Raw genomic sequence first — 72,089 nt, forward strand, 5'->3', positions numbered from 1 at the left:
TTTCATTATTAAAAGAAAAGACATCATTTTAATTTTTAAACCACAATACATTGTGAACCACGGTCCAAAGTATAATTTGCCCATCAAAGGCTTAAGGGACATTGGCAGTCCAAGCAATGAATTGAATTGACCTAGTCAAAGTAGTCATTGAAACATGATTATGATAACTGTTACAAATTAAATAGCATTAAATGAAGGCAATAACATCTTCATTGTCACATTCAAAGACAATTTTATACTCAAATATCCAATAATAATAATAATAATAATAATAATAATAATAATAATAATAATAATCTATACTATATATAAAAACAAAATCCTAAAGTTTTAATTTCCCGCCCAATTCTTAAAATTTCTATTCTAATATTGTAAAATAATACAATACAATTCCTAATAAAATAGTCTAATACAATTCCTAATAAAATATATTGGTTTCTACTTTCCTATTCGTATTATAATTCTATATTAAAATTGGTATTCAAATATTATAAAATAATACAATACAATTCTTAATAAAATTCCTATTTGTAATACGAAACCCTAATTATCCGAACAATATGACAATATATTCATTCCGAACGCTTTCCTATTCGTACTATAATTCTACATTAAAATTTCTATTTATAATACAATAGGACAATATATTCATTCCGAACGCACAAAAGATTTAGATTTCAAATAAAATATATTGTTTTCTACTTTAAAATTCCTACAATCGTATTCGTATTATAATTCTACATTAAAATCCCTATTTGTAATACAATAGGAGAATACAAATAAATCTGACACTATAAATACTAGAAATCTTATAATCTGCCCACACAATTCAACACCTCCATATAATACTTTCGATTCTGCGAAGGAATTTTCGTTCGATTCTTCAAATAGTAAATACTAATGGAATCTATTTTTGTCTCTGCTTCCAGCCTATCCCCAAAGACAAGAAAAAGTTGTATAAGACTCCGGTTGATGCGCTGTTATTTGTTAAGGGAATATCCACGTTCCACAATCAACCAACAAACAGTGGAATGCTTATTCCATGATTCCCAGGTGAATATAATTACTATAGTTCAGCGGTTTATAGTACATGTTTATTTCTGGTGGAGTTGATAATCTTATAATCTTATTAATTTTTTGCATGCTCTACGCTTTTTTAATAAAACGCAATAATTCTTTATTTTGTTATTATTATTAGTTTATGAGTTAGTATGAATATAATATTGAATTGATTGATGTGGATTCTACGGAAGCACATTATTGCATTTTTTTGTCTGGTTTGTGGCACTCCCAATTCGGATTGATGTGGGGGCAAACTAATGGCGTGAGATCCTTCGATTCGTTCAAATTAGTAGGAATACAAACACCCCCAGATTTCTTTCTCCCGCCCATGTTTGAAAAAATTTTAGTGAATATTAAAAATTAAATAAAATATAAAATATATATTAAAAACATAACATCAATAATGTTTACTTTATAATCATATTGTTTACTATGTTTGGTGGCTTAGTTTTTAAATTCACATTACATGTATGTACGAATGACATGATCTTCCTCAGGGAACTTGCATTCATTTACAAATTCCTAAAGAGTTTGTTTTAAAATTCAACAAGCTCTTAAAGGAAGGGGAAGTGTATGATATTCACAATTTCGTTGTGCAAACATGTCGCATGAAGTTTAAGTCGTGTGAGCATAAGTACATGATGAAAGTGAACAATGACACTTTGATCAGCGTCACAGATCTAGATGAATATGATTTTCCCAAATACATGTTCAAATTTAAAGATTTTGGATCGTTGAAAGCTCCTGGAGGAGTGGATTGCAATCGGCTAATTGGTAAGTTATTCTTTAAATTTTGTTCTATACTAGATGTGTTCTCATTTGTTTTTGTTATACTAAATTTCTAATAGTATGAATGACAATTTAAAATCTTTTGTTTGGTTTTCGCAGATTTGATTGGCCGTATAGTTTCCATTACTCAGCCAAAAACTATCCAAGTTAATTCAAAACTCCAAAGGTTGATTGATTTTGTCATTGAAGATTCTCGGTATGTATTTGTTTAGATGACCTTTTTAATTTGTTTAAGTATAAATTTAGTCGTCATCATGTTCATTGTTGTTCACTCAGGGGGAGTCGGCTCACAATTACTCTGTGGGAGGAGCATGTGGATTCTGTCTTACCTTACTATAATGCTGATTTGACAGATCCACTGATTGTTATACTACAACTATGTAGAGCCAGGTTGAATGATGGTAAGTAATTACTCAGTGGCAGACATAAATTTATTTGATTCGATTTTAACTATATTTAAAATTTAAAATTTAAAATTGTTTATCATACTAGACGATGAGGTTAGAATATCCAGTTCCTAAACTGCAACAAAGATTCTGTTCAACCATGAGTGCCCTGAATTGCTCAATTTCAAGGAGAGGTATTGTGTCGGTTTAAAATTTACCACTTCGTATAATATTGTATTTCAAACAATTTGATGATTTCGGATAATCCGTTTAAATCAGTATGCCTAGGTTCTTTACTCCAATACGAAGTATAAGCTCAAGTTCAAAAATGACTGGATCTGGATCGTTGAAGGCTTTATCGAGTGAAAATGTCACAATTACTTCTTTGAAGGATATTTATGACGACAAGAAGGTAAAAATTATTGATTTAGAGTTTGTATTGAAACCATTTGAAAAGACACTCATTATATTTCTCAAGTATTGTGTAATTGATTTTTAGGTCGGTGAATTTTGGGTACTTGGAGAAATTCTAGGCATAGAAAGTGAATGGTACTTCAAGGCCTGTAAGAGTAAGGGGTGTGGGAGGAAGCTTCAGACTACACCGACAGAATGTATTGTAAGGCATGAGATAAACACTGACCAGACGGAATAATTAAGTACAAAGTGGTGATTGATGTCCTGGATGATGACCAGGATGGCTATCTTCTACTTTGGGACAATATTTGTTCGACACTATTAGGAATTACTGCTGGCAAGTTGTTAGAAAAACATTCTGAAGTACGTGAATCCATATATCTTAGCAATCAACTATTCGATTTGAATATATTAATATTATCCCGTGTATAATTTTTTTTGTTTTTATCTATTTTGGTTGACCTAGGATGGTTTCTTGCCTAATGAAATTGAAAGCTTGATTTGGAAGACAATGATGTTTAGGATTGTCACACGGAAGGACCAATTTAAATATAGTGGTAATGCTTCATTTACCGTGCTTAGAGTGGAAAAAGACGAAGATATCGTGCAAACTTATCAAGCCAAACTACTGAAGAAAGGTGATGAAGGAATAGCGGTTAAGAAGCTTGGTGATGAAACTGAATTCAATGACAATTTAGAACAAGTAAGTCCTCATTAAACATGTTTCTACCTCTTTCAATAATATTTTTTCCACCTCATATTTTAATAATTAGTTTCATCCAGCGTATACCACCACTGGAAGCTACATATTCGTCACTCCCAGGAGTCATCTTGGTTGATGATAGCACTCCCGAGCAGCAGTGTTTAAAGAGAACAAATGTAGATTGTTCATCATTTTCAAAGGGTATGAAGAAGCCTAAGATTGAGCCCAAAAATTAATTTCCTATTTCCACACTATTAGACCATGTTTGTCTTTTTTAGTTTGTTTAAGTAGAGTAAATGCTTAACAGATGATTTATTCTGTTAGGCATTAAACTTCAGCATAACTGTTAGCTTATATACGATAAGAAATAAATCATTTCGTCACTCATGTTTTTTCGCCTATTCTGTGTTTTTAATATGGAAGTTAAGTGTATTGAATTCAAAGAAACCAATTTTCATCTTCTCATGCTTTCTAAATTATATATGTTTATTAACAATTACTTATTACCTCATCAAAAGCTTCAAATATATCAATACTCGGTTGGTGAATGGTGGAAACGATTGTTCTTCTTGTTAACCACGTTCTTGTGAAGAAAAATCAGTCAAGCTGGCCACGTGCATCATTTATCAAATGTAAGAAGTTCTTCGAATCAACATATTCAAAATTGGCAAGCAGAGATTCAGAAACTACCACATAGATGTCTCATCAAACAACATTAAACTTATAATTATAATAATAGGCAATCTGTAAACTTGTACTAATTCTCACTTCAGAGGAAAGACTTAGAAAATGATCCACATCTAGGAATGAGAAGATACAATTCAATTTTTTTCTATATCTTAGTAAGATTCTTTCCAGGGTTAATAAAACACAAATGTCGAATACATACCACGCAATGGAATTGATAGGTCCAAAGTTAGGGAATCTCTGTTGTTTGCCTTCTCATCAGGCAATTCTGAGATATTCAGATCTATAATTTGACACTGTCCCTGTGGAAGTGTGAGAGGTAGATGATGCGGTCACCTCAGCATTGTCCACAGCTGAACAAGAAAGGCCCTGAGTGGGTTTTGATGAATTAACTAAGATATCTTTGGGCACATCTGTGTCGACATTTTTATGTAAACTGGAGAGACTTGATCCAGAATCCAAAAGTAAGGGTCAACGTATCATCCACTATATGAGGCTGTTCATTAACTTTACGAGGTCTGTGTTAAACATTTAAAATAGAAATAGTTAATATCCACAGACAGTATATATTTTCCAGATTGACGTGTCATATAAACTTACTCCTTTATCTGAGGCACTGATCCAGCAGAAACACATGAATGATGATCATCATTACCAGTTGTCTGCAACAAAATCTAAGCAGAAAAAAAAAAATTACAATCACTTAGAGAGAAATGCATCAACTTCATACTGTCAACTACTTGGTTGGGCTTGAATGTTACCTAGGATATAATTATTGGAAAAGAAATAAAAATGTTATTTCTATACTAACATGAGAGAGAAGTAAGGCTCTCTAAAAATAAAATAAAATAAAATAAAGAAAAAGGAGGAGGAAGAGGAGAAGAAGAAGAAGCTCTATTGTCAATCATTCAACTCAAGTAAGAACCAATCGTACAATTTAACTGCTGTAGTTGGAATCTTGATAGCCACTAACTGACCTCTCACATTGAATTCTCAATTCTTACTAAATCTAAATAGCTTGCTTATGCAGGCATCAAAGTTTTTAAAACAGTTTCTCAAAATACTTCAACATAAGGCAAAATGTTTTCAGTTTTTAAATTATATGAAATTAGATCACATTGGCCAGGCCAGTTTAGCAAATCTAAATTTTCTTCTCCATACTCAACAAATAAACACATATCATGCAAAATGCCCACTGATATTATCCACCTCTTGATGCTTTTGATTTGTTGAAGCATCTTTTCACCCTTTTTTTTTGGGAATGATTACTATCATTTTCTGGCATTGAAAACTTTTCAATATCATTCATGGATTTGATTAGTTGATGATGCCTTTTTAGCCCGATCTGCTGCTCTCTTCTTACAAAACTCCTCTAGCTGTAATGACAAAAACAATGCATTAACATAATGATATGAATGATATGAACAATATCACGCAATAGAGTATGGTTCACAACTTAAGAAAAGAATTACAAGAGGATGCAGATAATAATAGAGAGTGGGGAATCCAGTGAAGTCTAACCAAGAAAGGATAACAGAAATTTAAGTGCAAACACAATTGTCCAAAAAGAAATGTGAAAACTTAAAGCAAGTGCATCATTTATCAAATGTAAGAAGTTCTTCGAATCAACATATTCAAAATTGGCAAGCAGAGATTCAGAAACTACCACATAGATGTCTCATCAAACAACATTAAACTTATAATTATAATAATAGGCAATCTGTAAACTTGTACTAATTCTCACTTCAGAGGAAAGACTTAGAAAATGATCCACATCTAGGAATGAGATGGCTGAGCCAAGCTCCACAGCAATTGTGAGCCACTTCTGTTGCTCTGTTGAAAGACCACTGATACCAGGCATGCCAACCAACATGTCCTTTATTCTGTCAAGTTCAATTGTCTCGATGACTTCCTTCACAAATTCCTACAGAGCCAACGACAATCGTGTTGGAGTTATATATATAAAATGGTTCAGAAGAGAATAGAACAATCCATATGTAGCATAGAAATGGGCAGCGATACAGATTTGGTTTTGGAATCAATCTCTGGAGGAAGTCGCAGCCAAGCAGAAAAGATAACCTATTCTTCTACTGTAATATGAGGAGAATGTATATCGTTCTGCTCACAGTAACCAGAAACTAGAGCAAATGTCTCTTGAAGTTTAGGAGCAAATACCTGTACACAATAAGAAAACAAAAAAAATAACCATTAAAGCATTATTTAGCCATCAAACTACATGCACAAATAGAATTATTCTCTGTGGCTTATTTTTTGTTCCAGAGGGAAAAGAAAACAAACAAAACAACCATGGAATTTATTTAGTCATCAAACTTTAAGTTTTTTGGGCCCTAGATGCAGTCAGCTAGTCTGAAACCAACCACCATAAAAAGGCATGATAACATTTTTTTCCAAATTAAATAAAAACATTATTCGTCACTATTCCAATTAATCAATATTATTCATATTTTATTCGTACTACAATTATTATACATTAAAAATTTTATTCCTAATAGGATAGGACAATATTACAAATCCTATTACTTAACTATAAATTAACTATGATCTTTCTATTTTCTTGTGAGCATCAGTTTTTCACAATTCACACAAACAACATAATGAGGAAACTCACAGAATCAACAATTGTAAGGGGCAGGAAGAAGCAAAAGACCACGGATCAAGGTTAGAGCCAAAATTAAATCTCATTATATACTGTTTCACTCATTATTTTCTTTATTATCTGTTTAGTGTTTACTTTAGAACTCCGGACTTGGTTTTCTCATACTGAGAAATCCAGTTTTGAATTTCTCAGTTTGAGAAATTAGACTTGTGTTTCTCAAATTGAGAAACGGGATTCAATTATCTGATAACCCGTGCATGCATTCTCAAATTGGGGACAAACGATTGCAAAATTAAAGGGTTTAAACGAATTCGGAATGGAATACGTAAAAAAAAAAAAAGAGATGAAAAACGAATGGATTAATGTCACCAAATAGTTAAAAGAGGCTGAAAAACTTACTGTGAGAAAGAGAGAATTTGCACCATGGTTGGTTCTTTGTCCGTTCATCAGGTCTGGTGGACGGTAGCGGTGGCCACTGGCCAGTGTGCGATTGCGGTGGCCGGTGTGCGGTGACGGTGGCCGGTGTGCGAGAGGGAGGAACTCGGCGAGGTTGTTGCCTAAAATCCCAGTGACGCCGATTAGAGCCACGCGTTCTAATCGGCGTGAGATAGTCTTAGGTGTAATTTTAATTAAATAATGAAAAATGAGTGTTTTTTTGGTCTTATGTGATCGTTTTTGTTTGTTTGTTTTTTTTTTTTTTTTCTTTTTCTTTTTTTTTTTTTAGAAAATGAGGTGGTAATACAAACAACTGTTGGTTCTTCAACATTTAATCCAGTTCATCCGAGATTTAATGGTGAGCAAATTTATTTTTATAATAGTCTACGTGTTTATTTTCTTCTGTATAAAACGCAGTCATAAATTTTTCTCCCTGAATATAAATAATTGCAGTAGCTGGTAATGAAGCATTGTTTAGTGGATTTACGGTTTGCTCTCCATCAACACCTATTAATATACTCAACCAAGGTACTACTATTCAAAAATATAATATAACATAATAGGTTAAATTATATGCAAATTTTGATTTATTTGTTCGATTAAATTGTTGCAGTTAATGTTCATCAAAGTCCACTCAAAGAGAATAATGTGGAAACTGGAGCAACATCATTAAATACAATCACAAATGGTATATGTTATATTCAAATTATTCTATTTCTCATCTCGACTAAAGCAATATTTTAATCTTATTTTATATATTCAATAATTTTAAATACTTTTACATATTAATATTATTTTGTCTTTATTTGATGCCATTATTTGTTTTGCAAAAAATTGCAGTTGCTAGCAACCTAAGTTTATATGATTTGAACAATACAATTGGACCCTTCACACCTTCCACTGTCGTCACAAATTGTAAGAATTTTCTTTATTTGTTCATTATTTATTTCTTCATTTGTTGTATATGATAAGTTTGTTGTTATATATGTTTGAATAAAAACAAATTCTATACCATTAATGTGATGTTATATATGTTTGAATAAAACAAATTGCAGTTAATATGTGTACCATGTTTTCACCGTCCAATGAACGTTCATTGAATATGCTAAATATGCCAACTTCAGCGTCTCTATCACGCCATCCATTAGCTGATGTTACGAACGGTACTTTATACTTCACTGTTCATGCATTTTGCCTTTTGTTACTCCCAATGTGTGTTTACAATTTTTTCAATTACTTAAAATTACTTTTAACAATTCATTGTATTTTATTAAAGTGCAAAGAGAAGCGCATAGTGGGCGTAATCGTGTTTCGCGGTCAATTATAAGAAATTCCAGTAGGTCATCGTCATGAACAAATGAGAGGAATTTAAACATGGATTTCGAACAGGTTGAGACTCAAAATAATGGATATGGTCAGTTTTCTTTGCTCTAAATACAAACGTTTTTTCTGTTCATTTTTTCAAAATATAAATAATGTTTGTTAATTATAAGCTATTTACGTTACCAGATCATTATTTTGACCTTGGAGATGCGGCTCATTCGTGTAATTATTGTGGGGCTTTATTTTGGTGGAAAGAGCGCTCAAATCAAAATGTATCACGCACATTGCCAAAATACACAAAGTGTTGCTATGAGGGCAAAATCCAATTACCTCGCATGAAGGATCCTCCTCGTGTGCTCGAGAGCCTTTACTTTGATGATATTGAACGGAGTAGACACTTCCTCAATAATATTCGAAGGTATAACAACATGTTCTGCTTCACGTCTCTGGGCGGTAGAGTCGATAGGTCCCTCAACACCGGTAATGTTCCTCCAGTGTTTAAGATTAATGGTCAAAATTATCACTTGATTGGAAGCTTGGTTCCAACAGAAGGGTCGATCCCAAAATTTGCGCAACTATATATTTACGACACAGATAATGAGATTAACAATCGCATCAATTCTGTCAGGTAAATAACAAATACATACTCTCTTATGTTTGCATTCCACCTAGATATTCAACTATTATTTATCTATTCCCATTATTTTTCCTATATAGAGAGGATAGTAACTCAAGGGATATCAATGAAGAGATTGTTGTCGAATTAAAGAATATGCTAGACCAAAATAATGTCTTGGTCAACTGTTTCAGAATGGCAAGAACTAAGATCCAATCTAACCCAGTTGTTGAGGTTAAGATGAATTTAATAGGCAAGCGGAGCAAAGATGGAAGGACCTACAATTTACCTACTCCTCATGAGGTAGCTACACTTATTGTCGGGGATCTAGACCCATTAATGGGTGATTTAGACATATTGATTGAGACCAGGACTGGGCAATTGAAGAGAATAAATCAATTGAACCCTGCATATCTGCCGTTACAGTACCCTTTGTTGTTCCCCTACGGCGAAGATGGTTACCGCGAAGATATTATATTCTCTGATGCATGGCGCGAACATCATCCTGGTGGCAGGATAAGAATTAGCCCCAAAGAGTATTTCTCATTTTATATACATGAGAAAGTGAATGAGAAGCATACATTGTTGTATTCTAGGAGGTTATTCCAACAATTCTTGGTTGATGCATATACAATGATCGAATCTGCACGCTTGGTATACATTAGAACTCATCAGAAGGCATTGCGATGTGAAGCTTATCAGGGGTTGAGTGATGCGTTAACAAGAGGAGAATTAGACCCCACAGCTCGGGGTAAAAGAATTATACTCCCATCAACATTCATAGGTGGAGCTAGGTATATGATTCAGAATTATCAAGATGCAATGGCAATATGCAAATACATCGGTTATCCACACATATTCGTTACATTCACCAGCAACCCAAAGTGGCCTGAGATTGAGCGGTATGTTTCACACCGTGGCCTTAAAGCAGAGGATAGACCTGACATCATTTGTCGCGTGTTTAAGATGAAGCTTGATGCGATGATTGAAGACATCAAAACAAACAAGGTGTTTGGCGAGATATGTGGAGGTATTTGAAAATTATACATATTTGAATTTGCCACCATCAACTCTAACTTCCCTTTATAAACTTGAATTGTTCATTTTTGGATTCTTTTTGCAGTTATCTACACGATTGAATTTCAAAAAAGAGGACTCCCTCACGTGCATATCTTGCTATTTGCTAAAAGAATGAATAGGGCAAATTCTGCGAACGAGATTGATGCCCTGATCTCAGCTGAAATACCAAACCCAGATGCTGATGCTGAATACCATGACGCAGTCAGCGAATTCATGTTGCATGGACCCTGCGGAAAAGTCCGGAAGAATTCGCCGTGCATGGTAAATGGTAAATGTTCAAAGTATTTCCCAAAAAAACATGTTGCTCATACAAATTTGGATAAAGATGGCTACCCGATCTATAGAAGGCGTGACATTGGGCGTACAATCAGAAAGAATGGAATCGAACTTGATAACCGTTACGTCGTCGCACATAATAAACATCTGCTCCTAAAATATCGCGCACATATTAACATTGAATGGTGCAACCAGTCCAGGTCTATTAAATATTTATTCAAATATGTGAACAAAGTAAATGATAGGGTCACGGCAGGATTCATGAGTAGTTCAGCAAATACTGTCAATGGTGATGTGGTCGATGAGATTAAGATGTACTACGATTGTCGGTATATATCAGCATGTGAAGCCACGTGGTGACTATTTGGATACTTGATACATTATCGAACCCCACCTGTGGAGAGGTTAAATTTTCACGTAGAGCACCAGCAGAATGTTGTATATGCTGAAGATCAGCCCTTGAATGAGATTGTGGAGAACCAAACGGTTAAGCAGAGTCAGTTCAAAGCTTGGTTTGAGGCGAACAAAAAATATGAAGAGGCCCGGTCACTCACTTATGCGGAGTTCCCCAGTAAATTTGTTTGGAAACAAGATCTGCGTGAATGGCATCCAAGGAAAAAAGGCTACTCCATAGGACGATTGTTCTATGTTCCACCAGGGTGTGGAGAATTATATTATCTTAGATGTCTTTTAAATTTGGTACGTGGACCTTTTAGCCATAAGGATATTCGCACTGTTGCAGGGGTCATTCATAATTCGTTTAGGGATGCATGTTATGAATATGGATTATTAGATGATGACAAGGAGTACATTGACGGCATTACTGATTCGAGTTACTGGGCATCCGCGTATGCTTTGCGAAGGTTATTTGCTACGCTTCTCACTTCAAATTCACTCAGTAAGCCAGAAGTAGTTTGGAATGCTGTTTGGGAATTTCTTGCCGAGGATGCACAGGTTCAGCGACGTCGTGTCATGCAGAATCCAGGTATATCGAGCTCCAATCTATTTATCCGACTTTGTTATTTGTTTTTCATTATTTATAAATAACTAAGTTGTTCTTTTTTATAGCCAAAAAAAAAAAGTTGTTCTTTTTTGTTCTCTTTTTTTTTTTCTTTTGTTAAATTTTGTAATATATTAGTCAATATATACTAATATGAATATCTAATGAATTGATACCACAAATTTAAGTCAATATGTATTTAAAAGGGGAAAATGATAATTCAACGAAATTCTTTTTCCAATTCATTAGATATTATTTAATTTCCATATAAAATTTTGTTACAGATTAAGTTTTATTAATTTTTTACCAATTAATTAATATTCATATTAGTATAGATTAGTGTACGGTAAGTAATAATATATTAGAATCACATTTGTATTACAAAATTTATTTACAGTATATATTGACTACAATTTTATATGAAAATTAACTAATATATTAGAATATATTAGAACTTTGTTGGAATTTTCCATATCATTAATTAACTAATTCTTTTTTCAATTCATTAAAATTCCAATGAAATTCTTTTTCCATATCATTAATCAAATAATTCTTTTTCCAATTCTCTAATTATTTAATTTTCATATAAAATTTTGTTAACAATTAAGCTTTATTACATTTTTTTTACCAATTAATTAATATTCATATTCATATTAGTATAGATTAGTGTGCGGTAACTAATATATATTGTTGGCCTCCAATCTATTTATTCAACTTTGTATTTGCTCATCATTATTTATAAATAAACGCATTTGTTGATTTTTATTTTGTTTCTTTTTTTGGACTATGAAGAGTTGGTGTTATCGGATTCGGATAAGAAACAGTTCGCTCTGGTGGAGTTGGAGAATTTGTTATCTTCGTGGGGGAAGAGCCTTAGGGACTTTCCAGAAATGCCAATTCCATACGAAAGTAACATGGGTTTGATAGAAAATATGTTGATAGCCGAAGAGTTGGCGTATGACAAGGAATTGTTGAAAACAGAGCATGAAACGTTGGTAACTAAATTGACGGGCGAGCAAAAGAATGTTTATGACTCTGTGATGAATGATATTGATTCTAATGGAGGTGGAATGTTCTTTGTGTATGGTTACGGAGGAACATGCAAGACATTTTTGTGGAGAACGTTATCCTCAAAGATAAGAAGCCGTGGAGATATTGTTCTCAATGTTGCTTCAAGTGGAATAGCATCTTTGCTTTTGCCGGGAGGTAGGACAGCGCATTATATTCCAGATTTGCTATACCACTTTCATTGAATGAAGATTCCACATGCAATGTATCGCAAGGCAGTGACCTTGCTGAGCTTATAATAAGGAGCAAATTGATAATATGGGATGAAGCACCGATGACGCACAAACACTGTTTTGAGGTTTTAGACAAAACCATGAGGGATCTATTGAGGTTTGCCATACCGGGTAGTGCTGAAAAGACATTTGGTGGAAAGACAGTAGTTTTGGGCAGTAATTTTAGACAAATTCTTCCAGTTATTCCGAAAGCAACAAGACCAGTAGTTGTCGGAGCAACAATTAATTCTTCATACTTCTGGACAAATTGCATGGTATTGAGGCTCACGAAGAACTTGAGGCTACGGAGCTTAGCTTCAGATGAAGATAGACAGACGGTTGATTGGTTTTCAAAATGGATTGCAGACATCGGGGATGGGATTACAGGAGTTGAAAACAACGGTTTATCAGAGATCGATATTCCAGCACGGTTTCTATTGAAGTGTGGACCCGATCCCACAGCAACTATAGTGGAAAGCACCTTTCCAAGCGCAAGATATGACATACTTGATGAGTCGCACCTAGAAGGCCGAGCGATCCTCTCACCGACTTTAGATGTCGTTGATCAAATTAATCAGTACATGTGCGAGATGAACACTGCAGAAGGTCGAACATATTTAAGTTGTGACTCTTTGTGTAAGGCAGAATCAGACGGTGAAAATCTATCAGAAGTACACACTCCTGAATTCTTAAATAGTTTGAGATTGTCAGGTGTTCCTAATCATTCATTGACATTAAAGGTCGGTGCACCTGTTATGTTATTGCGGAACATAGACCACTCTCTTGGTCTTAGTAACGGGACATGGCTCATCATCACAAGATTGACAGATCACATTGTTGAAGCAAGAATAGTGAATGGGACACATCAAGGAACCAAAGTTCTTATCGCTCGAATGTCCCTCACTCCTTCTTATACAAGATTGCATTTCAAGTTCCAGCGTAAACAATTCCCGCTGATACTTGCATATGCCATGACTATCAACAAAAGCCAAAGCCAAACACTAACTCATGTTGGGTTATTGCTTAAAAAACCGGTCTTTAATCACGGACAATTGTACGTGGCTTTCTCCCGAGTCACCCATCCTGATGGCCTGAAGGTGTTAGCTTTAGACAATGATGGACATGATTGTGTTGCGACTACCAATGTTGTTTACAGAGAGATTTTCAATAATGTGTAAATACAATCGATGATATTATGTATTAATTTTTCCCCCAAAAATGAAAACATCGGAAAACATAATTGCGTACATCTAGACATTAGCTATTAATTCGGCAGTTATTTGTTCGAATTTAATCAATGATAACATCAGAAAACATAATTGTTCCAATTCAATCCTTCAATTGTATTATATATAGATTCGATGTTATAATTTATACAATTGTATATCGATTTAAATATATTTAAAATATTATAACAAATTTATTCCGTGCAACGCACGTGTGAAAATACTAGTAATAATAATAATAATATTCATAATAGGATAACTAAAGTCCCCTAACCTAATATTCTCTCTGCAAGGATTTTCCCTCATCATCCATTGATCGGCCGCCGCCGCCTCCGCTCGTTTTGGGGAGGCGGCACCTGCCTCCTTTCGTTTCTTCCCCTATTCCGACCGTTTCTCAATCGTTTGTCCTTCGGCCTCTCCCTGCCTCTCTTCCACCGCCACCATCTCCTCCGGCCCCTCACCGATGTTTCTTCCTCCTTCACCACCGTCCCTCGCCATCTCCAACTCTAGATCCAACCTTCTTTACCTTTTTTCAGCGGTTCAATAAATTATATATATATATATATATATATATATATATATATATATATATATATATATATATATATATATATATATATATATATATATATATATATATATATTGGTTAGTGGTTTGGTATTTAAGATTTGATTTGCCTGTTTTAGATTTGATTTTCATCTGTTGTTTTGTTAAAGTTATTTTCTCTCATTTCGTTTGCGAGTTATTTCCTCTCGTGTCTTTAGCGAGTTTACCTCTCGTTTATTTTGCGAGTTCTTTTTTCATAAAGTGAACCAATTTATCTGATAATGGAGTATGTTTGCTTCATCCCGAGCACCGAAGAAGATCTGAACATTGATATGCAGTTCAGATGAATGGAGATATTGTAAGAGCCGCAATAGAGTTAAACTTGGGTAGCAAGATCATTAACAATATCAAAGAAGTTTCAGGTTCTCCAAACAAATTCAGCTTCAATCTTGAAAAACTGTCAGAGATTCAAGTTTCGTGTAGCATTGAAAATTTGTTTCAATGTCTGATTGTAAAAATGTTTTATCATTCCATCGATCTTATTGTAAACTTTTCAAGAACCGACTCCTTCCGTCCCTTCGTCTCGCCACAACATAAGCTGGCAGCACTTGTACGGAGGTGCATGCATAAAGGTTTGGAACGTATGATTAATGAATTAGCTCTTTTATTTTAAAAATAATAATAATAATAATAATAATAATAATAATAATAATAATAATATTCATAGTCTGAACTCTTTATATGTACATCTACAAACACTCTAAATTATACTTTATAGTAGATTTGACACCATCAAAAAATAATGTATGTGATTTTTATCTTACAGTTTTGAGATACATACAGAGAGTTAGAAAATCATTACTCCATACAATATGACATAGAAACAGACTGCCTAATAATTATACGAGTTGTCTATATCGCAAATTGTTTAATGAAAAATAAACTTACATGGGAGAAAATGCCCACTAAGTTTTTGATATCTCTAATATTAAGATGAAAATAAGAAGGTGCACTGACTAAGTACAAGTCTTGACCTACTAGTAGAGAGTTTGATTCAACAAGATCTTCTCTAATCGCCACAACTTCAGCTTCCCTCGGTAAGAAAATTCCTTTCCACTGAACTCCTTTGGCTACAATGAAGGCTTTATTTTCATCTCTAAGAACATATCCAACTTCCATTGTTGACGAAAACAGAACAACAGCACCCACCAAAAGTAAAGAAGAAGACTCATCTTGTGATAAAGACAAAAAGGAGACATATCATAGAAACAACAAAAAAAGGTGGAATAACAAAAACAATAACAAGGACCGAGTTGGCTTTGGGAACCTCAAAGCCACTAATAGGGTTTCCACACACTTAAACCACTTTCCACCGCCACTCAAGCTTTACAAAGGGATAAGTGGGAGATAGCCTACACCATTGGCAAACTCCAAAGCAAAACCAAAACCACTAATATTTAAAAAGAATTTTTAAATATTAAGCACAAATTTTAAGTTTGGTTGTATTGAAGATTGAAGGTAAATAACTAGCTAGCTTGGTTGGCGTGACTAGTCGTGCATTCTTATTCTTTAAGAGATGTCGAGAGTTTGAACCTCTAGTTTGGATTCCGTCTCGTATGAAAAAATCAATCTGTCCAGTACTTTAATTTGTTCTTTAATTGGACCGCCTCGGTGTGAACGGGGATTAGTGTGAGTACGGTATTAGCTTAAAGGTGTCTCTTAGAGTCTGCTCAAAATACCTCGTGGTGTGACAAAAAAAAAACACAAAGATTGAATGTAAATGCTTGTAATATAAAGAGAGAGAGACAAAATTAAATTTATAGGTAATGGATTGAAATAACCACTTTCAACATAATTAAAGAGAAAAAATTGTGTAGAGCAATAATTTATGAATTGAGTCTACAATTTAAGCATAACTAATGGACTAAAACTTTCATTTTCCCTCATCATCATCTTATATTTTGAAATTGAGTTAGAATTTCAATGATAAAGAAAAAATAGGGTCGATTTGCAAATGTTATGATATGACATTAGAGCCTACTTTTAAAATGATAAAGAATTGCAGAGTTGTACGTAAATAGCTTGAGATTAGAGCAACGTCATGTGGTTTTTTTTTTTTTTTTTTTTTTTTTTTTTTTTTTTTTTTTTTTCTTTTGGGATGAGGTGGAGAAAGGTGGTGAGTTGGAGGGGAGAGAAAGGATGGGAGGAAAGAGAAAAAACAAACTTTTAAAAAAGTTGATAGTTTTGTGGTCTCATAGTGATACAAATTAAAATAATGAGTTAATACCCAAAATCATCCTCGACTATAGTGGTTTTTCTCAATTTTATCCTAAACAACTTTGGTGACCTAATATCGTCCCAGACTTTTGTGTTTCGCTCAATTTAGTCCCAGACTTTTGTGTTTTTGCTCAATTTAGTCCCTCATTTGTTATTCTGTCCATTTGGTGTTAAATAAATAGACAATTCAGTAATTTTAATATTGGCATCTCTTTACTCATAGACATGTGAACTGCGAAATCTCTTTTTTTTTTTTTACGAATTACTCCCAGAATTACTCCTAAAATTGCGAATATAAAATTTGATTTGCAGGTTCGAGAGTAATTCTGGGTGTAATTAGTACAAGAAAGGGGAATTTCGCACTTCACAAGTTGAAAGTAAAGAGAGATCAATATTGACATTACTGAATTGTCCCTTTATTTAACACCAATTTGACGGAATAACAAATGGAGGACTAAATTGAGCAAAACACAAAAGTTTGAGACGATATTAGGTCACCAAAGTCGTTTAGAACGAAATTGAGAAAAACCACTATAGTCGAGGACGATTTTGGATATTAACTCTTAAAATAATCTTTCCTAGTGCGCAAGGGGTGCTAGGCACTTTATTGCATAATTTTTTTTGTTTCTGACAACAGGTTTTCTTTCTCTTTTTTTTTTCTTTTTTTTTTTTTCATCTTTTTCAATCCTTCTCTCCCCTCTCTCTCATGTAACCTGACAAAAACTTTCAAAAAATTACAATTAATGAGAATGTTCTAAGAGTTTATCTGGAAAACAATGGAGCACCGGAACATCCATCCAGTCTTCTCTACCAAAGGAGCAAATTTTGGAAATATAAAAAAAATGGACTGGGAATTTTGGAAAATGATGAATGAAATTTCATAAAAACTTGTTTAAAACCTTCTCAATGAAAATAAATAATAAATAAAATTTTTAAAAATAAGAATGAAAATGGGGAAAAAGAATCCATATATAGTAAACAAAATTCTCTAATTGGGGGTAATGTTATCTTTTTTGTTCATGGGAGCCATCTCTAGTTTAATCTTTTAAAAGTTCATTAAATTTAAGGCAACGCAGCATTAAAATCACACAGGCCGAAGCAACAAAGAATGACAATTTATATCCTACATCACGGCGCGCGTTGCACTATGCGCCCAGATGCAAAACGACGTCGTTTTAATTTTATTTTATTTTTTTTTTAATTTTCCGCCTCTGTGAATGGCAGTAGTTTTTTCTTTAAAAAAAAAAAAACCCACTGTTCAAGAATGTACATAATGTTATACTAAAATACACATAATTGTATACATAAATGTACATAATTATATAACAAAATATACATACTCTTTTTAAAAGATAATAAACATAATCTAACATAATACATAATAAACATAAACTTTTAACATAATACACATCAACTATTAACATAATACACACAAATTTTCTGATTCGGATGTACATAATTGTATAAAAAATGTACATAACTGTATGAACCAATACACATAACTGTATGAACAAATACACATAACTGTGTGAACAAATACATATAATCCCAGTAACTTCCTACCGCGCCTCCCAAAACGACCTCAAAACGACGTCGTTTTGGGAGGCGCGCGATGCACAGTGCTATGTGCGCCGTGGTGTAAGGTATAACGATTGGCAAAGAATAGGTAGCACATAGAAATATGCAGCTGTCAAGGGAAAGTCGCAAATGGGAATATATATATATATGCCGTTGTTTCTTCCCTCTTCAAATCAGTTGAAAGCTACAATGCCCTATATACCACCTTAGTCTCTAATCTAATGAACCGATTCAACTGAACATAAACGAACAAAGGTTGTTCGTGTTCATTTGTTAAGATTTTTGAAGTGTTCATGTTCGTGTTCGTTTGTTAAGATTTTTTAAAATCATATTCGTGTTCGTTTGTTAAACATTAATTAGTGTTTGTTAACGTTCACGAACACTGCACGTTCACAAACATGTCCCTTCACGTTCGTGAATACTTAATAACCAAACATATGAATATGTTTATTATCACAATTCGTTCATGAACAATAAATAATATATGTTCACGAAAAATAACCAAACAAGTAACATAACTACAAAGAGAATACAAACAAATATTAAACGAAAACAAACGAGCTTATTCACGAACATTATTAAATGAACACAAACGAGCTTGTTCGCGATCTCTTAGCAAACGAGCTTACAACTGTTCAGACTCTGTTCGTTTATAAACCGAGTTCTAAATTTTGTTTGTTAATGTTCGTTTACCTTAATAAACGAACCTAAACGAATGCTTACTAAACACGAACACGAGTAGTTTATCGAAAGCTCTGTTCGCTAACACCCCTACTAATATCTACTTTCCCGCGTATTATTAGTACTAGTATTTTCTATGCGTGATGCACCAAAATAGGTACCCAATATTAATACTTTATATTTAAATCTTAGATTTATTTAGATTATAGATATTTTTGAAATTACATTTAGGATTCATTTGGAAACCTAAAAATATAACTTATAGAAGTCATTTTCTGAATTTTTCAGTGTTTGGGTACTCAAAGAAAATGAAGTCAAATGAAAATATTTATCCTCGTCAAAAAAAAAATAAAAAAAAATAAAAAAAATAAAAAACTCAATTTGGAAGAAAATGTTTTCTTAGATTTTTAGTCCGAAAACATTTGCTCGATTCTTTATTTTCCATCTCTCTCCCCACTATTCTTTTTTAAGTTAGTTTCCAGATTATTATTATTACCACCACCAAACTACCAAAATCACAACCACCACCAGCACCACCACACCACAACACAACACAACACAACCACAACATCACCACCACCACAATCACCCCATCACCACCAATACCACTACCACACCACCACCACCACCACTAGTACACCACTACCACACCATCACCACAACAACTACCACCAATACCACCGCCACCGCTACCACACCACCATCGCCACCACACCACCACTACTAACACCTAGAGATGACAATTTCAATCCGCCCCGTGGATATCCATCTGAATCCACCCCCGCATGGGTCGAGTTTTTTGGGGTGATAATGGGTGGTGGATCTTAAAAAAGTAAACCCGTTGTGGGTCAAGTTGGATTCGGGTTCTATGTACAAAATTCGCTTAGAACCCTACCCGACCCACTATGTGTGTGTGCATATATATATATATATATATATAGAATGGTTCAGGTGCGTGTATAGCTTTTCGTGCGGTTGTGCGGTTAGATTTGAGCTGTTGATCAAATTCATATCAACGGTTCAAATCAATGAAAATTAAAAAAAAAACGCGTGTTTGGAAGAAAGAAGCATAAGCTAAAAACGGCGCACCTTAAGTGATAGAAACATGCACTTTAAGTGTTAGAATAACGCACCTTAAGTGTTAAAATGACGCACCTTAAGTATTAATATCGTGGACCTTCAGTTTATAAACTGACGCACCTTAAGCATTCGAATCACGCACCTTAAGCACACAACTCACGCACCTTAAGCGCAAAACTCACGCACCTTAAGAACAAAACTCACCCACCTTAAGTTTCAACTACTCACATTAAGTACACAACCCATGCACCTTAAGCACAAACCTCACGCACCTTAAGTTTCAACAACTACTCACATTAAGGACACAATTAACCCACACACCTTAAGCACAAACCCCACGCACCTTAAGCACAAAACTCACGCACATTAAACACAAAACCCACACACCTTAAATTTGAGCTAGATGCAAAAATTACCAAATTTTCACCGCGATTTTGTTTTTTGTTTTTTGTTTTTTTGTTTTTTGTTTTTTTTTTTTTGTTTTTTTTTAAAATTTTGGTAATATTGGACATTGATTTAAGCAAGATCAATGGCTTAGATTTAACCGCACAATCGCACCTGGGGCTGCCAACCGCACTAGAACCTAATTCTATAGGTTTATTTTAGAGTTAATACCCATTTTGGTCCCTCAACTATTAGGTAATGCGCAGTTTAGTCCCAACCCATTAAAAGTACCTAATTTAGTCCTCTAACTTGTAAAATCATACCCAATTTGGTCCTCCATTACAATTGTCATCCATCCACAGGTATAGAGAGGGGCAAAAATGTCCCTTTTAATAGTCGAATGACCAAAATGGGTATTAACTATTATTATTTAATAATCGAGCTGAGGAACCAAAATGAGTATTAACTACTACTACTATTATTATTATTATTATTATTATTATTATTATTATTATACAATTAAAATAATACATATAATAATAAATCCATAAGAAAATATACAAAAGCAATACCATAACCACATTACAAATTTATAGGAAATTTTCATATATATATATATATATATATATATATATATATATATATATATATATATATATATATTTTGGTCCCTCGATTATTAGATAATAATAGTTAATACCCATTTTAGTCTCTCGACTATTGAAAATGATGTTTTTGCCCCACTCTATAACGGTGGATGGATGAGAATTGTAACAGAGGATCAAATTGAATATGATTTTACAAGTTAGAGAACTAAATTGGGTACTTTTAATAAATTAGAACTAAATTGCGCATTACCTAATAATCGAGGGACCAGGGTATTAACTCTTTTTAAAAATAATATATTTTTGAAAATGTCAACTACTTTACGCATACATACATTACATAATGTCAATTCATGCGTGCCACTAGAAGTATTCCAATTTTTCTTTGAGTTATTTATTAATGAGTTAATTACCGAAATGGTCTCTTGACTATAATGAAATTACCAATTTGGTTCTTGACTATTTTTTTTTGACCAATTAAGTTCCTCAATTTTAAAATTTTTAACTAATTTGGTCCTCCGTTTGTTTGACCGTTAGTCAACCGTTAACTTGGGACCAAATTGGTAATTTGCTATAGTCAAGGGACCATTTTGATAATTAACTTTAAGGATGGACAATTCGGTTCAGTTTTCTCGAACCGGACCGTACCAAACTAGTTAGATTCGGTAATATACCGAACAATCGAATGGTAATAGATTCTTGTATACGGAACGGTTCGGTAAAAACTTGAACCGAACTGAATTTGTTCGGTAAAAACCGAACCGAACCGAATACCGTTTGAACTTTGGATTGCTATTTTGTTATATATTAGTCTTTGGATATGGACTATGTAAACACCATATAACACATAATATAGAACTTTTGATAACAACCCATAAAGAAATCAAATAAAAGATTTACGAGAGATACCCGTGAGAATATGAACTGAACGACAGAACAAGGCAGTAAGGGACTTGGATTTACTTTTTATTTATTTATTTATTATTATTATTATTATTATTATTAAAATAATCAAACGGTATTTGGTTCATCAATTCAATTTTTTACCGAACAATTCGGATCGGTTTTTTATCAAACCGTTCGGTATACAAGAATCCAATACTGTTCGGTTGTTCGGTATATTACCGTACCAAATTAGTTCGTCCAGTTCGAGAAAACTAAACCGATTTGCCCACCCCTAAAGTTAATTACCAAAATGGTCCCTTGACTATAGCGAAATTACCAATTTGGTCCTAAGTTAACGGTTGACTAACGGTCAAACAAACGGAGGATCAAATTGGTTAAGTTTTTAAAGTTGAGGGACTTAATTGGTTAAAAAAAATAGTCAAGGACCAAATTGATAATTTCGCTCTAGTCAAGGGACTATTTCGGTAATTAACTCTTTATTAATTATTAATACCTTGTAGTGATATAAAATGTTTATTTGATCTTTACATTATTATATATAGATATAGATAAAAATGACCAACTATCATGTTGTGTGATACTATTCAAAAAAATATATAAACAAAAATGTGTTTTTATGGAGTACTTATTAAAAAGTAATGTTAGATACCTCTTATTATTTTTCCTTCTAATTCATCCCTTTGTGGTGGAAGAGAAAATTTAAGAGGAGAAAAAAACATTAAATGACATGACATTCATATTACTCAGTTATGTAGACATATTTAACAATACTTATTAAAGTATTAAAATTTATGCTTAATTATTGTATTTTCAATATAGAAAAATAGTTGATTTAGTGCCTCTAGTTTTGATTGCTAAACGGTCAGTAACATGACATTTTATTTCCCTTTCCCCCTCCCCTCATTAACTCGATCGAAACAGAAACATTGAGTTTTTTGCACTTTTAGTCCCACGACTATAGTGACACCGGCATAATTGATCTACGACTTTTGAACCTTGCAATTTTAGTCCACGACTATTGATTTTTTTGCAAAAATGATCCTTCCGGCCACTTTTCCGTCAAAATTTCACCGGAAAAAAAATATTCTTCATTTTTAGCCGGGTTAAAATTGACATTTTACTTATCTCAACAAATTAAAAGAAAAAAATTGATATTTGACTACATACAATATTACTGGGCTACATACTACTGTCCCAGACGGCGGAGTTCCTGGAGCAGGCAGGGCTGTCAGTAAGTAGCGGAGCAGCCGTGGCGTTCCCCGGGCTAGTTGAGTTATCCGGCAACAACTTTGGACTGGTACATGTACTCCGCCGCCGCATTTAACCCAGCTAAAAATAGAGAATTTTTTTTTCCGGTGAAATTTTGACGGAAAAGTGGCCGGAAGGACCATTTTTGCAAAAAGATCAATAGTCGTGGACTAAAATTGCAAGGTTCAAAAGTCGTGGATCAATTCTGCCAGTGCCACTATAGTCGTGGGACTAAAAGTGTAAAAAACTCCAGAAACATTAGTTACAACGACTAATTTAATTTTCAAAACTTATAATTTCTCAAAGTTAAATTAAACTTGTAAATTCATCTCAATTTTTATCGTTCCTTTAAATATTTTCTCTCCACATTAAAGGAACATGATATGTTCAATTTTTTTTTTTTTTGGGACACATGAAAAATAAGTGTTTTATCTCAATTGCCCATGGATTGGAGAGAAATAATGAATGAAAAGAGAAAATTGAGGTAAATATATAAGTTTAATCTATAAGAAATTTGGTTTTCGAGTTCTATGAGGGCGATATTGACTTTTTATCATTCAGTAGGTTATTATTATTATTATTATTGAAAGGAACGTTCTTATTTAATCAAAGAGAGATTAAAAAATAAAATAAGTCAAACATCTCGTACTCAGATGATGACCTCTCGTATGTGAGAGGTCATGATATCGAGCCTTAGTGAAAACGTTGTTGACTTGTGCTTAATTAGATTTGAGAAAATATATTTGAACATATGCTATAATGTAATAGAGATACTTACAATGTAATAGAGACAGCATCATTCAAAAAATAAAACAAAAACAAAACAAAAAAGTTGTCACCAAAACCTGCGTCTATTGCCTACCGTGGCGCACGCAGAATCATCCCAAGTATGGAACGTTCGCGTGTCCCTACACATTTTATCTTTATATTTAATTATTTATGCTTTTATAGGTGCCGAGGAGTTAGTCTATCTTGCTAACATACCCCAAATCTTGTTCGATCATCTCTCTTCTCCGACATCTTCATTTTGAAATAGCTGGAGATGGCGTCCTCCACTCTAATCTGCGAATCGCAGCCATGGAAGGACCTGAAAGTATGTAATTTTCGCTAAATTTATTTTATATTTAAAATTATTTTTCCTGAACAATTGCTGCTGTTAGCTGCTGCGTGCGATGTGAAATGTTGACGTTGAATAATGCAGGGACATATTGATGAGATCAACAGTACTCATTTGCGCAACCTGATGAGCGATGCGGATCGCTGCAAGTCCATGATGGTGTATGAATGAATTCTTGTCTCGTATCTTTCAATTTTTCACTCCAGTTTCCGTTTGATTTCCTGGACGATGGTTTCGATTGTGAGGTGGTTTATGTGTTTAGGGAGTTCGATGGGATTTTGTTGGACTATTCAAGGCAGCGGGCTACTCTTGAGACCATTAAAAAGCTCTTGAGTCTGGCTGAGGTTGGTCTGGAAGTTTCGGTTTTGGAAAATTTTGAATGCTATTGTCTGCTTTCTGATTATCATTTATCATTCTTCCTTTTGATGATTTCAGGCTGCACATCTCAAGGAGAAGATTAACCGGATGTTCAGCGGGGAGCATGTGAGTGACAGTTTATGTTTATAAATTAATGTCTTGGCTTAAATTATGAGTGCTTGAAGATCAAATTTTAATTGATACATATATAATATTCGTGTTATTGGGTAGCACTTATAGGCGGGAAGGTAGTTATTAGACAATTTTCTTCATGCTACTGATCAAGAGAATGATGACTTCAGTAAGAACTAAATTTGGTTCAATTTGATGAAACTTGAACTTGCTGGCAAACATCTGTTCACTATTGTAATTTTAGTAATCTTAAATAGTTTATCATCTCATTGTCAGGTTATTGAAATTTATAGTTTGTCAATCATAATGTTTGTATGCATTGACATTTTTGTCATTTAATCTTTGAAGATAAACAGCACAGAGAATCGATCTGTTCTTCATGTAGCACTGCGTGCTTCCAGGGATGCAGTCATAAACAGTGATGGGAAGAATGTGGTCCCAGATGTCTGGCAAGTTCTTGATAAGATCCAAAACTTCTCTGAGAGAATTCGAAGTGGTGCTTGGGTAAATCTCAGTTTTCAATCAAGATCTCATTCTGAGTGATAATTCAAAATGGTTTTGAAAAATTGAAAACAAACATATTTGTAGGTTGGAGCCACAGGGAAAGAATTGAAAGATGTTGTAGCTATTGGTATAGGAGGCAGCTTCTTAGGTCCTTTGTTTGTGCACACTGCCCTTCAAACGGGTATGAACTGGGATATCTCATTTCCATTGGTTTGTTCTTCTGGTTATATTTTAATTCACTTTGTTATCTTCTTTAAGGCTTAAAACTCCCCTCTCCCCACCTTCCCAAAAAATATAAAGTAAAAAACAAAAAAGAGGTAAAAAATGGTAACAAGTTATCAGTGCTTAATGTTCACAGAACCAGAGGCTATGGAATGTGCAAAAGGGCGCCAACTGCGTTTGTAAGTATTACCGAAACATTTGAGCCATTTGAAGACTTATTATCCTATTTTCTGTTTGAACTCCATTTCAGTTTATGATGATCCCAAAAATAAGTTCTTTAACAACTACAATATCCTTATTCTTGATATCTTTATGTGCTTCAGTCTTGCAAATGTCGACCCAATTGACATTGCCAGGAATATTACAGGCTTAAATCCTGAAACCACCCTAGGTTTGTCAATTATCTTTTCACCTTATAAAGCTTGATATATAACAGTTTTAATAATTGCCCTACTTTCTTGCATGTCTGTAAAGTTGTGGTGGTCTCAAAGACGTTTACGACTGCTGAAACTATGCTGAACGCTAGGACTATGAGGGAATGGATCTCATCTGCTTTGGGGTGAGTGTAACAATGAAACTTACTTATTTGTTTCTATATTTATTTCACTCTTTGTACATTTGTAGCTTGAAAATGAGTAATTTGCTGCAGTAAGTATGCATGCACTACTGCTAGCAGCAAGCCTATTATTAGCATCTTTCTGAAGGGACAGTGAAATAAGTTCTATGTAGAAGTTGAGGCAAGATAAACAGATTTCTTCAACCATAGTTAAATGGTGAATATTATGCTCTATCCTTGACAATGGATTGTCATGGAAATTTTACAGTATGATATGTTGAGCAAAATATCAATTATCATATTCTATGAGGACTTTTTTATATTATAGTACATTTTAGAAAGAGAGATATTCGTTCGAGTATTTGATTGCTCTTTTCTTTTTTTTAGGCCTCAGGCTGTTGCAAAGCATATGGTTGCTGTTAGCACTAATCTTACAGTATGTTAATTTCTTCTTTATTCTTTCATTTTGATAATCTCTCTGAACTAGGCCACGGTTATTACAGATTATATACTTCTATACATGTGGCTTGCTTTCTGAAATCGTTTTATTAAGTATTAAGTATGCATGTCTTTTTTCCTGTCTCTTTTTTATTGGGGTATATTTATAGTTAAGAGTATGGTTTGATTCTGACAGTAGAGTTTCATTTTCTTTCACCAGAAGAAAAAAAAGAGAATACTAGAATAGCATTTCAACTTGAAACTTTTAAGTTCTTTATCTTTACTGTTGGCTCATTGCATTATATGTTGTATCATGGTACACATTTTACTGAATCCCTGTTCTTTCTTTGACTATTACACTATTTCTTTGATTTCTTTGATTTCTTTCAGCCTAAATCATTGTCTAAGACTGTTGAGAAAAATTTGAAAGATGTAACAACTATTATAACACAAAAGCATGACTTTTTTATCCCACTTTATTCACCCTTTAATGCAGCTCGTAGAAAAATTTGGCATTGATCCTAATAATGCTTTTGCATTCTGGGACTGGGTGGGAGGCCGCTATAGTGGTAAGTATCTTTGCTTTTAAAGAATATATTGATAAATTTGAAATTCGAACAGTTTTTTGTTTGAAGTTTAATGCATTTGTACTTCTACATTTTATTTTGTAGTTTGCAGTGCTGTTGGAGTTTTGCCTCTTGCTCTGCAATATGGGTTCCCTATTGTTGAGAAGTAATTTGCAGTTTTCATTCATGCATCACATTTTCTTATATTTTTTAAGGTTTCATCGTAATACATTTGTGCAAATGGTATGGGGAGTGATTTTGTCCACGATGCTTATTGCAATCCTTTGAAGTGATTCAGAGATTAGGAGGAATTTCATGATGATGAATTCTAATGAAAGTCAAACTTAGTGCATTAGGCTCCCACATCATATGGGTCTCACTTAGGAAAGGAAATGTTACTTGTAGTACAAGAGGTTGCTCTGGTACTCATAACTGAATAAAATCCTCATGACGAAGCTTAATCATTTTTTGTTTTCAATGTGTTACTGGAACACAACATGTTTCCAAATCTCAACATTCCATCTGTTTTCCAGGAGCATTGTTTACTCTGAACCTTAGTACCTTGTAAATCAGATTTTTGTTCAACAAGCCTAGTTAGGAAATTGTTTTTAAGTTATAAACTCCTTACACAGTGGAAACATGCTACTGTTTCATGGAGAACCTGTTAGAATTCTCTTCGAAATGCTTCCTAAATAATAGGGTCTTTCTCTTATCATAATCCTCCTCTCCAATATGTTGCACTTGTATAAGCTTAATGTAGAATGTTTTACTTTATAGATGCCTCTCAGAAGTTCAATTTATTTTTATTCTTTATTTTAGTTGGATTGCTATTACTTGCCTGACATGCTTCTGCTTTTCTTTCTTGTGAAGATTTCTAAAGGGAGCTTCAAGTATTGATCAGCATTTTTGTTCAACACCTTTTGAGAAGAATATACCCGTATGTGCCTATGCACTTGATGCATTTCTTCAATGGAATTTGCATTTGCAAATCCTGTCTAGCATACCTTGAGTACTTTATTTTATTTAATTAGTAATTCTTTTGACATTGCATCATTCTTGTAGGTGCTTTTAGGCTTGTTGAGCGTTTGGAATGTCACATTCCTTGGATACCCTGCCAGAGTAAGTGCATTATCTGCTATATATGCCTTATATTGTTTATGTTACTTTAGTGAGACTATTCATCGCACAAGCCATGACAATCAAGAGTTAATTTAAAAAAAAACATATTTATATGACAATTTCAGGCTATTTTACCTTATTCTCAAGCATTGGAAAAGCTTGCACCACATATTCAACAGGCATGTTCGAATTCAGGCTTTATTTTGATTGCTTTTATTTTGTTTTTAACATTTTATGTTTGTCCTTAACTGCTTCAAATTTTGACTGAATTCAGGTTAGCATGGAGAGTAATGGAAAAGGGGTATCTATTGATGGTGTACCTCTGCCTTATGAGACTGGTGAAATTGATTTTGGGGAACCTGGGACAAATGGCCAACACAGCTTTTACCAATTAATTCACCAGGTGTGTTTATGTGTTCTTCTGCATAATTTATTTCGTTACCTAATTATAAGAAGTTAATGACAAAACTAAACTATGGCAAAGCTATCGTGTGGGGATTCAGTCTGTTGAACATAATATATATAAAATAAGAAATGGGTAGCCTCACTATTTGCATAAGTTTTAGTTGAGATGGAACATATTCTTCAATTCGGTATCAAAACCAGCAAAAAAGTCCTGGTATGAATTTGATGTCTGTTTCAGAAACATTAAAATTTTTTCTGCTTAGGCTCTCTTCTTGAACCATTAGTCTTGCTTTTGTTGTGGTAAAATTGATGTGAAATTTCTATTTGTAGAAAAGCTTCAATGCAGTGAGAACATTAAAGTTTTTAAACATACCTTTCTTAATTTTCAGGGTCGTGTTATTCCTTGTGATTTTATTGGTGTTGTGAAGAGTCAGCAACCTGTATACTTAAAAGGTATAAATCTGATCTTAACTTTCTGCACTCCTTTTTCTTTTAAACCCTTTCCAAGTTTAGAACTCACCAGCTGTTTTTTGGAAACTCACCAGGTGAAGTGGTGAGTAACCATGATGAGCTCATGTCGAACTTCTTTGCACAGCCAGATGCCCTAGCTTATGGGAAGGTAAGATATGGGTCCTTTTTCATGCGTAGCTGGTGGACTTGTCGTAAAGTCCTTTCTTTTTTAACCTATATGCCTGAAATATTTTCAGACCCAAGAAGAGTTGCAGAAGGAGAATGTTCCACAACATCTTGTTTCTCACAAGGTGATATTCCTTATAATAGTATTCAGTTTCAATTCGAATTATCACACAGTAGTGAAGTTACATGAGTCTATCTCACAGTGACATTGTTATCCAGACTTTTTCAGGCAACAGACCTTCGCTAAGCATACTCCTTCCATCTCTTAATGCTTATAATATTGGACAGGTTTGATATCTTTATGTTCCCCTAGTACTTGCAGCTTGCGACACCTATGAACTTGTGGTTACTAAATTAGTAGTTTCTTAGATTTACATTTGCCTAATCCTATTTTGTTCCTCTTCCTATGTTTCAGTTGTTGGCAATCTATGAACATAGGGTTGCTGTGCAAGGGTTTATATGGGGTATCAACTCTTTTGATCAATGGGGTGTGGAGCTAGGAAAGGTATGGTTCAATCAAGTACAAGTTTGGTTCACTCAGTTTATATGCTTCCAAATATTTCTTTTAAATATCCCAACTTTGTTGTTGTATAATGAATTAAATGCAGTCATTAGCTACACAAGTAAGAAAGCAACTCAATGCATCCCGGAAGAAGGGAGAATCAATTGAAGGATTCAATTTCAGCACCAAAACATTGTTATCAAAATATTTAGAGGTAAGAAACTACTATATGAAACCAGCTTGGTTGGCATGAGTGGCCGTGCACTCTTGTCCCTTAAGAGAGGTCGGGAGTTCGAATCCCCTCTCGTATTATACAAGCTTAGAGGTGTCTTCTACAGTTGGGGCCTGGACACCCCTCTCGTACTATATGAATGTTACCTGATTTCTACAAGTCTTATATGATAGTGTGTGTGTTTGTGTTTAGTACCCTCACCATCTTCTCTTTTACAGGCGAGCTCCGATATTCCTGCTGATCCTCCTACTGCTCTACCCAAGATTTAACTGCTTAAAAGTTGATGCAAATATCAGACCTTTGAGTTTATGGTTCTGTTGAGTTGCATATTGGAGCGAGCATAAAGGAACTTTTGCTGTTTTTTGGGGTTTTTATTGCTATCCGCATTTTTGTTTTGTTTTCTGCAACACTTGAAAATCAACGACGTTGATTATCTCAATCAATAAAGCTTGATTGCCATTGCCATTTATGCCATATGAGGTGTTAGAATGAATTAAGTACTCCAGTTTCAACAAAAATAATACAACCCTCCGGTCAATAAAAGGATGCATTTGTGGCTAACCTTAACCGATATGGTTAAGGATATAAATTTATAATCACAAAGTTATATGACAAATTATTGTTGTGTATATTATAGTTTAAAATAATGTACTTTGTGTTAGAATAATGTAATTTATGTGTATAATGTACATTATGAGTTATAAAAATGTATATTGTAGCAAGTAATGTGAAAACAAATTATGCAAAATGAGTTGTTTTTGAATTGTGGTACACACAATTATGTGGATCACGTTACACACAATAACTATTGAAGGGTTATGAGCTTGAATTCCAATCTTGGAAATTATTGTGTGAACCATGGTTCAACATAGTATTGTATGGAACAAAAAAGAAAATACATTTTTAATATATTAAAAGTATATTATTTGTGTACCGAATATATGTATATAAAATAATGTACTTTTAGTATTCAAATAATGTATTTTCTCTCAATACAAAGTGCATTTTTAATATACTAAAAGTACATTATTTTTGAACTAAATGTGCATTATTTTATAGTATACAAAACATGATCCTACCCAATAATGATTGAGTTAAATAGGCAAATTATGTTGTGGAACAGTGTCCACCTTGTAATAGACACATATAACTATGAATTAGAGCAAATTACACTTTTGGTCCTATGACTATAGGGGACGTGTTAATTTCGGTACTTGACTTTTAAAATTAATAATTTAGTCCTCTAACTATACAATTTCTAATACATTTGGTCTTTCCGACCAAATTACCGGCCAAATTTAACTTGAAAAACGTAAACGTTTTAAAATTATTTATTCATGGGGGCAAAATGGTCCTTTCGAGTTACTTCCTCCTTCTTCCTTGCACCGCTGGCCGGAAACGGAAGAACTGATACAGATTTTTTTATTTTTGTCGTCCAAATGTCGTGTTGGCTTGGGCGGCACATTTTATCCACAACCACAAAGCAGCAGCATGAAGTTTCTTTTAACTAATTGACAAAACAACTTTGCAGTCATCCACTAACTCCATCGTCTTCCTCTGCGGTAGCAAGAACCAGAGAAATTTGGGGCATTTTTGCCCTGGAGATATATTGGCAGCATCACAATAAAATTAGCATTTTTGCTCTTCACTTCATGTGGTTATTCAAATCTCTTCTTAGTATTACATATTGCAATATTTTAAAGCCTAATTGGTTCATTTAAAAAAAAAAAAAAAGCCTAAAATTGAGATTTCAATCTCTGTTGCCAATAAGATAGAAATTTGGGGATTGGAATAGAAATCATATATATGATTACATGTTGCCAAATGTTTGGAAATGCTGAGGAATGATTCTGCTAAGATGAGTTGAAGGTGACAATGTATCCACCGCTGTTCACCACTCATGGCTTCTCCAAGGGTCAGAGGATGCTGATTTTTGGTCTTAACTATGCTTCCAACAAAGCCATCTCTGCCGTGGCCCCGCCCTCTGGCAAGCTCGCACCACCGGCGACCATATACAGCATCGCTGCAAATTGTTGGACCCATTTTTGTTAACTAGCACCTGGCATTGCTGCAAAGGAAGAAGAACGAAGGGAGAAGAAGAATATGAAAGGACCGTTTTGCCCCCACTTATATTTAATTAAAAATGGGTTACGTTTTTCTAGCCAAATTTGACCAGTGATTTGGTTCGGAGGACAAAATGTGTTAAAAATTGCATAGTTACAGGACTAAATTGTTAGTTTTGAAAGTCAAGTACAGAAATTAACACGCCCCTATAGTCATAGGATCAAAAGTGTAATTTGCTCTTATGAATTATGAATATATAGTTCAAAAATTATGAACATATAGTTCTATAATTATGAACATAATTATGAGCATATAGTTCTGTAATTATGAATATAGAGGTTCAATAATTGTGAATATGAAGTTCAAAAATTATGAATATATAATTTTATAATTATGAACATATAGTTTCAGTAATTATGAACATAGAGTTCTGTAATTGTGAATATAGAGTTCAGTAATTATGAATATGAAGTTCAAAAATTATAAATATATACATTTATAATTATGAACATATAGTTCAGTAATTATGAACATAGAGCCGTGTCCACCTTGCAAAGTAGACACGATTCCACAATATAACGATTGGATGGGATTGGGCTTCAGAACATATAAAACAATTAAAATATTTTTAGTTGGGCAAGACAATTAAAACAATAAAAAGGAAAGTAATTAGCCCAAATAATCAACTAACAATCGTTGTACCGTGCACCAGGGCGCACAACTATGTGCGCTCCGCGCCTCCCAAAGCGACGTCGTTTTGTATTCTGTTATAAAATTATGTGTTTTCAGGTTTAAAATTCTGTACATTCGAAACAGGAGATTTTTATCTTTTTATAAAAGATTATGTGTTTTCACGTATAAAATTATGTGTTTTCTATTATATAATTATGTACATTCGAAACATGGGAATTTTCAGTTATAAAAATTATGTGTTTTCAGGTATAAAATTATGTGTTTTCATGTATAAAATTCCGTGTTTTTTATTATACAAGTCTGTACATTCGAAACATGAATTTATTTTTAAAGGGTTAACAGAATCACGCGAAAAAAGTCAAAACAACGTCGTTTTGGGCCAGGATGCACAATGCACTGTGCACTCTGGTGCACAGTATAATTTGCCATCAACTAAGCCTTATTCTTATTAATTTGTTCATTAAACCTAATTATTCAATTGATTATTATATTAGTACAAAATATAAAATAGACTTCAAAACAAATATAATATTAAATAAATAAAATTAATGTATTATAAGAATTAATTTAAATTAAATATAAAAATAGTATTTATCATTTATCCTACGCTTAAATGGTGAAGCGACGTCCAAGGATATGCATACCCTCATGGCCTCATATAGCTCCTCCAACCTCGACCAAAACCGAAAAACCGATCGGTATTTATATATAATATATACTAACAGGGTGTTTGGTTGAAGGGATTTTAAATTTTCTTCTCACTTAATTCCCACATAATTCTAAAGGTTACAAAATTCCCTTGTTTTGTTGAAAGGAATTGCAATTCCATGGAATTGCAATTCCCCCATTTTAAAATCCCATGTCCCCCTGGTATTTTAATTCCTGGGATTTTAGGAAGAAAAAAAGATAGTGATGAGTCAAAATTACCCATCCCTTTTTTAACTTAAAATTAATGCTTGACAAAAATAATGGACATTTTGGATTTTATACTACTTATTCCATTTCAATTCCCATGTATACCAAACATTGGAATTGAAATTCCCAGTAATTCTATTCCTGTCAACCAAACATTAGAATTTAAATTCCCACTTTATTCCCAGTAATTCATCTCCCATAGAATTGCAAATCCTTTCCCACGTAATTCCCACTCTCCAACCAAACGCCCTGTAAATGTTTAAGATCATAACAAAAATTTTGCCCATTAAACTATAGGCACATTTATATCAATGATTACATTTGTATGCTAATAAAGGTATAAATATTGTACACTTTAATTATAATGGACAAAATTATTCATACTACATTATTGGTAGACAAAAGTACCCTTACACCATTATAACACTGTTACTATTTAATTCTAACTTTCATAACTCTATCATTATTATCATACACCTATATCTATGATATCTTTTTCATTCATAACTCTATCATTATTATCATACACCTATATCTATGATATCTTTTTCCTTCTTTAATTATCATTTTATTACAATCATTATATAATTACTTTAATTTTTTTTATTATATTTTAATTAATTTTTTATGATGGTAAACCATATATGTGCGCATATTATATTTTTAGGACTTTACTAAAAACCGGTTAAAAAATATGGTTACTAAAAGTCAGAGATTACCTAAAGTTCTAAACCAATTAAACCGGTTCAAACTGAAAAAATAACAAAAGAAAAATATGAAGAGACTAAAATGCCCTTACTAAAAATAGAAAAAATCATGAGAGGGACTAAAAGTGTCCAAAAAGTAATAGTCTGGGATGTTAAATGACAAAAGCGATAGTCTGAGACTAAATTTGGAATTGTCACCAAAGACAAGGGACCTTTGGTGGAATTAATTCAAAAATTAACTATACAGTACTTGACACTTGTTATCCAAATATTAACTATACAGATATATGATTCTTCATCTTGTCAATTAAACGTACCAAAGTGAGCCAACTGAAGAGTCAGTTTAGCAAAAAAAAAAAAAAAAAAAAAAACGAACTGATGTTTGGTAATTAGTACTTAGTAATGTGTTTGAACTTTAGATTGCTATTTTATTATATAATGTTTAGACTTTGGATTTGAACTATGTGAATATGTATTGTTTGATAGTGTGTTTGTAAAAATAGGAAATATTAAAATTTGGGGTTCTTAAACCGAACCGAATACCAAACTAAACCAATTCCGAACCGAAAGCAGACTTTTTCAAATTGAACCAAAATTGAATCAAATTATAATGTTAAACTGAATGATATCATTTTTTTTTTTAATACTGAAATACCGAAACTAAAACTGAAAAAAAAAAAACTGAATTGAATCTTGAAATGTCCACCCCTAACTTTAACCATAGTTTTTATTTATTTTATTATTTTTATTTAAAAAAAAATTAAAGCGATAAGGTTCGAGTAAGAATGATAAATTTGACTTTCATTATTATAAATTTAATCTCAACACAAGCATTATGGGAGCAACCTCTCAAAGTGAGGGGTGCTCCTTGTGCGTAGTAAGCAAAGGTCTAGTCTCTGTGTTTAGCTGAGTTACCATGATTTACATCTTTCCAGATGCTTTGTCGGGGCGGGGAGTGAGCCCTTAGGGTTGTGGATTAAACATTTTGGAAAGAACGTTAACAATAATATTTTTTTTTTTTTTTAAATTTGGGGTTGTTTGGTAAATAGGTGCAGTGTTAGCTGATTGTGTTAGTAGGTTTAACTAGTTGGTAGCATTAGCTAATTATAAAAAAGATGTTTGGTAAATTAAGTATTAGCTGATAACTGATTACATACAAAATGACTTTCTAAAAAAGTTGATCAAATTTTTTTTTTTTTGAGTAACTTTTTGAATTTTAGTGTTTTGAAGCAATAAGTTATTACAAAAAAAAAAAAAAACTAATCAAACACTCTCATTGGTTGTTTACCTAAGTAAAACAACTAATAATGATCAAACAAGTTAAAATTGAATGAGTGGCTAACTATTTTACCAAATAGGGTCTTTAACTAGAAGAGAAAATGTTTGATAGAATTGATGGATTGCTTTAACTACTACCATTTAAATTTCAATTTAGTTATTACAACTTGATGAAAGATTTGTTTTTTTTAGCGCACATACCAATTTTGGTTCATGAGTATTAGTAAAATGACAGTTTAGGTTCACATATTTAATTCATTCTAATTTTTATCCACGGTTATTATTTTAGTACAAAATTTTATCCACGATTATTATTTTAGTACCAATTTTCATCTACAACTATTATTTTAGTGTCAATTTCATCATGACGATCACCCCTCCATTTAAGACATGTTGAAATCTAAGATTGTTTAGGGCATTTTCATCTTTTTGAAATTTCAATTTGAACATAAATAAAGTGATTATGTAAACCTTAAGATCACACCCAATTCGCAATTCTCCTCATCATCCTACCTTAATTTGATGAGGATACTGTGAATTGGGATAGATCTTAGGGTTTAAAATCTTTTATTCATGTTCAAATTGAGATCTTAATTTTGAAGAGGATGGAATTTTTTTAATAATTTCATATTTCGGCATGTTTTAAACGAAGGGGTGACTGATGTGATAAATTTTGACATTAAAATAATAGTCGTGGATAAAAATTGGTACTAAAACAATAGGCGTAAATGAAAATTTGTACTAAACTGTTCCAAAACTGTTCATAATTATAAATATATAGTTCAAAAAATTATGAATATATAGTTCTATAATTATGAACATAGAGTTGTAAACATAATTATGGACATATAGTTATATAATTATAAATATAGAGATTCAATAATTGTGAATATAAAGTTTAAAAATTATGAATATATAACTTTATAATTATGAACATATAGTTCAGTAATTATGAACATAGAGTTCTGTAAATGAGAATATATAGTTCTATAATTATGAATATGAAGTTCAAAAATTATGAATATATAATTTTATAATTATGAACATATAATTCAATAATTATGAACATGGTATAATGATTGGGAATTAAACACGTTGACCAAAATTGTCATTTTGCTAATACTCGTGGGACAATTGGTATTTGCTCTTTTTTATGTTAAAAAATTGTAACAAAAATTATTTTCCTTTATTATTATTTATTAATCACAATATCTACAAAATATTCGAAAAATTCTCGAATTTCATGCACGCTGGGTTTCATCTCTTCCGTTTTCTAATATGAAAAACTCTTGATTTTTCCTAATGAATTTTTCAATTCTAAGCCGAAACTCTTCATTGCTCAGATTTTCCACGGTGTCAACGGACGCCATTGTTCCTGTAGCACTGGAGCTTACTGCTTTCAGACGCAGCTCCGTCTCCGATCGCCGGAGATCCCTCTGAGATCTAAACGCAGTCTCTCGTTTCAGCTTCTCCGACTGAGTTCTATGAAACTTCTGAATTTTCTTCGTCGCCATTTGTAGCGCCACAAAAATCTCCTCGCTTTGCTGTTTTGGAACCACGCTCTCCGAACAAACAATCTGTTTAATTTCCTCTCCTACTGCTACCGCTTTGACTGCAATTTTCTCCGCCGCCTCCGTCTGCGGCGGAGGAGCGTACACTTGACAGGAAGCGGCCGGCGGTTGAATTTCACCTTGGCGGACTCTATCATCGAATGCTTCCGAGGCTTCGGTCTGGCGACAGAGCACGAATAGAACAGCAATAATGGCGTTTCCAATGAGGAAAACGACGTGTGGATTGCAGAGATTAACAGACAGTTCGTGCATAAATTCGCCTGATATTTTCACGGCGGCCGGAACTCTAGCCCAGGACGACGGAATCAACACGAGAGGGAAGAGCAATTCGAGAAAGTGAACCAATTTCATCGCCTTACGAAAGCGATTAAACATAGCGATTGATTTCTCCTCGAATTTCATGGTATCAAACGCTTCAAAATCCATTTTCTTCAACCAAAATTATCGAGTTATTGGAAGGGACGGAAAATCAAATGGGGGATATTTTGCTCGGAAATAAGGAGAAACAGAGACAAATGTGAGAAGGTAATGAAAACAGAAGATGGTGTGGAAGGAATTGCATATGAATATAGAAGCAGGTTTCATATGCACGGTGGAATACACCGCCGGAAACACGCAGTATCGGAGATTTGAGGGTTGTAATTTACCGTTTTAGCGACTCTGAAGTCAGTGGTGGTGTACTATTTTATAGGTGGTGGGGGACTATTACTTAGGAATGTTTTTTTTATTATTATTACTATTTATTTATTTATTTATTATTATTATTATTATTATTATTATTATTATTATTATTATTATTATTATTATTATTATTATTATTAAATTTTGGAAGTAAATTGGAACGGTAAGAACTTGCTCGGAATATCAAGGTAAATTTTATTGTGGACAATTCTTATTGGGGATTATTGGAGAAGAATTGAAATTGCGATTTTGGCTCACCAAAGAACGGTGTTTGCGTAATTGGAAATTATTGGAGAAGAATTTTGATGAGAGGAGATTAAGGCTAATTTTAATTTTTGAGGGAAATGAATTGTTTTGGTTGGGGTTGAAATAAAGAGATTGTTTTGTCCTTACTTTTCACGGCGTAGACGGTATATGTTAACGGAAGGACTACGGCATGTTGAATTCGAAACTCGGAGGACCACGGGTGGTCGATTTGAAAGTTTAGGACTAAAGGTGGCGAAACCACCAAACTCGGAGGACATTAGCTGACATTTACTTGATCTTTAATTATAGTAATGCTGAAGTATTATTTTAATAGCATTTCAGGACATTTAACAATATATGTTATTGTATGGCTCTGAATTTTAGTTTCATTTTCCATGCACACTAATACTAAAGTATCATTTTAATTATACTACAATTTCATTTGACAATAATGTGCTCTGCTTTTTAGTTTAATTTTTCACACACAATAGTTTCATTATAGTAACACTAAAATATCATTTTAATTCTACTATAATTTAATTCGACGATCATGGTCCACTGTATAACAACTGGAATATCAATGGAGTCCGCTCGTTTGATTTCGGGCTAGTCATATTGGACTGTTGAGATTATTAAATCTTGCTAATAGTTTTTTTTTTTTTTTTTTTTTTTTTTTTTTTTTTTTTTTTTGGGAATAAGGATCAAATAGACCACTCAACTACACATCAAACTGCAATTAGGCCATCGAACTAAAAAAAAAATGCAATTGGATTGCTGAACATCACAAACCCATGTAATTTAATCCAAATTGACCTGTTTACCTAAAAATATACAGACGTGGCAGGTGAAACCAGTTCGGGATGGGATCCCAACTACTTACCACAGGGTGGTGCTCCAGGAAGCTTTAATCAAGGTAACCATTAAGTCTTTGGAGCAGTTAGTAGATTCTATCTAGTAGTTAGATTTTGTTAGTGTTTAGATTTTTGAGTGCTTGCTTGTTTACTCAGAGATTCCTTTACTCCGAATATTCCAAGAAAAATTCATAAACCAAATCTTGCAACTGTTGCATTACTTCGAGTTACCTCTTCAAGAAAGCTTCCGTTTAAAGAAAATCTGTTCGTTTAACCTTAGTTTCGAGGACGAAACTTCTTTTAAGGAGGATAGAATGTGACAACCCAAAAATATTTTTCCTAAATTCTATTTTTATAAAATTTCAAAATATTTATTTTCACTCTTCCAAATTTTTTTCCAAAAACGGTGTATGAATTAAATATTTTAAATCGAGTTTTAAATAAATTCAACACCAAGAAGTAGTCTATTTTGAAAATCCTAAATTTTGGGTACATTTATGTACCATGTTTTGACCCAAAAAGTCAATCTGAGTGAAATCTGAGAGGAACCTGTGAAACCTGAACCAAATGTTTTAATTAGAAGTTATCTTATAGAAAATCTATTTTGACTCCAAAGTTGTACAAAATTATTTTAAAGCTTTGGTCCATGATAAAGGATGGACCTTGATGCTTTCTACAAGCCAAAACAAATGTCTGATATTTTGATCAAGCAATTTACCCTTCTACCCTCACCAACCAATCATTTGCAACCTAGGGTTTTGGACCCCTATTTAAACAACACTATTCCATTCATTTTCTCCTGATCCTCTATTTTGCCTCTCCACTCCCAAACTCTCAGCTTTGTAGAAAGAAGAAAAAGAACACAGTAAGTGATTTTGCTTTCATTTCTCCATCCATTTCATCTCATTTCTTAAGATCATCTACCCTTGTCTCCTAAATCTCTGAGTCTTTCTTAAGCTTTGTATGTGTTTGTTTGTTTGAGGAGAATAAGTGGTGAAGGAAGTAATATCTGAGATGGAGAGGAAATGGGGATCCACACAAGAGGAGGAAAAGTACAAGGTATAAAGCATGAATTCCCAAACTAAGTTTTTGGCTCTGTTAAATGCTAGAAATTTGAGATAGATGTTTAGAAATGCTAGAAAATACTTGTTGATGAGCTATTTGTGTGTTGTTGATGTGTTATGATTGATTTATTAAGGTTTGGATGTGTATTTTGATGCTCTGTGTTGTTTGTTGGTGAAAAAGAAGGCTCTGGTGCACACTGTCTGTGCACTAGAAGACCTCACGGACCTAGCCAACGGACCTAGGCAAGATTCGCTGGCTAGACCCGTGGAGGGACGGACCATGGGAACGGATCCCAAGTGGCGGGGCATCACAAGCCCCGTCACCAAGCTCTGCCAGGCCAAAAGTGGTACTGGCTGGGCCCTTTGTGGCTCAACTATGTGTTGTTCAAACCGGGACTCGTGGGCCCTTTAGGCTCGGACACTCGGGCTCGTTACGACGCGCTAGTTGAAGTTGTTTTCGTTTGATTTTGAACTAGAAAGCATGTTAACAGATAGAAGGATTGAAAGATGAATGCACTGTATTTGTTGTCTGTGAACTTGAATCAGCAAAGGAATTTATAGCATCTGAGTATATTATTGATTGAGAAACATGTTTAATACTTGTTAGTATTTGTTGAGAAGATTTGCTAAGTTGTTGAGATTTTGGAATGAAACAGTGCATATTTCCATATTCATAGTGAATGAATATTTTGGCATATTTTAAAGATTTAAAGTGCATTGAAGGCTCTAAGTAAAGCCTAAGTTCTATTTCAAAACCTATATCTATTTTGGAAAATCTCTATCTATTTGCATTGAGAAGATTGCATGATAATTTGATTTCCAAAATGTGAGAAAGAGAAGTTGTTTGAGATTTATGAGCATTGCAAAACTTGTATATTATAGTGTTTATTGCATGAGAAAAGAAGTTGCATGAGATATATATATGCTATCTATTGTGAGGAAAACTTGTTTTGGAGGCCCGTTAGGACTAGGTCCTTTCGGAAGAAAAGAGAAAGAAAGAAGTTTGAGAAAGGAAAGAAATAGTCACAGAGGACTGATAGATATTTATGAAGTAACTTGGTCGATATTCTCGAGTTGCTAGGTTGGATACTACCCGGCGGGCTTGGAATCCTGGTTAGGGGGTGTGCACACTGACAAGTACGATACCTGATTCCACAGAGATTATATAAGAACCAAGATAATGATTCTGTAGGCGAGATGAGTATTAGGCTGGCTAGATGCGGAGCCCGGATAGGTTCGTTCACGATTCGTGAAGTTCCTACCTTGCCCACGAATACAGAAAGAAAGCAAGAAAGAAGAAAGAAGAGAAAAGAGAGTCAAGTGACTCAACAGAAACCTCCACAGAAAATGTTCTTTTTATATAAAGAGCGAGAACCTATCTATATTTCAGCATGAGAATGCGTTTAAGTTGAGTATTTGAGAAAAACATGTTTATATGAGTTGTAGGTTGCCGAGTATCTATTGAGATTGATTATATTCATACTTGAGATTTGCGTGTGAATGCCAAATATTTGGCTTTATACTTAGTATGCAACTAGCTCTATTACAAATATAGGTTGCCGAGTATCTATTGAGATTAATACTTGAGATTTGCGTGTGAATTACAATGTAGTATCTGATATACTTTCTCAACCTACTGAAACACAAAGAGCTAATAACGCCTCCACCGAGGCTCGAACTTACAATCTTTCAAATGAAAGTCCAACCCAGGTACCATTAGACCACATAGTCCTGGTATAGTTGAACTGATGTTAGATGTTGTTAAACTGATCTTTTGTTGGTGCGTGGACACCGGGGTTTGTTCCCCAAGTTTATGATGTTTGTAGAGCTTAACTCTTGTTAGTTGACTATTTTGTAGCCTAATGTTAGGTGTTTGGTTTTTAGTTATCTAAACCTTCCTTATTTACCTTGTTTAAGTTTAATTATTTGGGATTTAGATTTTCGTAAAAGGGGGCGTTACACACCTAACTTGCGAGTAATGGTGTAATGATTTATAAATTTCTCACTATTGTGGATAAAGACAAGGTTTTGTCTAAATTTGGAATGAAGGCAAGGGTTAATTACTAATTGGGCTATAAGCTCGGTGTAATAACCGTAATTAATAAGAACATTATTAATTGGTCTTGCCTGGTTGGGTCTTCGGGTTTGTGGCACGGTAGACAACGTCATGGTAATTTTGAATCTATATGTAGATTAATCAGCATGGACCACATTCCAAATTTAATGATAAGCACAAATATTATATTTGTGATGTGGCAAAACCCCCGAGAAGTGAAGCGCACATCTCGGGTATGAGAAGTGCTAGAATCACATCTAGGCCATGTGATCGAGAAGGAAATGTATCTTCTGGTCATAGGAGAGTTATCGAGAAGTGGAGGTACGTAACCTTTCAGGTACTTTTTGGGTGACATCTTGGATGTATTTCTCGGAGTATCAACGATAGCACACTGTAGTGCTAAGTGAATTTTTTTGCTTGAGAGCAAAAACGATGTTGTTGATAAATTTATTCTTTATGAACGTACATAAGAACTGATAAGCTTAATTTCTAGGCATTATTTAGAGTAATTTTAGTTAGTGAGTTGCATAAATAAATTAAGTTTTAGGATCGATTTTATAATAAATATTATATTATTTATATGTTACTAGTTTAGATTGGTTTAATAAGTATTAGACTAATTCTCAAAAAAAAAAAAAAGTATTAGACTAATGTTACAGTTTTATTAATATAAACTAGTTTTTTTTACGCGCATTGCGCGATTGGGATAATGCCCAATGTTTTTTTTTTTTTTTTTTTTTTTTTTTTTTTTTTTTTTTTTTTTAAATAAGTACTTTAAAGTATATCAAGACAAGATTATATTGGAATTGTTCATGCATAGATAATTGAATGTTAAATTTGGGTATTTAAATAGACAATTCTAAGTTTACAAATGCAAAATAATATAGTCAAGATTAATTATAATTGTCAATAAAATAATTGTATAGGTATGGTTGAAACCAAATACCCTCATAAGCGAGATTGAAGACTTAACTACAGATTGCCAAATAAGGACATTGCGAGATAGTTTCTCACTTCAATTTGTTGTGTGATTTGAATACTCATTTTGTCAATTAATCCCCCAAGTAGTTAATATGATTGTCTTAATTATATATTTTTTTATTTTTTTTTAATTTTTTAAAACAATTATTATTATTATTATTATTATTATTATTATTATTATTATTATTATTATTATTATTATTATTATTATTATTATTATTATTATTATTATAACTTAGGTCATTTTTCATGTTAATTTAAACAACTAATTTTTTTAAATATCGCTGGTCAAATTCGCTAATACAATTCACTAACGCTAACCGCTAACGGTTGATTGTGAAACAAGGACATCGCGAGGTAGTTCTCACTTCAATTTGTTGTGTGGTTTGAATACTCTCTTTGTCAACAAATCCCTCAAGTAGTTAATATGATTGGCTTTATTAATATATATTTTTTTTAATTTTTTCATGGTATTAATAAAATACTTGGTAAATAAATATATATCATTATTTTGTATTATAACTTTGATATTTAATTAAAAAATAGTGCACAAAAAAATTATAGACAATGTAGTGAATATAATCAATTGATGAATTTGAATGTAAAGAATATTTACATTGGAGAAATATAAAGACAATATAACTAATAAAATTATTTCTCTTAATTAATTTATTGATAATGAATATTTTTTTTTTTTTTTGAATAAAGACATTGTAGACACATAATTATAAATTATATAAATGCATATGTATTATTTTTTGTTGTAGCTACTAAATTATTATTTAATTTATTTACTAAGAGTAAAATAGAGTACTAATTATGCCAACTTTGATTGGATGGGGTTCGAACCTAAGACCTTTCTTATTGAAATCAATGAGTAAGTTAACGGTGAACTAACAGAAATTAACGGAAAAGATAATATTTAACGGAAAAGTTAACGGATAATCATATTCATTAAGGATAAATTAGGAAATCTTAAGGAAAAATTAAAATCTGATCAATCTGAGCCATTCATTCGAATAAAAAAATTGACCGCCATTTTTTCTACCCATTATAGGCCTAACTCTCTTGGGCTCTTATTTTATATATATATATATATATATATATATATATATATACTAGTTTTTTACGCGTATTACGCGATTGGGATGATGCCCAATGTTTCTTTTTTTAAATAAGTACTTTAAAGTATATCAATGCAAGATTATATTGGAATTATTCATGCATAGATAATTGAATATTGAATTTGCGTATTTAAATAGGTAATTCTAAGTTTACAAATGCCAGATAATATAGTCAAGATTGATTATAATTGTCAATAAAATAATTGTATAGGTATGATTGAAACCAAATACGGGACATAAGGGAGAGCAAATAAAAATTAATGCATAAAATATTAAATATATACTAATATTGAAGACCTAATTGTTGATTGCCAAACAAGGACATTGCGAGGTAGTTTCTGACTTCAATTTGTTGTGTGATTTGAATACTCTTTTTGTCAATAAACCCCCAATTAGTTAATATGATTGAATTAATTGTATTTTTTTTATTTTTTTATTTTTTTAAAAAATTATTATTATTATTATTATTATTATTATTATTATTATTATTATTATTATTATTATTATTATTATTATTATTATTATTATTATTATTATTATTATTATTATTATTATTATTATTATTATTATTATTATTATTATTATTATTATTATTATTAAATATATGTATACCCTTTTTTCAATTTACATGTTAATCTAAACAACTAATTTTTTAAATATCTTTTTACTCATCGTTGATATAATTCGCATGTCAAATCCGCTAACGCTAACCCCTAACTGCTGACTGTCAAATAATGACATTGCGAGATAGTTCTCACTTTAATTTGTTGTGTAATTTGAATACTCACTTTGTCAATAAATCCATCAAGTAGTTAATATGATTGGCTTTATTAATTATTTTTTTTCTATTTTTTAATGGTATTAATAAAATACTTGGTAAATAAATATATAGCATTATTTTGTATTATAACTTTGATATTTAATTAAAAATATAGTATACAAAAAAGATAATAGACAATGTAGTTTTTTTGAAAGTTACTGACTCTATTACATTGTAGTATCTGTTCATATAATTTCTCAACCTACTAAAACACAAAGAACCAATAATGCCTCCACTGAGGCTCGAACTCATAATCTTCCAAATGAAAATCCAACTCAAGTACCATTAGACCACATAGTCCTGGTATAGACAATGTAGTTAATATAATCAATTGATGAATTTGAATGTAAAGAATTTTTACATTGGAAAAAAATAAAGACAATATAACTAATAAAATTATTTCTCTTAATTAATTCTCTTAATTATATTTTTTCTTAATAAATATTATTAATAAAATACTTGGTAAATAAATATATAGCATTATTTTGTATTATAACTTTGATATTTAATTAAAAAAAATAGTGTACAAAAAAGATAATAGACAATGTAGTGGATATAATCAATTGATGAATTTGAATGTAAAGAATTTTTACATTGGAGAAAAATAAAGACAATATAACTAATAAAATTATTTCTCTTAATTAGTTTATTGATAATGAATAATTTTTTTTTTAAATAAAGACATTGTAGGACAATGTAGCGAATATTATCAATTGATGAATTTTAATGTAAATAATTTTTATATTGGAGAAAAATAAAGACAATATAACTAATGAAATTATTTCTCTTATTTAATTTATTGATAATGAATAATTTTTTTTGAATAAAGACATTGTAGATACATAATTCTAAATTAAAGAAATGCATCTGTATTATTTTTTGTTGTAGCTACTAAATTATTATTTAATTTAATAAGAGTAAAATAGAGTACTAATTATGTCAATTTTGATTAGGATGGGGTTCAAACCTAAGACCTTTCTTATTGAAATTAATGAATAAGTTAACGGTGAACTAACAAAAATTAACGGAAAAGATAATATTTAACGGAAAAGTTAACGGATAATCATATTCATTAAGGATAAATTAGTAAATCTTAAGGAAAAATTAAAATCCGATCAATCTGAGCCATTCATTCATTTGATTAAAAAATTTGACCGCCATTTTTTCTACCAGGCCTAACTCTCTTGGGCTCTTATTAGTATATAATAGATATATAGTAGATAGTATTTTATTTTAACTATAGTATTTTATTACTTCAATCGTTATACCATACACCACGTTGCACGTAGGTCTATGCGCCTACGTGCAAAACGGTGGCGTTTTAATATTACTCCGTTAGTGGATATTTGACGGGACAGGCGCCTCTCCGTCCGTCCAATCACATTTAAAATATATATATATATATATATATATATATATATATATATATATATATATATATATATATATATATATATATATATATATATATATATATCAAACCTTTCTTCTTCACGAAGCCTTCAATTACCACTCCCTGCAATTCAAAAACGATCACATTTTTTTCGCGAACTACGCCAAAAACCGCAAAAACTTCACCACATTCTTCTGCAAAAGGGCATACAACATCGCAAAGATACAAGTAAGCATAACTACTATTACTTCTCCTTCCAAACATTCATGCTATTACTTCATTGTGTTAATACAGCAACGATACCAAGGGTTACATATTACTTGGACTTGTGTATATTCTGGTATAAGATTATGTACATTACTGTTTTCAGGTCCTATGCCTTATCATTGATAACCGCTATTTTTATACTCCACATTATGTGTATTCCTGATATATGTTATGTGTATTCATGGTATATGTTATGTGTATTCATTCATTATATTATGTACATTAGTGTTCTCAGTTGCTATACCTCATCATAGATAGTCATTATTCTTCTATTCCAAAATTATGTGTATCCTGGTTATATGTTATGTGTATTTCTTCATAGCATTATGTACATTACACATTTGCATCCCTGCAAACTTCTCAATCCCAGTATATTGTCTGTCTGGTGTTAATATTAGTGTTACCTAATACTTAAAACTGTTATTATGTGTATTATGTTATTATGTCAACTAGGGTTACATATTACTTATACTTGTGTTTATTCTGATATAATATTAAGTACATTAATGTTCTCAGTTCCTATACCTCATCATAGATAACCATTTTTCTTATATTCAACATTATGTGTATCCTAGTTATACATTATGTGTATTCATTCATTAGATTATGTACATTGTATATTTGCACCCCTGTAAAATTCTCAATCCCAATCTACTGCCTATTTGGTGTTAATATTAGTGTTACGTATTCCTTATATTTGTATTTATGTGTATTGTGTTGTTACAGATATGTCAACCCCTACACCCACTAATCCCCGGAGATCTCCCAGAAAAAGGAATGTTGCACCTACATCAACACCTACAACCATGTCTGATCCTACACTACTACAAATTGCCAGAGAGGGTAAACGAAAGAAAAATACCGCTGCTTCGTCAAAGGGTGCTGAAACATGTTCTGAATCACCAAATGTTGAAACCAGTACAAATGCCGGTGATGCCCCCAAACAGCCTGCTGCCAAAAAACAAAAGAAAACCCATGCCAGTGCAGCTGCTGAACCTGCCAAAAAACAAAAGAAAACCCATGCCAGTGCAGCTGCTGAACCTGCCAAAGCCCCAAAGAGCATAAGAAGTAAGGAAAAACAGAAGAGGAGGAAACCAAGAAACAATGATTATTTATCTGTACGGACCTCCCCAAAGCAGCTCTGTGCACTCGTCAGTAGTCTGAGCCCAGAACAGCACCAAGCTGTTCGAGATATGGGATTTGGATCCCTTTTAAATGCAACACTGTCCTTGTGTGATTGTGAACTTCTGAGATACCTTCTTGAGCGCTTTGATGTTGGTAGATGCTCAATACATCTGGAAGAGGAGGAGCTCCTTCTAGGAGATGATGATGTACAGAAAACACTTGGCATCCCCAGAGGCCAACATACTGTTGTGGAGGCTGAAATAACAAGCAAGGACCCACAGTTCACTGGCTTGGTTGCACTTTGGAGACAGCGGTGGGGAGTGAAGACAGGCACACCAACTACAAGCCAGATGCTGAATGACATTATTGAGAGGCGTGATCATGGAGACATGTTCAAACGTGACTTCATAATCTATGTTGTTTCCACATTGATAAGAGGCTTCAAGAACATGTTCTGCAACTACAGGCTCCTGTATTCACTGCAAGATGTCAGCAAGATCCAAGACTTCAACTGGTGTGCTTACACGATACGATCTCTTGTTGACACCACCACAACATGGAGGGGAAAACATGATGCAGCCTTCACTGGTCCTGCAACTTTCCTGATGGTATGCACTCTGTATATTGACCTATAACCTTATGTGTATTCATGATATACATTATGTACATTGTAGACTATAATTATGTACATCTTTTAATAACTTTATGTGTATCCTACTCTACCAACCTAAACATAAACTGATACTGATTTTGAATGGTTTATCTTCTTCTTTTTGTTTCTCTATTTGAAGTTGGCATACCTAGACAAAGTGCAGGTTAGAGGAGAAATAGTCAGAAAGAGAATTCCCACCATCACTTCATGGACTTCAAATGATTTGAGGGCAAGGGTCAAGGTTGAAAGAGACATAGGCGGCTTTGGAAAGGGCAAAGTCGTTGAATATATCCCAGATGCACATCAGCCACCACCTCCTCAACTGCCACCACCCCGTGAACTGCCACAAGGTCAGGAAGTTGAAAAGGTCACCACCGCATTGAAAAAGATGACCACGAGCATTATGGAGTTCGGTGAGGTCATGGCAGATGTTGGGGCAAACACCTCTGTTGTTGAGATTATAAAAAATGTGTTCAGCAACTTATCCGCCACTGCCAACCTCACCCCAAGCCCGAATGCAACCCCACCGGAAAACTTACTGCGAGATGATGATATCTACAACCAACCTAGTTTCTTGGATGCGGTTGCTGAACTTGAAGCGGCATTCCTGGCAACATTGAAGAACATGACAACTGCTGACATACCCGCACCAACTTTTAATCTCCTGACGCCAACTAGCCATGACGCTACTCCCGAAGAGGCCCCAAGAAATGCAACTCCACCTGAAACAACACCACCTCCGCCCAAACCCACATCTGAACCCCGAGCAGCAACTCTATCAGCATCACCCACCACACCACCACCACAAACAACCAAAGGAAACACAGCAGCAGCAGCACTTACCCCAATTGCAACACTCTTGGAGAATATCATTGATGACATAGCTGATGGTTCACCCCAATCACTACCAGCAACTGAACAGAAAACTCCAGAACAAATTGAGTTTGATAGGTAAAACTCACATATCACTTAACAGTATCCTTATGTGCATTTATCCTTGTTAATTATTTAATCATGTTGTTATGCCTACTGCTTAACACATTAAAACATGTTCCTAATTACTTTTCTGTCTCTACAAAGCATCATTGCTGAATCTGAAGATGATGTTGAAGATGTCAATGTCCGGAAGAGGCCACAGCGAAAGTTCAAAAACCTCCCTCTGGCTTGTCGATCCCCGTACTGGACAAGCAACATTTCAAAGCTCAAGAATGTTTCCGCCAGGGAAAAACTGATCTCAGACTATGCATTCCTGCCATCAGATGAAACTGAGTACCCGTATTAGTATGTATTTCATTTATAACTTGTTATAACAGATGCTTTCAGTTGATATACCACATTATGTGTATTCATGATATTTGTTATGTGTATTCATGATATATGTTATGTGTATTCATTCATAATATTATGTACATTGGTGTTCTCAATTGATATACCACATTATGTGTATTCCTGATATATGTTATGTGTATTCATGGTATATGTTGTGTGTATTCATTCATGATATTATGTACATTGGTGTTCTCAGTTGATATACCACATTATGTGTATTCCTGATATATGTTATGTGTATTCATGGTATATGTTATGTGTATTCATTCATGATATTATGTACATTGGTGTCCTGGTTATATGTTACGTGTATTACTTCATGACATTATATTACTTTAAATTGTGAAATGTTTATTTTGTAATATCAACTTGTTTTCGTTTGTTTCCAGTGAAATGTTGTTTTCTGCCCATGATCTGTTTGCAACGAGGGAGGACATTGCAACATTGGCAAATGGACAACTAGCTACAAATATCCTGCAAATCTGGGCACACAGATTGACAGTGCTTGATATGAAAAGATCAATTGATCAACCAAAAAGGATCTTCTTCTCGGAAGCTGCTTACGTAAGTACACATCTACAACTAACGCATTTTTTTAAAACAATGTACTATATGACACACAACCTCTTCTTTGCAGATGACGCTTGAAAATGTTGAAATAAAAGCAAGGAATATGGATATAGGAGACTTCTGTGCAAATATTGACTACCAGTTGAGGGGGACTGCAATTGATATCACAGATGCAAGTCTTGTAAGTAAAACAATATATATATATATATATATATATATATATATATATATATATATATATATATATATATATATATATATATATATATATATATATGAATTCTAAGATTATTGAATTTATGTATGTATTTGACACAATTTGTTAAATACCTTTTAATTATTCATTTCAGGTTTTCTTTACAATCTTGAGGCACAATCACTACTACTTGATGTGCTTTAACATCCCCAAGTCAAAACTTCAGATCATTGATAACAAGCTAATGCCCAAGGGAATACCTAATACGAACAGATATGAGAACTGCCCGGCTAAGTTGGTAAGATAAACTAATACTCCTATTAAATATCTATACACTATAGTTTAATATTTACATTACTTAAATTAATTAAACACTGCAATTACTATAATGTGCAGAAAACAGCTTTCTACAAATACCTCCAATCGAAGAAAAACACCCTTGCAAGAAAAGTGAAGAATATCAAAGCTGAGTGCATTCACATGCCATGGCAAGATGAAGAGAACACAACAGATTGTGGTATGTATTGCATGCGCCACATGGAAACTTACAAAGGGACTGCAGTAGACAAATGGGAAACAGGTTTCGTAGGGGTGATAGTGATGTAAGTAATAATCAACTTTGTTCTACATTACACATGTTATCTCTTGTTTCTTCTAATTTTAACATGTATCTTTTGTTTACTGTAGGCTGCTTTCATTACATCGCTTAGAGCAAAATATGCAGCAAATATCATCATGTGGAAGAAAAACAAATACATGGAAACAGTCATGCAATCAGCAAGGGACAACTACAAGAAAGAGAAGTGAAACTACTAACCACAATCTGTAAAAATCAGTTATGCTAATCCAAACACATGGTTACTTGTATTTTTGGTTCAATTTCTAGAAGTTTCAGTTGATAAACAATTATCAAAAATTTGTATATGCTCCTTTTGGTAATCCAATCTAATGTTTACTTGTATTCTATATTTTTCATATTCCCCAATATGGTTTTGTGCATAATCAATGCATATACTACAAAAACTGTGAACTATCAAAAATTGTACATAATCATATGAAGTAATACACATAACCCATATAATGAATACACATAAACTTTCAAACAGTGCACATACTACTAAAAAAAGTCTAACAAATATTTTGTTTCTGCTAATATATATAATCAAACATCCTACTGAATGTAAACATGTACATAATACACATATGACCAAGCATATCATTTCCCTATACTGATAACTGCAAATCTAAAAAAGAAATGTACATAAATAAATAAAAGTAATTAACACAAATAAAAATGTACATAATCATATGAAGTAATACACATAAAGTATATAAGGAATACACATAAAGTATATAATTAATACACATAAACTTTTAAAACAGCACATATCATAATAAAAGTCTATTTTATTACTGCTGAGTTATGTGATTTAACATCGTTCTGTACGTGATACATATTACTACGATGATTAACACTAACATGTGCTTTAATTATCATCCATGCTTGACATTGTGCTAACGTGACAAAAACTAGAACCTCCGGAACTTGGGTGCACAAGATATCCATCGCCTGCAATATTTAAAATATCACCCTCAACTTGAGACTGAACAGCAGATTTTATTTTGGAAGCAACCATATTTGCAAGATGCTTCCGTCCCCTTGCTTTGTTATATTTCTTTGAAATAACACTGCTCACCCTCCTATTCCGCAACCCTTTCATCCGCCTAGTAGATGGATCCTTTATAACACCACTTGTCGATCCTATGTCACAATCTTCAAATAAACTGCCACCACATTCAGCTTCAAGTCTTCTCTTTGCATCTGCAATTGCTTCTTCACAAATCTTCCGTCCTTCGATATTTTCCTGACTATAAACAGCAAGCCTCTGAAATTTCCTAATGATTTCTAATAACCAAACAGAAGATGCACCATTACCACTATCAACTCTAGACATTATATCAACATTATCAACTTCAACAACTTTTTAGTCCACCTCTTCAAAATATACTTCTCGGGGACTTCTGAAACACAATGCACATTTAGAATGCGTAAACAATGACAACACAAAATCCCCAATTCAGTAAACAACTTGCAACTACATCCAATGTCCATTTGTCTACTGTTAAACACCACTTCATGCCTAATAATATCAACATCAGGCCTCCAGACATGATACTTATACACACCATCTTCCAACATCACACACTCTTGATAGCATGATCCACCTTTCAAAAATTGTTCTTCAAACAAATAGTATATCTCAATTGTATAAATTTCCCTAGCATGCAACAGAATCTTAACATTATCCATCACCATTGTGGGTACACCTTGTGAACACCGAACATCTTCCCCATTCTCTCTACTTCTCCACTCTGATATGACCCCAACAAAAGAGTTATAAAAATCACACAAACCAGATGTCTTGGACAACCTTCTAGAAATAGAGTGATTGGTGGTCTCACTCCTTTGAGAAGATAAAATCCCACCCGAAAAATAATCTTTATTAAAAGCAGGACACCATTTTTCTCTACACCCATACAACTTTTCAATCCAGTGATTATTGTGACATTTATATGTTGTAACCATCCTGAAATAACATGCCATAGATATATTAAAGTAAACCTACAAGCATGTCAGTATATAACATACAGAACAGACTAATGTACATAATCTTATACATGAATACACATAAACTATCAAACAGATACACATAAACTTGATCCAGAAAAATAATTCTGTGTTCTGTATAATATAATCTATAACTATTCATTCAATGATAATCCATGTGTAAACTATTCATTTTTCTCTACACCCATACAACTTTTCAATCCAGTGATTATTGTGACATTTATATGTTGTAACCATCCTGAAATAACATGCCATAGATATATTAAAGTAAACCTACAAGCATGTCAGTATATAACATACAGAACAGACTAATGTACATAATCTTATACATGAAGACACATAAACTATCAAACAGATACACATAAACTTGATCCAGAAAAATAATTCTGTATTCTGTATAATATAATCTACAACTATTCATTCAATGATAATCCATGTGTAAACTAATAATAAAAACAAAAAAAAAAAAAACAAAATAACGAAGCATACATCAGACACGTACCTCGTCCAGTAAAATTCAAACTCCGCCTCTGTATCCGTATACTTCAACAAGCAATTGAATATATCTAGGAAATCTTTTTGATTTCTTAACCCTTTAATGTGCTTCTTTGAGTTCTCGCCAATATGCCATATACATAGCCGATGTCGTGAACTTGGAAAAACTTGAACAATTGCAGCAGCCATAGCAGCACATTGATCAGTCATTATGCTTTGTGGACTTTTGTAATCCATAGATCTCAAAAATGTCTTAAACAACCATACAAATGACTCAATCTTCTCATTCATCAAAAAACGCATCCAAACATAACATTCATGCAATGGTTATTCATGCCAACAAAAGGTCCACAAATCATGTCATATTTGTTAGTACGATATGTTGTATCGTGAACTAGCAAATCCCCGAACAAATCATAGTCTCTCCTCATCCGTCCATCCCTCCAAAAAAAAACTGCACAACCTTGACTCCAAATCCACCTCAAAATCAAAGTAAAAATCCCTTTCACTTGACTGCCTCCGTTTGAATATTTCAATCAATGTGTTTGAATTGGTACCATCCAATCTGTTCAATGCATCGGTACATAGAGAATTATATGCATCCCTACTTGTAAACCCAACAAGTGGTGATCCCCCTGATTGTGTTTTAAGTAATCTTACACCATCTGCAACAGACACACCACTGCTCTTCAAATCAGTAAGATATGATATATGATTCCTAGACACCATCCTATGTGACCTTAGAAGGTAACTCTTGCTTGGTGGAACCAATTCATGATTATGCAACTTCTCATGCTTCGAAACAATCCACATCCCATTCTCATGTAAATCGAATTGGACAAATGCACCACAACCTGTACGACCATCAATTTTAGAATAACACCCTTTTCCTGTACTTCTTTTAAAACCATCCTTCGAAAAATGGAACATCTTCGTTTTCATTGTTTTTGTAGCAGAACTATATCTTTGCTTACCCCTCCTCACGCTAAAACCTACTCTAAAGGCATAATCATTATACATGTCATATGCTTCATCAACCGAACACACTGACATCCCTACCAAATCCTGATCAGCTGCAAATAACATACATTTTAACTACCCATACTGTTAATGTACATAATCCATATCTACAATACACATAAACATATGGCACAATACACATAATCATTAAAATACATAAAACCTATATCGCATACTGTTAATGTACATAATCCATAACTACAATACACATACACATATGGCACAATCACATAATCATAAAACCAAACAAATCAAACCATATAATACACGTACAACCTCACTGAAACAACAACTTCAAATCAAACCATACTAACATCCAAAACAACCACGATCAAACAGAAATTCTATATCAATTCTTATATAATTCAACACCGAGTTCAATATATTCATCATACATCAAACACAAATACAAAATAAAATCTTAAAAATCAAATACCTGGATTAGCATCCTCTGTATCTACCACTCCAACAGGATCAGTTGTATGCTCTGTCTCCGCCACATCCTGCTGTGCAATCAAATCAGACATGGCTTCCATCCAACAATTGCAGAATACGATGCAAATCGAACAATCAGGTAGCTCTCGTGTTCTCTAATCCAATATGCATGATCGGCGACGACATCATGTCTTTAGAGCCGCTCTCTCACTTCCCTCTTCTTACCGTTTGACGGCGTTAACAGACTAATAAAAAAAATTCCGTTACATAACAATTCCATACGGCGTCGTTTTGATGCTGGGCGTACATAGCTCTATACACCGGGGTGTATGGTATAAATTGCCTTATTACTTGGTTTAATTAAATTCTGTTAGTAGGTTATAATAATGATTTTGCATTTTTGCTTTTTTACTTAATATTGTTTTTGTTTTCTTTACCGGGTTGCGTAACAAGTGAACTAAAGAAAGAAAAAAGATTGAGATTAAGGTTGCTTTGGTTATATATCTGGTGGGTTCGGCGGAAACAAAAGAAAAAAAAAAGAAAGAAAAGGCGTTGCTTTTGGTTTTAATTGGGCGGACGGCAGAACAGGGGAAGGATATACGAAACAGAGGAAAAAAAAAGAGAGCTTGGGAGCGGTAGCGCATCAGCGAGGAGAAACTGCAGCAGCAGCGACGAGATTCTAAGGCTTCGTCACAATGGAATTTTGAGCCTCAATCGCAGCTATCTCCTTAAGTTTGGATTACTTTTCTTCGTATCATTCTCCTATCCTGTCAATTATTTATTTAAATTTCTAGAATAGTATTTCGTGAATAGCTATACATTTAATTATGATTCTTGGCTAGAATTTTAATTAGGGATTTGAATTAGTCTAAATTAGATTAATTGACTATTTTTCATGTGTTAATTCTTCAAATTTCAGTTTAATAAGTGAACATGATTATATTTATTTTATATATTTTAATTGTAGATTGTGTGGCTGGCCATTGCATAATTCTAATATTAGGGTTCATAAGAAGAACTGACAGGTGAATTATGAACTTGGAACTCGTAAGATAAACACAATTGGCCTAAACTAGACATAGCTTTAGGTATTTGTGGTGATACTTGATTGTTGCTTAATGGGTTAAATTAATGTTGGTGAGATATCGACTGATCACAGTTAATTGGATACAACCTAGTAGCTCGACGGAGTATTATGATATATTTGAAGCAATCACTATAATTACAAGGATTAATATTTAGGAGAGTTAGCTAATTATCTAATAGGTGAACCCAAATCCCTAGTCTTCTCTCAATTGGAATTTTCTTTGCATTAAATTCATAAATATTCTTTTTAATTACATTAATTATATTTATTTGCGTTTTCCTTATCATTAAAATTGATTATTCAAGATAACAGTTAATAGTGTTCTTCGTGGGATCGACCCTGGAATACTCCAGGAATTTATACTGTGATTGATTCTGTGCGCTTGTAGATTATAGCAATAAAAAACACATTAACTAGAAATTCATCGTTCTTTGAAGATGTATTTCCGTGAAGGTTTAATGAGGGACCTAGCACATTGAAATGAATGTTCCACGTAGCTGAAATTGGAGGGTCTGTAAGAGATCCCGAGCTCGAAGCTAGACGTAGCAAGCGAGCTAGGATTGAAAAATCCTGTGGTCCAGATTTTCTGACGTACATGTTAGAGTGTGATGCGCATATTCTAACTTGTTTATTAGAAAATGAACCGGATTTTTTGACAAGTTTGTTAAAAAACGAGCCTCGAACATATGCAGAAGCTGTAACTTCTATGGATGGACCAATGTGAAAAGAGGCTGCAAAAGTGGAGTATATTCTATCTTAGAGAATCATACTTGGATCTGGTTGATCTTCCTTCAGGTTGTAAAACCTTTGGATCCTAATGGGTCACAAGTTGGAAGATAAAACCTTTGGATCCTAATGGGTCACAAGTTGGAAGATAAAACCGGATAGTTTCATTGAAGTACAAGGTCGGGCTTGTAATTGAAGATTACATGCAACCCGAGTGCCACGGTTACTTCGATGTGTATTCTCTCGTGATGAGAATAAAATCCATTAGAATAATACTTGCCATAGCTTCTTAGCGACACTTGGAAGTTCATCAAATGGATGTGAAAAATCGCTTCCTTAATAGACATGGAACGACCTGAGGGTTTTATTGTTTCGCGCTATTGAAAGAAAGTGTGTAAGTTGGTGAAATCATTGTATGGTTTAAAACAGTTGCCTAAGCAATGGCATAGAATGTTTGATCATGCAGTGATGACTAATGAGTTTAGTATAAACGAAAATGACATGTGAGTCTATGCAAGGCATGCGATAGACGGTGATATCACTATTTATTTATACATGATAAACTCATTGTGGGTAGAAATGATCAAATCTAGCAGGAACATGTTAAATTTGAGATTTGACAGGAAGGATATGGGTTTGGCAGACTTAATCTTCGGAATTAAAATCGTGAGAAGACCGGATGGTCAGTGTTAAGCCAATCTCATTATGTTGATTGAATCCTTGCAAGGATGATAATCAAGTGGCTTGGACACCGTTAGATACTAACGTACAACTATCCAAAATCATGGAGATTGTAGTTCTCAGGGAGAATACATTCAGATTATTGGTAGTTTAATTGTATCTAATGAGTTGTACTAGGCATGATGCTGCCTTTGCGGTAAACTCTGTAGTTATACGAGTAACCCTAGTGATACGCAATGGAAGGCAATAGTGAGAGTTATGAGATACTTCAGGTATACTCATGATTTTGGATTGCACTACGTGTGATATCCAGTTGTACTTGAAGAGTATAACATGTTAATCAGATATTCGGATATCAAACTTTAAGGACGTTAAGTCCATGAGTGGTTACGTGTTCACGTAAGCTAGTGCAATCGTTTGTCTGGAAATTCTCGAAACAATCTGTGATAGCTAGATTCACGATGGAATCTAAGCTAAGAGCCTTAGACATGTGCCGTGAAAGGATGAATGGCTACGCCATTTGTTCGAGGATATTCCTATTTGGGAAAACTCGTACCTCCAATGTGTGTGCATTGTGATAGTCAAGCCGCAATTGAAAGACTACAGAGTTATATGTGTATGGTAAGTCTAGACTTATAAGTCGTAGACATAATACCATTGAACAATTTCTCACAACTGGTGTTGTCTCTGTTGACTAGTGAGGTCAAAGGACAACGTAGCGGCCGCTAACTTGAGGGTAAGAAAATGGTTGTTGAGAAATTGGCACGAGGAATGGGTTTGAAGCCCATGGAATAAAAGTTCTATAGTGGACACCCAACCAAGCTGGCACCTAGGTTCAATGGGACAGCTAAATTATGGAACGGAGCGTGTCACTGTGGGGGTCTCGGACTCCCTACCAATCCTCGTTTGAACAGTGACTCCGACATGAGGTTAGCACACAGATGCTTTAATGATTCAAATGTCGGTTGACATATGTGAGTATGCTGGATACTCGGTAAAGAATCACCTATGTGAGAGAGAAGCGGGGTCGCTTCAAAGGAGAATTGACGGGCTCAATTCTTTAGAAACTCTTGAAGAACCAGTAAGGTGACCCATGACCAAAATGGGCACACCCATGAGAACAAAACAAAGGTTAGAAGGTTCCTATGTGAGATATGTCATCGTCTACACAAACGGCAGTTGGTTCAAAGACATCAAGTTCTACCATACAGCCAGTAGAGTAAACATATTTTCACAAGACAAGGTTCAAAGGGTAACAACCTACCTATGCAATACAGGATCGACTGTTGAGCACGTATATTCGTGTCGGTTTTTTTTCCTCGTCCTGAAAATCAATTTTCATTCATGTGCGGGATTGTTGGAATTTTTAGCATAAAATGGCAATTTTGAGTGGCTATTTTGTGGTACAAATATATGTGAGGTCCACTTCCGATTTGGGTCGAGTCAAAGTTGATTCGCACTCTTCTTAGTGAAACGAAGAATTTGATATAATGTACGCTCAAAATGAGCAATAGGTGAATGAGAAATTAATTCTCAAAGTGAACCTATTTCTGAGAAGCCACCTACTAATTGTTAGCATTCTCACGAATGATGGATTAAGCATTCGTGCTTAATCAAGAACTTTGGTGCTTTAATTCGAAAGGAAGTTTTAGCTTAATTTGTTAAGCTAATTAAGCTTAAGTGTGATTAGGCTAATTAATTGGGATTTGAAGCTTTTTGGAACATAAATTCGTGTTGTGCGAATTGAAAAGCTCAATTTGGATCTTTGGTTTCTGTAAGCATGAATCATTGGTTTGGCATCAATTCATGCTATGGATTCGGTGTGCACGAGTTAATGCTATATGCATTGATTCGTGCTGCACCGTTTTGGTGCTTGCAGATTATTTAGGTGTGGTATTTGGTCCCCAAATCGTTAAATTTTTTGGGTTTGTACGGACTTCTCGGTCATTTAGATATTTTGAAACATGTCGTTATGATCGGTACGAATTAATCATATATTAATGTCGTGACCGTTGATATTATTTCGATAATAAATACGGTCGTTTCAAACGTTATTATTCAATTATTAAATTGGATTTATGATTGGTTAATGGCCATTATAATGTTTTTAATTCCATTTTCCCTACAAAAGAACTTGGATGGTGGCAGAATGTTTCCAAGCTCTAGATTGAAAACTATCAAAACTCTCTTTATTGTTTTTCTCCTTCCCGTACTCTCACCCCTTGTATTGTTACGGATGAAAATTTCTGCCAACATTTTCCGTAAATTTGTATGGAGTGCTTAACTTGTGTTTTAGTTCGCCGGGCTTTGGGTTTGAGTGCTCAAACGCTAAAGTCGTAGTCCATTTTATTCTGGGAAACTGATGCCACAACGCTCCTAGCATTCTCGGGAGATGTCAAATCGGTTTTAAAGAGAGTGTGTGTACACACGACTCGGGCTTCCTCTTATTTCTTGTGTTGGGTTAAAACCTCATGTTAGAAACCCTTTCTCATTTTATATTTCTTTGTTCTTGGTTTCGTACCAAGTGGTGGGATTAATTTCGTAGAAATTAAATCCCTTGTACTAGTTTCGTACTAATTGGTTTAGAACTTTAGGTAACCTGTGATTTTTAGTAACCATATTTTTCAATCGGTTTTTAGTAAAGTCATAAACCAATTAAACTGGTTGAAACCAGAAAAATAACAAAAGAAAAATATGAAGAGACAAAAATGTCCTTACTAAAAATAGGAAAAGTCATGAGAAGGACTAAAAGTGTCCCAAAAATAATAGTCTGGGATGTTAAATGGCAAAAATGATAGTCTGTGACTAAATTTGGAATTGTCACAAAAGACAAGAGACCTCTGATGAAATTAACTATGATAATAAGTATTATTTAATAAAAGAAATAAAATAAAAATTTAAAAAAACAAACATATGGAGAGCCGAACCGGTTCCCCTTAGTTTTGTCACCTTTTCCATATCGGGGGAAAAAGTGGCATGGGAGCCTTGAGTCCCCTATAAAAGGAGCCTCAAGGCTCCAATTAAAAAATTAAACTTGCACATCCATTGATGGGCAAGCACTGAGCAAGCGAAACTGGCTCGCATTTTAGGAGTCGAAAGATTATTATTACATAAATATATAAAGGGTGTTTTGGGTAAAGGTTTCTCTAACACGTTCAGTACAAACACTGCAAATTGCAGTGTTTGCATCTTCAGCGGTTTGGAGTTAACTATTGCTCCCAACCGCGTGACCTTGGTCAAAACGTTAAAGTCACGTATCCGTCATTTACCAAATATGCATTGACTCTTTGTGCTTAAAGTAGTTATGAACAAATATTGTATTGTTACAGAATCAGTAGTACTCAACAAAATTATTTAATATTTTTTCTCCTATTTATTTTAATAATAATATAATTGAGTTAATACCTCAAATAGTCTCCCGAGTATTAGCAATTTACCAGTTGTGGTCATCCGAGTTTTAAACAGCCTCCAATGGTCCTCCATGTTTTAAAAAATAACCACCGGTGGTCTTTTTTTAAGAATTAGGACCACCGAGTGGTTATTTTTTAAAACATGGAGGACCATTGGAGATCATTTAAAACTCGGATGACCACAGTTGGTAAATCACAAATACTCGGAGGACCATTGGAGGCCATTTAAAACTCAGATGACCACAGCTAGTAAATTGCTAATACTCGGAGGACCATGCGAGGTATTAACTCTAATATAATTACACAAATCATATTACATATTGATTTATTAAAATAATTGCAGACAAATGAGTCATATATTATTCAATTAATTGAGTGATACTTTTGCACTAATATTATAATCAAATAAATGTACATTTTCAAATATTAGAATTGTTTATAATTTCACCTTTAATTTTATTATCTAAATATATAATAAATTTTTTTATAACAACATAAATTAATTTGGTAATTGGGCAATTATTTCATCAATTACACAATATAATATTTGTTGTTATAATTTATATAATTGTATATCGATTGAAATATTCTTAAAATATTATAACAAATCAATTTCGTGGAATGCACATGTGAAAATACTAGAATTTTAAGAATATTTGAATCGATATACAATTATATAAGTTATAACAACAAATATTATATTGTGCAATCTATTTAATATTAAAAATACAACAATATTAAAATGTCTATTCCTATTTTTTCGTCACTACTAAATATTCAAATCCATGATATTTATTTTACTCCAATCTATTTATTCGACTTTGTTATTTCGTTTTCATTATTTATAAATAAATTAATTTGTTATTATCTTTTTACATTTTTTTTTCCTTTTTAAGAGTTGACGTTATCGGATTCAGATAAAAAACTCTGGTGGAGTTGTAGAAGTTGCTATCTTTATGGGGGAAGAGCCGGGATGACTTTCTAGAAATGTCAATTCCAGATTAAACTAGCATGGATTTGAGTGAAAACATGTTGATAGCCGAAGAGTTGGCGTATGACAAGGAATCGTTGAAGACAGAGCATGAAACATTGGTAACACAATTGATCGACGAGCAAAAGAATGTTTACGACTCTGTGATGAATGATATTGATTCCAATGGAGGTGGATTGTTCTTTGTGTATGGTTACAGAGGAACAGACAAGACATTTGCGTGGAGAACGTTATCATCAAACATAGGGAGTCGCGGTGATATTGTTTTAAATGTTGCTTCCAGTTGAAAAACATCTTTGCTCTTGCCGGGAGGCAGGATGTCGCATTCCAGATTTGCTATACCACTCTCTTTGAACGAAGACTCCACATGCAATATATCGCAAGGCAGTGACCTTGCTGAGCTTATAATAAGGAGCAAATTGATAATATGGGATGAAACACTAATGATGCACAAACACTGTTTTGAGGCTTTGGACAAAACATGAGGGGTCTATTGAGGTTTGCCATACCGAGTAGTGCTGAAAAGACTTTTGGTGGAAAGACAGTAGTTTTGGGCGGCGATTTTAGACAGATCGTACCTGTTATTGCGAAAGTAACAAGAGCAGTAGTTGTCAGAGAAACTATTAATTCTTCATACCTGTGGACAAATTGCAAGTTTTAAGGCTCACCAAGAACTTGAGACTATAGACCTTAGCTTCAGAGGAAGATAGACAAGCAGTTGATTGATTTTCAAAATGGATTGCAAACATCGGAGATGGGATTGCAGGGGTTGTAAACGACGGCTCATTTGAGATCGATATTCCGGCATAGCTTTTGTTAAAGTGTGGACACGATCTCATAGTAACTATAGTGGAAAACACCTTCTCAAGCTCGAGATATGGCATGCTTGATGAGTCGCAGCTAGAAGGCCGAGCGATCCTCTGGCTGTCTTTAGATGTCGTTGATCAAATTAATCAGTACATGTGCGACATTAATACTGCAGAAAGATGGACATATTTAAGTTGTGACTCTTTGTGTAAAGTAGAATCAGACAGTGAAAATCTATCAAAAGTACACACTCCTAAATTCTTAAATAGTTTGAGATTGTCAGGTCTTCCTAATCATTCATTGACATTAAAGTCAGTGCACTTGTTATGTTATTACAGAACATATACCACTCTCTTGGTCTTTGTAACGGGACGCGGCTCATCATCACAAGATTGACAGATCACATTGTCGAATTTAGAATAGTTAATGGGACAATTGAAGGAACCAAAGTTCTTATCCCTCAAATGTCTCTCACTCCTAATACGGGATTGCCATTCTAGTTTCAACGTAAACAATTCCCGTTATTCGATGTTATCATTTATACAATTGTATATCGATCCAAATATTCTTAATATTATAACAAATCCATTTCGTGCAACGCACGGGTGAAAATACTAGCGTAAATAATTTTCGTTGATGCTCGCATATGCCATGACTATCAACAAAAGCCAGGGCCAAACACTAACTCACGTTGGGTTATTGCTGGAAAACAAGGTATTTAATCATGATAAATTGTATGTGCCTTTTTTCCTAGTCACCCATCCTGATGGTCTGAAGGTTTTAGCTATAGACGAAGATGTACAGAATTCTGTTACTACTACCAATGTCGTCTACAAAGAGGTTTTCGATAATGTGTAATTCAAAGTAGTTATATTATGTTTTATTTTTTATACAAAGCTGACAAAATTGTTATATATCTACATAAAAAATATATCTTCCGTACAAATAATATCTATAACTGAGTTGCTATACAAAGACATAATTAGACCAATTAATACAAATCCTAAACATTGATATGTAAATTTTTTAAAGTTTCAGCCCGCATGCACATATCTACATGTTGGCTATTAATTAGGTAATTATTTGCCCAAATTCAAGTAATGATAACATCACAAAACATAATCTATTCAACTCAATTCTTCAACTGTACTATATAATATTTGATGTTACAATTTACACTATTGTATTTCAATCTAAATAATATTAACATAATATAACAAATTCATTCCGTGCAATACATGAGTGAAAATACTAGTTATTAATTTATTATTATAAAAATCCAATGACCCATGTTTAATTGTAATTATACTAATATCCGTGTAATTATTAACGTAATTAAGATAATAATTATTAGTCAATTATACTAATATATGTGCAATTAATTCCTTAATTACTATAATAATTATCTGTGCAAGTGGTCATGTAAGTTTACGACGGTCCTTTTACTTGAGTTCAAATGAGGACCGGTATATTATAGAGGACTGTGAGGACTAATATGACGAGTGTCATTACTCTATATGTTGTGTGCATGGCCTGATGTAGTCGTGTGCCACAGTTTGTATGTCGCGTGCATAGATTTGTTAATTAATAGAGTTTGGGTTCGAAACTTGATGTTTACATGTATTCTTGTGTGCCTGATACTAATTTGTTGTGTGCCCCAATATTGGTCCGCACAATCCTCTATGTATTCCAGTCTTCATGTGAATTCAACCCTATATATATATATATATATATATATATATATATATATATATATATATATATATATATATATATATATATATATATAAATTAAACTAGTGAATGTATAAAATCACCGCATGAAAGTAGGAAACTAACAGAAGACTAAGCCAAAGAATACTGTAACTAAACCTGGAGAATCTAACAGCGTAATACTCCCCCTCAAGCGGACGGGGGACAATGGACCACGCCCTACTTGAACCGAAGCTCATTGAATCGAGTAGTGGAGAGTGGTTTGGTAAAGATGTCTGCCAACTGATCATGTGTTGAAACGAAGTTGACCTTAAGGGAACCAGACGTTACCTTGTCTCGAACAAAGTGGTAGTCGACTTCAACATGTTTTGTGCGCGCGTGGAAAATTGGATTGGAGCAGAGATAGGTCGCTCCCAAATTGTCACACCAAAGCACAGGCACAGTGAGCGGTAGAAACCTGAGTTCACGCAAGAGAGACTGTACCAGACTGTATACAATGAGTACCTTACCTTGTCTTTGAATGGGGTGGACGTTTATGACCGTGATGATTAGATTTCTCTTGAAAGAGTGACCTATCTTGAGTATTTGAGGTACATGACCGGTAGCAGACATGAATTTCCTAAGGAGTACAGACCCGAGATGTGACACCCCGTAAATCCAAACACTAATCAAGGATTAATTGAAGAATTAATCCAAGTCTCTTTGCTAATCTATTCCTAAAAATCCTGAAATTTAATAGTTGAGGGACTAGATTTTGACTAGTCACTTAAGTCAAAGGGTTGTACCTTGTGCTTCTTGAGTTGTGCCCTTGTCCCCTTGTCTTTCCAACATTAGTAAGGGTAGGAATGTCTTTCTACCTAAGGTGTGTGTTTCCAAATTGAAGCATGTGCTCTATCTCAACTAAAAGCTTAAGCTGGTAGTTGGATACATATTAATGGCTCAACACGCCCCCTCACGTGTGCGGAGATTGAAAAGTGTTATGTAATTTGCGATATTCGCCCCCCAGGTCGGATTGAATGGATTTGATAGAACGCGAGAATTGCCGTTCTACCATGACTCGAAACCACTCAAAACATTTGTATACATCCGTCTTTACCCGTAAAGGATAAAACCAGGTAAAGCGGGAATAATCGTCTACAAACAGGAGAAAATACCGAAAGAAATTTAGGCAACGCGCACGAGTCGACGAACCGAGAGCGGCAGTGATGGATTGCCAGACCTCACGCGATGTGTTCCTACCAACAGCCAAGTACATCACCTCTTCTGATAGGGATGAAATCAGAAGAGAGAGAATGGACTGATCTTGCTGTGTCCACAACCTGTACGCTGGATTTGCCTGAGGTACGGTCGTGGTGGCGCCGGAGGCGTCGGATGGCGGAGAGTCGTTCGTCGGCGGTGGGCAGGGGGTTTCTCCGTCTACGTAACCAAGCAGACCCTGTCCCCGGAGAAAGGGCACGAGCTGTGTGCGCCAAAAGAGGAAATTCCGGGAGGTGAGTTTGATGGAGATGAAGTGGTGGGCTGTAGATAGGGTGTTTGTAGTGGTGGCCGACGGTGGTGCGCCGGCAGACACAGTCCTCTCAGAGGAGTTTGTCGACATCGGAGGTGGAAAAGGGTGGTCGACGGTTGGGAGAGGATCGACGATAGGGAGGGAGAGAAAAGTGGAGGATCTAACCTATGGCTTAGCTGATACCAGATGAAATGCGATTCTATTCCAATTCAGTTACAGAGAGAGTCTAATGCTATAGATAAATGCTACACGTCTAAGCTGACTAGTCTAACACCACATATTAAATACTTTATTACAAGAGGAATATAATCATAATAGTAAACATATTATTCACACAAGCTAACCTAGCAATATTCTTTCATTTCATTCACCCTTCAATCTAAACACAAAAACCTCTAGCCTCTCTCTAAAATGGTTTAGCTTCTTCTCCAAGCTAGAATTTGAGCATCCAAGTCTTGCAAGTTTGTCTCCCAAGATTTTTACTTTCTTCATCTTGAGCATAGGGGAGGGTAAGATCCTTGGTCTTTTGGTATTTTTAACCTCCTTTTAGGTGTCTTTTTCTAAAGATAGGATCTTTGTTGTGTTTTGGTTTTTGTATGAAGTTGGTGTGGAAGAGGAGCTCTAGGAAAGGCTTTTAAGGGTGAAAAGAGGAAGTTATTAGGCTACAAAGGTAACCCATGCTTTACAAAACCTATTTTCTTACTTATATGATGATTCTTGGCTTCTACTTGTGATTCTTGTGTTGATTTGTGAGATTTGATGCATTGTCTTGTGGTGATGCATGTTTAGAGCTTGATCTTAGGGTTCTTGAATGCCATTGCTTGGCTATTTCTTGGGTTTAAGTCATATTGTTGTTGTGTGTGAGATTTTGGGTGTTTTGGACTTGAACTTGGCATTTTTGTTGAAAATCTCCGAAGGGATAACTTTGGTGTACAGGGGTGTACCCGCGGGTGGAACGGCGGGCAGGGCCTTACCCGCCGCCCCACCCGCGGGGTACGTGGTTCGTGGGTGTATGTACCCGCGGGTGGAGGTCCACCCGTGGCCCCACCCGCGGGGTACACTGTTGGTGATGTCCGTGGATTTGTTTCCCGTGATTCTTTTGTCTCGGTATTGATGTTTTGACCCCCCGTTGTTGATTTAATGGGCTATTTGCGAGTCTTCTTGATGTTTCGTATGTCTAGAACGGTATGTTAGGAATCCATGTAGGATTTGGTGTCTTGAATCGTGCTAAGGGTCCAACCTTGTTATTCGTTGGGCTAATTGTGAGTCTTGAATGTTCTTTGGAACTACTTTTGGTTTACCCGTTTGATAAGCATGCTATGATACTTGTGACATGTAGTTGTGGGGGGACGGTCCCCGGAGGCAAAAGGTTGGACTCAGAAGTACAGGGTGGCACTAGGAGGTAATGGTTGGAACCGAAATAAGGCCGGGGGTAGCCATAAGGTTGGAACTATGATACTTGTGACATGTAGTTGTCACTGTGGCATGTAGTTGCCACTGTGTGAATGTGAACTCTTTGCTTATGAGCATGTCTTGATGTATTTTACTTTGTGATTAGTAGAATGCATCCTGAGTTGTTGTCTTTCATGTTTGTTGTCTTGTTGTTGTTGTGATGATGGTGATTCCTCTTTCTTTTGGGAGTGTTTGATGAGTCTTTGAAGTTGACTTCTCTCTTGGGTTTTGAATTGATATATACTGTATTCCGTTTCAAAATGGTTTTGATTATACTTATCTATATATGTTATTTAACGCGTATTGATGGGTTACCAGCAATATTCGCTGACCGAGTGTTATCCCCATGTTATTTCCCTTGTTCTACAGGTTTTGAGTAGATATGTGAGAGCGCTAGATAGATTAGCAGTCCTGTGTAGACGTTATGTTTTGTTGTCCTGTGAGCCTAGTTAGCGGCCTGTGTGCCTTGACACTTTATGCTTTGTTTGAATTGATAGTTTTTCCCGCTTGTGCACCTATGTCTGAAATAGGTGTGGCATAACACGTCCCAATTTTATACAGCTACCGTTGCTTTATGTTTGATGATTAGATGTTTTCCTGTGTATTTAAGTTTTAAAAATGTGGTAAAAATCGAGGGTGTTACACGAGAAATCTTCTTTGAATGGGGAGAAAAAGTTGTTAGTTTTGTTGATAGAAGAGTGTTTGTTTCCATGTAGGAACAATTCCCATGAGGTCGGTAGTTGGACGTGTACCATCGCCTTCTTGTTGAGATTTAGTCATGAAATTAACTTCCCAGCGTTAATTCTGAAGCATATGTCTTACACTAAATTGAGAAACAGGAGGTCTTTGCCGTATGGCATGTTGTTGAGTTGGATTTTTATCAAGATGAATCTGCCCGAACGTGGCGAGAGAGTACAAAGGACCGTGAGATCTTCTTTAACAGCTACCAATTTGAGGTATTATGAGCTGTACCAGACTGTAGACAATGAGTACCTTATCTTGTCTCAGATTGTAAGGAAGCCCTTGGACGAGAAGATAACACTTCTGGTGAGCCTGAATATACCACAAAAGAGATGGGCGAGTGTAGGAATCGAGGCTAATCATATAGCCGAGGCAAGCAGAGAAGGTCATTCAGTGGGGGTAGATCAGGAAATGGGAGTGGGAAGTGAAAGAGAGCCAGTTACTGCACATCAGTCTGAGCCGCAGAGAGAGTATGTAGGAGGTCAAAGGGGACACTCGTACGAGGATATCTACGAGATGATTAACACAAGATTCAACAATTTGAGTACACAAATCAACTATGGTTTTGCAAACTTTGACCAGTGAGCGGCAGTGATGGAAGAAAGAATGGGAATCGAGAACGTGTAGAGAAGGACCCCTTATGGATGGGACCCGAGCTACATGCCGCCAGGAGGTTCTTTGGGAGGCTTTGACCAAGGTAACTAGTTAAATCTTTAGAGTCCAGTTAATAGTTAAGTATGCTTAGCTAGAAGTGTTTAAGTTTAGTATAGTATCTGAGAACTCAGAGATTCCTAAGCCTTCCAGTTTTCCTAGGAAATTCTAAATCAAACCTTGATTTTAATACCTATCAAGCTTCAACAGTGAGCCTTTCGTTAACCTAAGTTTCGGGACTTAACTTTTTTTAAGGGGGATGGGATGTGACAACCCAAAAATTTATTTTGTAAATTCTGTTTTAAGAAAATCCAATATAGCCAATTTTCACTCCATAATTTTTTTTTTACAAAAGAAACGGTGTTGAATAAATTATTTTGAGCCATTTTAAATTCAATTCGACACCAAGAATGAATTTAATTCCAATATCCTGATTTTTCGGGTACATTGCGTGCCACGTTTTGAACTCAGAAATTTATCTGAGTGAAACCGGGAGAATTCTGAGAAGCCTTAAACAAGTGTTCATCTAGAAAACTTTTTGAGAAAATTCCATTTTCAACCCCAAAGTATTTTAAATAGCAATTCTAGCCATTGGTTCATGAAGCATGGTGGACCACAAGCCACCAAGATTTTGTCTGATGCATTCCTTGAAAGCCAATCAGATTACCCCTTTCATCAACCAATCATAAGAAGATCTCCTAGGGTTTTGTACCCTATTAAACTCACCTCTTTCATCCTTAATTCCCTGATTTCCAACCTTGCATCTCCTTTGCATCTGATATAGAACACAAACACAGTAAGCTTTCCTCCTCTTATTCCTATTCTGATCTTTCCTTACTTTTTCCATCTTTGGAGTTCTTAGGCCTAGTGTTGTGAATGCTTGGGTGTTAGGTTGTGAAGAAAGTGGAGTTTCTTGAGGGAGAGGAAGCTGAGATCCACTCAAGAAGAAGAAGTCTACAAAGGAATAACCCATGGACTCCCAAAGCTATTTTCTAGACTCTGTGAAGTCTTGTTTTGTGTTAGAAATGAGTAGAAATGCTAAATGCATTTTTTATTTGAGCTATTAGATTATCTATGTTGTGTTGTTGATGTTTTGGAGGAGTTGGTTTTGCTTGAAAATGTCTTGTAGTTGTTTTTGGGGCATCTGGTGCACAACCAGTGTGCACCAGATAGCCAACCGGTCCCCCAACAAGGGGACCGTTGGCCATCGGCCCTAGGGAACGGCCCTAGGGTAGGGCCGTTGCCTAGGACCGTTGAGGAGGCGGCTTGAGGGGCGGGCTTAGTGGAGCCCTGCCCCTAGGCCTGTTAGCAGCTCTCTGTGCAGTGGCCGGGCCCTTGTGGCTCAGCTACGTGTCGTTTCGGACGGGGTATCGAGGGCCCTTGCAGCTCTCTACTTTGGGGTCGTCTCGACACACATTTTGGCTTTGATTTCGTTGAGTTTGGAGAAGATTTGAGCATTTTATGCTAAGTTTTGCAAGCATATTTGTCACAGAGGTTGTTTTGAGAAGTTTACTATAATTGTGTTTTTGAGTATGAAGCTTGTATTTTCTTTTGATATGCTAAACATGTCTTATTGGTTACTAAATAGAGATGCATGAGTTTAATTAAGTGTTTCTAGCTATCAAAGCATGCCTAAGTGTATTTTATGAAATGAAGTAGTTCACTGCCAGGTTATTATTTTCCAATAGCATGTATATACTTGCTAAGTGTTTGATGAGAAGAATTGTTGAGTTGTATGTTACAAGCATGATTTATGAAATCTTTGAGTTTACAGTGAGTAGAAGCTAGTAGCATGATTTTTACAGTAAATGTCATTTGAAGCATATCATGTTTTAAAAATGTGCATAAGAGGCCAATGCGAGCCTAAGTATATTTTCTAAAATCTCATATTCATGTAGAGATCTGTTACCTTATCATATTGAGATTTAGCTGAGAAGTTATGTGCATTGATTGCATGAGAAGAGTATTTGCATATCTTGAGATACATGAGTGATATATCTATCTATATATATCTATGGTGAGGAAAACAGTATTTTTGGAGGGCCCGTTTGGACTATGTCCTTTCGGAGTAAAAGAAGAAGAAACGGACATTGCGATCCGAGAGTAAGTAACACGACGTATTCCCACGTTACACAGTAAGGTTGGAAACTGCCTGCCAGGCTTTGAATCCTGGTTAGGGGGTGTGCACACTGATAGTTCGATACCTGATTCCACAGAGCTGAGTGAGAGGACCACGAGATTTGTTCTGTGGGCGGGATGAGACATTGGCCAGCTATACGCCGCTACCAATGGGTTATTTCACACTAGAGTGAAGCCCGACCTCGCCCACGAGGAGTGAGGAAGAAAGTGAGTCAAAAGAGACTCAAGAGAAAGAAAGTGAGTCAAGAGAGACTCAAGAGAAAGAAAGAAAGAAAGTGAGTCATTGAGACTCAAAGAAAAAGAGAAGCAAAGCAAGTCATTTATGACATCAGAAACCTCCACAGAAAAGTATTCTTTTTAGAGAGTGACAGTATATCTATATTTATTTATCTATCTTGCACTAGATTGCATAAGAAGAAACATGAGATGGTTTATTTATCTATTTTGCACTAGATTGCATAAATAGAAGCATGAGATGATTACTTATATATCTTGTACTAGTTTGCATGAGTAAAAACATGAGGTTGTTGAGTTACATATCTTGCACGAGATTACATTAGTAGTAGTACGAGTTTTCTTATATGTGTTTGTGAGAGAATGCATGATGAGTATTTGATAGCATAAACATGATTGTTTGATTGTTGTGAGAAGCTTTAGATTAATCGTAACATGAGCATGTGAGGTTTTATACATGTTTAAGTATGTCTTTTGAGTTCTAAGTTGCAAGCATCTAGATGTTACGCCAAAGCATGTTTGAGTGTTAATCTTGTTTGACTTAAAAATGTCGAACCTAGTTTTCCAAGTTATATACTGTATTTATTTTACAGGCTCGAGTGGCGTTATACTTAGCTTCGTGCTAACGGATTTGCTTGTTACTTGTTTATTTGTTAACCCCTTTTAGGTGGTTCGAGCTCGTTGGTACGAGAAAGAGTCCCGAGTTAGACTAGTTAGATTAATGTTGTAGTCTAAACTCGTTTGATGACTTGTAGTAAACCTTTGTTTTGATGGTGTTGAACACCAGGGTTTTATCCCCTAG

At 34.2% G+C, this 72,089-nt stretch overlaps 2 protein-coding genes and 2 long non-coding RNA genes across 5 annotated transcripts; 2 read left to right on the forward strand and 2 right to left on the reverse strand.

Moving 5' to 3' along the window:
* Positions 1–4,511: 4,511 nt before the first annotated feature.
* Positions 4,512–5,276, reverse strand: LOC109179622. The gene is made up of 3 exons (XR_002053946.1): positions 5,251–5,276; positions 4,642–4,715; positions 4,512–4,559 (listed from the first exon to the last, which is right to left on the reverse strand). It is a non-coding gene; the product is annotated as an uncharacterized LOC109179622 (long non-coding RNA).
* Positions 5,277–24,137: 18,861 nt separating this feature from the next.
* On the forward strand, positions 24,138–30,460 carry LOC109179643 (glucose-6-phosphate isomerase, cytosolic). 2 transcript variants are annotated; one of them, XM_019329135.1, is made up of 23 exons: positions 24,139–24,293; positions 24,402–24,478; positions 24,580–24,661; positions 24,753–24,800; positions 25,155–25,310; positions 25,395–25,491; positions 25,669–25,711; positions 25,856–25,923; positions 26,007–26,091; positions 26,476–26,524; positions 27,023–27,095; positions 27,198–27,258; positions 27,963–28,029; positions 28,155–28,211; positions 28,337–28,390; positions 28,486–28,614; positions 29,006–29,069; positions 29,162–29,235; positions 29,324–29,377; positions 29,472–29,540; positions 29,668–29,757; positions 29,861–29,968; positions 30,205–30,460. In XM_019329135.1, the coding sequence occupies exons 1-23, from the start codon at positions 24,243–24,245 to the stop codon at positions 30,253–30,255; spliced, it is 1,707 nt and encodes a 568-aa protein (XP_019184680.1). In that variant the 5' UTR covers positions 24,139–24,242; the 3' UTR covers positions 30,256–30,460. The 2 variants fall into 2 exon arrangements, with proteins under 2 accessions (XP_019184681.1, XP_019184680.1); XM_019329136.1 differs by lacking the exons at positions 29,668–29,757; positions 29,861–29,968; positions 30,205–30,460 and having other exon boundaries at positions 24,138–24,293; positions 29,456–29,477.
* A 6,424-nt stretch (positions 30,461–36,884) lies between these two features.
* On the reverse strand, positions 36,885–37,640 carry LOC109179594. Its single transcript, XM_019329095.1, has one exon. The coding sequence runs from the start codon at positions 37,638–37,640 to the stop codon at positions 36,885–36,887; it is 756 nt and encodes a 251-aa protein (XP_019184640.1).
* Positions 37,641–50,490: 12,850 nt separating this feature from the next.
* On the forward strand, positions 50,491–50,779 carry LOC109179630. Its single transcript, XR_002053952.1, has 2 exons — positions 50,491–50,554; positions 50,724–50,779. It is a non-coding gene; the product is annotated as an uncharacterized LOC109179630 (long non-coding RNA).
* The last annotated feature ends 21,310 nt before the right edge of the window (positions 50,780–72,089 follow it).

Source organism: Ipomoea nil, unplaced genomic scaffold, assembly GCF_001879475.1.
Source record: "Ipomoea nil cultivar Tokyo-kokei standard unplaced genomic scaffold, Asagao_1.1 scaffold0937, whole genome shotgun sequence".
In the NCBI taxonomy this organism is placed as follows: Eukaryota; Viridiplantae; Streptophyta; class Magnoliopsida; order Solanales; family Convolvulaceae; genus Ipomoea; species Ipomoea nil.

Coding starts and splice junctions, on each gene's coding strand:
- LOC109179594 (XM_019329095.1), bottom strand. CDS start 37,640: ATGGATTTTGAAGCGTTTGATACCATGAAATTCGAGGAGAAATCAATC.
- LOC109179643 (XM_019329135.1), top strand. CDS start 24,243: ATGGCGTCCTCCACTCTAATCTGCGAATCGCAGCCATGGAAGGACCTG. Junction 26,525..27,022: donor CTGTTAGCACTAATCTTACA/GTATGTTAATTT, acceptor CCTTTAATGCAG/CTCGTAGAAAAATTTGGCAT. Junction 28,030..28,154: donor CTTTTGAGAAGAATATACCC/GTATGTGCCTAT, acceptor TCATTCTTGTAG/GTGCTTTTAGGCTTGTTGAG.